Here is a 70,707-nt window from a genome sequence, read left to right as displayed (position 1 = left end):
TGTTTTTCAGCTCTGTGGTGGTCTTTGGAGCTGCCCTCTGCTTGCAGTTCCTTTCTCAATGTCCCCTGTGGTGCTGGCAGCACTGTCTAGCCCCGGCGAGCACAGTGTGCCATAGAAACAGGAAAAGAGATGGCCTCTGGACAAAACTTGCTATTGTGAAATTCTAAGCTATGGGGGAAGATAGTAACATAATTGGTGATAAACAAAGGCAGCCCAGCACGCGGAGTTTCTGTTGATCTTGAATTTTCTCCAAACTCTTGAGAAGGGATGAACTTTAGCAGAAAAGAGGGAAACAGCTCTCAGGAAAACATTTTGAGGAGAGTGGTCATCCCTGCCTGGCTCCATGCAGTGCCACTGTTAGGTGAAGGCATGGTGTGGAGAAGCACTGGGAGCTGGTTAAAGGAGAGTGTCCATCACACAATTTCCTCCATACATGCGTCAAAAGGGTCGTTATCAGGAAAAAAAAAAAACCCAGAGGAAACAGAATGAGGCTTGTTGTACCTGAATGTTTGATGCCAAGAGACTAAATCCACTTATTAGATCTTCCCTTCCATCCCCTAACACAGGACTGCTCTGCAAGTCTGGTTTCTAAAGCTTGCCAATAGTTTCCACTGGTCTCCTCAGTTAGCAGACCACACTGGCAGGAAACTTCTCTGAAAATTCAGCCCATCCCGATCCTTGCTTTCCTTGCTATACAGCCAATGTGTCACGCATCACGATTTCTGAAAGAGTTCTTGCATTGTTTTGAAATCTTGGTGCACAGGAGAAGACAGACTGTTTCCCTGACTGGAAATTCCCTCCTGGCCTGCTGAATATAGCTGTCTAGGCATGTTTAAATTCCTACGGTGAATTCGGAGCAGTGGTAAAGGTTGGCTGAGAAGCGTCCAGCAGGCACATACAGAGTTGTCCCTGTTTGTAGGGCTGATTTGTACAGCACCATGAGTTTCCCAATGCTGTCCAAGTGGAGATACAAAGCAGCAGCGAGGAGAGAGGCTCTCGTGGGAAGGTGTGTGTGAGCACAAGCACACACAGGGTGCTTTGGCAATTACCCGGAAATAATTCCCACCACACTCTGATGAACTTTGCTCTGTTCACCACATGTCATAGAAAGAGGCAATTAATGTTACTTAACGTTTGGCTGTTTTTCTCAGATTAGATGTTGTTGACTCATTTAGTAGCTGCATAACTTCTTTGGAAAGGTTAAAGGTTTCCAATCAGCCAGGGCAAAAACCAAAACAGATCACTAACACAATGGTGGATGTGGATCTTCTGATATTTGACTGTAGTTCCTGCCAGATCCCTCAATCTGCTTTTCTGTTATTACCCACATTATTAATGCAGGGTAACTTTATCAGCTCAGAGTTTAAATTCATTTTTTCTGATGTCACTGATTTATGGCATAACATTTAAATGAAGTAAAATTTAAATTGTGTTTTGAATAGAAAAGGCAAAACTTGGGGGTATAAATGAGTCAGAGGTCTCATAAGTTACAAATGAGAAATGTTACACTGATGGAACAAGAAACCTTGACTGAGACTGGGAGGATGTGACAATGACATTCCTTTTTTTCGTGCTACTAACTGAATAGCACAGGTAAGACAGCTACAAAGACTTTAGGTGAAGGTAATTTACACTAGTAGAAAACAGAGCATTTAAAAAAAAAAAAAGAGAAAGATCTCTGGCCTTTCTACAGACCCTTTTGTACTTCTTGTCTCTGCAGCATCTCACCCCCCGTCTGGGCATGGTTTTCCACCACAAGAGATGAGGGTTACGCTGAACTCACCAAAGAGCTCAGCCCTTGATAAATGGCAGATTGTTATGCTTAGGTGGCCTTGAACTTCTGTCCTCTTGACATCTGTAGTGCATCCCATCTTGATAACCAAGAATAAACCTGAAGCCCTTCACAAACACACTTGCAGAGCAGAGCAAACAGCCCTTCAGCAGGAAGTAGGTTATCTGCCCAACTTGTCTCTCAACAGGCTCTTCTGCCTAAACCACTCAACTCTTCCGGCTTCCCCTTGGGAGCAGCCACAGTGATTTGGCCAAGGATAGTCCACCTTTACCTGATGGTGTCACTGAAAGAGTGCTTCCAACCAGGGCGCCCAGGTGATGAATTGTGGCCTGCTCCTCCCTCTTGTCCTAAATTCAGCTAATATAGAGATACTATTGGATCTGTTGGTTCATTAGCATCAGGGAATCTGGAGGGAAGGGCTGTGTGCCCTGCAGCAGTGCTCTGGAGGATGAAGACCTCCCTGACCACGGCCAAGGCTGTGGGACAGTGCTGGCTTGACCGTCTGTGTGCTTCGTACACCATTGACGCAGGATTTGTGTGAAGCTGTTGCTTCAGTTATCACCTCAACTAGAGCTTGGTCTCAGCATCTCATTTGCAGCAGGAGAAGCTGTTCAGCAGAGGGTCAGCCCAAGAGAGCTGCAGGTGCTGGCACGTGTACCTCCCCAAACAAAGCTGGTCTCTGCAAGGACCTGACTTTGGCCTTCCCTCAGAAATCTTCACTTCCTATTTCTGAAACAAATTCCTTCTTCACTCCTTCCTACCTCAGCCACAACCTTCCTAGTATTGTATGAGTAACTGGAAGCACTGTTCCTGGAAAGGTCTCGCTGGAGTCATCGAGGGACTGATTTTCAGGTCTCATGTGGCCACCAGTACCAGAGAAACTGCTGGCTGTACTCTCCAGCTGCTCTGTTACTATAATTGTGTGTATCTATCTGTTAAAGAATCACATGGCCCTGTCTACTGACACTCAGTCATGAAAAGAAAAATAAATGCTAAATTTGCAGTCTACTATTTTTGCCTTCAAATGCTTTTAGCTTTTAGTTCAATCTGTGTACTGTATTGTCAGCAAGATGGCAGTTCCTTACTTTCACAGCCGAGACTCGGTCCCATTTGTGCATGGTCCTGGAGAAAGCAGGGAGAGGGATCCCTAGGAGTCTCACCTGGTGCAGCCCACGGCTGTGCAGTCATTAGCCACCAGCTTGGTACGATGCCGAGCCTGGAGCGGGACCAGGCTGTGTCTGAGCGTGCTGCTGCCGAGCTACCCAGAGAGCAAGACAACGGCGTTAGTGCCAGCTGAGGGAGGGCAGATGACAAACGATAGAGCATCCCTGTTTCTCAGCGTCGGGAACAAACTTAGGTTGGCAGTGTGAATCCGGGCTGGCTCCCAACTAAAACTGCCTTTAGCTCTTGAATCTGTGGTCTCACGTTAGCAAAGCTGAGCTGTAAGTGTACCTGTTCCTGCCTCCCATGGCTCGCAGAGACCAGGGTCAAAGTACCAGGTGGGCTGCAGGCGGCTGCTGAACTCCTGCGTGTTTTGGCCTCTCTGACTTTGCAACGAAGTTCAGGTAAAGACTGCAGCCTATGTTGAGCTATTCCTCAGTTTTCATCTGGTTTCCCTCAGGAAAAGATGGTGACTGCTCTGTTATTTTCAGCTTGGAATCCCCTCTCATTTTCTGTCATGGTTCCCCAGCCAAAACACTGCGTTTCAACAGCAAGATAAATGCAAACATGAACTGGAAAAGGTCTACCTAATCTTGTCATCATCTGTTAGCTCTGCGATGTGAATGGCTTGACATATGATACTTGTGTACAGTATTTTATCCAAAGTGTGGATTCCTGTGCTTCCGGATGCTGTTTATCAACGTCCCCGAGGTGTCCCCTGTGAGTACGGGGACACACTCTGCCCTGAGCCGCACCAGGATGTGTCTGAAATACTTCAGTCGTCTGTAGTAGCATAACCGGATTTTTATCAATGTAACTGAGATGAGATTCTGTCCAAGATGTACTAATAAAAACAAGAGCCTGCCCTGGGAACAAAGAGCACGTGACAGCTTTTTTTCCAGCTCACTCAGCACCGAAGAGCTGAAAACAACATGGTGCTGCTTACAGGCTCATGGAGGTGCTGACACTCCTCATGCCTTTCACATGACAGCTCAGGGCTACATCAGGCTCTCGGTGTCTTCAGGGATGGAGGTTTTGCATGGAGATGAACTTTGGTATGGAGGGACTCTGTAACTGCCTGATGAAATACATCGCAGGGGCAGGAGGTCAGTGAAGAGTTGGGAAATGTGGATTTGTCGTATGTGCTGACACTCGTGGCGGTCAGTAACTAAGTGCCGGCACAGCTGCATGCTACGATTTCCAGCCTGTTATGGTGTTGGCAATCCCAGTTATACTTTCTTTTATGCTTCTGGACCAAGCAGGGGCTAGTTATGCAAGGTGGTATACTGGTTGTACAGTACTTTGTGGCTGATGGTGAACACATCACTGGTTAGCTACTCATGTTCTGCTAAAGTCCTCTGCCATGTCTTCCTGGTGTTCTGTAATTGCATGAGCAGTAATAACCAGCTGAACAGAAATGAACCTTCGTTAAATCCACAAAACATGTGGCAGGAGTGTGGTCAGGCTTTTTCTGCCAGCAGCGGACCTGAGTGGTGCAAAACCAAAGTAAGTTGAAATGCAGAGCAAAACATGCAATAGCACAGAGCTCATGTGAACGTGTCTCCTCCTTCTAGACACGTATCATCACACAAGTGCTTCCATGACCCACAGGACATATGGGGAGAGACCGCACGGCAAGGGCCGGACTCCCACTCTGTTTGGCTGTCCTTGTTTCCTTCGAGAACAGCTAGTTCTACTCTGCAACGATCCTATGTTATAAGTAAAGTCTGGAGATCTTATTATCTCTGGTGTGTCCCCACTGCTCATGTCTGTGATTTGGATGCAACCACTGGCTCGGGAAGACCTTCAGCTGCTCATTGCCAGAACTGGGAGTGCCTCTCAGGGAAGAGTTCGTGCAAGTTTTGTTCTGCTGCTTATTATCTCTCCTTGATCATCTCCAGTTGGTCACAGCTGGAGGCAGAATACTGGTCAAGCTGGACTTTTGCTCTGAGCAGTTCAGTTTTCCTGGTGTTCTCCCAAGAGATGTTTAATTTCCCACAGGAGAAAATTTGTCTCTTAGTGAGACCATGCAGAGGCTGTTTGACAAGGCAGAGCCTGGGTTTTATCTTTTGGGATAGGCAATGTGTTGAGGACAAGGGGAGACCATGCAGCTAGGCCTCCCACTGCTGAGTGCCCACAGGGCGGGGAGGACAAAAACCTCAGGGATTCGCCATCCAGTGTGTCAACGATCAAGGAATCACTTCTGCTGGTGTCAAACCTACTCAGTGGGATTTATATTCCCATATTATGGTGGCTTCCATCATAACAGAGGTGCTGAGAGCTCTCTCACTTAGCATGTTGTCCTGAGTCCTTCATTTGCTGTGTTGGCAAATGTCCGTTTAGGGATGAGGTGGGAGGCACACTGAGACACCACCCCCTCCCCCATACAAATCCCTTGGGAGGCCTCCAGATAAAGGGAAGACAGTTGAGCTCAGAGGGAAGCAAAAAATAATCCAACATCACAATTACTGAGCTCCAGATGTGACCTCTATCCTGCGCTACGTATCCGTGGAAAGTTGGTGTTCAGCCCTTGATGTCTTCTGCTGTGGGAAGACTGTGAGGTCACAGCCGAACAGGACATCCCGAGGGGCAGGTTGGTGGATGCTTGGCTACTCCCCAGCCTGAAATGGCCTACCCGTCCCTGTCCTCTGTGACCGCCCTGCCACCGCCCGCTGTTCCTCTTCTTGGAAAGCAAGTACCTCATGGGAGCTGGGCAGGGGAGATGACGGCTTTATTGCTTGAAACTCTAAGTATCCTGCATCCTGCTTCACATAGTAAAAACTGGTTTGCCCTTTTCCAGACTCGCTTCATGCGCTTTCGGGTTCACCGCAGTTCAGCCTCATCAGGTCGAAGGCGGCTGAATGCTTACGTGCAAAATTGTTTCATAGCGGGAACACAAGCAGAAATTCAAGGGGATGGATTGACAGCCAGTTGAGATCAATATGAACTGTGCTGGCAGAGCAGGGAAAACTGCAAGGAGGGAATTAACATTGCATGGGAGAGGATGGACAGAGAGACCAGGAGGCTCATGAGCTGGGGAAGTGGTGTTACAGTGTAAGGGAAGAGAGTAGTGGGACCACTTGTACTCCAGACCTCTAGTTTACAGGTGTGTTGCAATACTGGTGACGCTGATCTTGTGGGTAGTGGCTGACGTGGGAAAACACCCAGCAAATTATCAGAACTTGCAGGCTTGGGCTAGACTGGGATGTGAATACAGACATTTCTGGTGTGGATATCTGGGTGGTATGGTCGTGAATATGAACCTGAGTGCATGTCTACCCATTGCTGATGGCACAGGCATGCTGACATTGCTTTGGTATCACTTAATGCCAACGCAGGCAAGTCATATTCTGATTCTAATTAGCGAGTTGTAATTCAGATCTAAACCAAAATCCCCCGCCAAGCCAAATTTTATTTGTGTGGTCTTTCTTCTCACTCTGCTTTTGATGCCAAGAACTACTGGATACTGCCCAACACATTCGAAATAAAGAAAATACAAAGATTTTTCTGTTTCATCACTGCATTATTGGGTCTCCAGGATCTATACAAGTTTCCACTTTTAAGATGTGAAAGAATGTCTTCCTCACGTTTCCAGAGTACATGATTCACTGTTGCACCAGACATGTAAGTGGTAACGTGGCAATGAAGTGTTCTGGTCCTGTTCCTGGCAGTAACGCTACTCTTAAGCAATCCACTCAGAACTCTTCTCCTGATCCAGCTCTCCCACCTGGACAGCGTGTTGATAAGCCAGGGGGCTGTGATGATAAATTGACTCTCTTCGGAGGTTCCCCTGTGGAACCGAATCACTGCATGACAGATTCCTGAGGTCAGGAGGCTGTGAAAAAGCCTGCAATCTCATAAAATATGGCCAACGTCTCTGACAAATGGCCAGATCCTGCTGTCCTGCTCTGACTACAGCAAATGAAAACAAATGCAAAGGCTAATGCCTGGAAGAGCGTGTTATCCTGGGTACGATGGAGTGCTCTTGCTCTTTTCCTGCTGGGACTGGAACAGTGCTGAGTTGACAGGACTTCGCTGCCTGGTTCAGCAGCTTCAAAGCCTGCTGGTATTTCCTTTGAGTCATCTTGGTGAAAAAGCTGATAAGGCTGGGCCAAGGCTCAGCGCAATGCTGGTGCCTCTCTGTGTCTGCCTGGGAGTGCAGATCTCTCCAGGGTGCTGTCACCAGGAGACCATCTGGCCACGAGTCAGGGCTGGAGCTGCGGCTCTCGTTCCTGCTCTGTACAAACATGCTTCTATGTGTATTAGCTCTTTTTGGGAAAAGCTCTGTGGAAAAGATCATGCCAACAGGAACCAGTCGAAGAACAGAACTCATACAGTGGATGGGGGTGAGGATGCTCCAAGCCCCATATCCCAAAGCTTTCCAAAGTCCTCAAGTCCCTCCCTGATGTTGCATGCTTCAAGACCAGATCTGACACACGTTTCGGACCCTCTGAAACGGTGGGAGCCCACACATGCTCTGAGCATGTCCCTGGGAGGTCCTCTCAGAGAAGCCGTGAGTGCCACACATGCAGGTTTTGCAGGAGTGCAGGCACTGCATAGGCACCCTGCAGCAATCCGGCAGCAGTGAGCATGGAGCCAGGACCTCTATCCACCAAAGAGCAAGCTGCAGTAATGCAGGCGTAGGTGACTGGAAGTGTTCTTTCAGGGATGGGCAAAATTGGAAAGTACATCCTAGTCCTGGCATCAATCTCAGATTTTTAACCCAGACACTGGGGAAACACTCTGGGCCAGGACAAACCTCTACAGTAGTTTTGGGAACGAATTTCTCATTTTCAGTCCTGGGCATGTTGTCCTTACTGACAGACACATCTGAGTTGAACTCATCGACCACTCAGGAAGAGCTAAGATGGGATTTGCTGGGTTTTTCACAGAGAACAGACCAGACCAAGAAGCAGCCCGGCCCATCACTGTCTCTTCTCAGCTGCTGATAAAAGTGCTGTTTCTGCAGGCCAGGGTGCCCACAGGCTCTGACTGACCACCTGCACAGGAAAAGTCAGGATAACCTCAGCCGGGCTCTGCGCTGCAATTCCTCGCCAACGCAAAGAAACTCTTTCAAAATTAAGAGACGGTAATTTGCTCTCTTCTTCCTTTTTTTTTTTAACTCTCCAAATTAATCATCCTTGCCAAGCTCTAGCCATAAAACAGGGTTTTTTTCAAGCCTGCCCAGCAGCTCTCAAATCCTGAGTGTTCCTTGCAGCTGCTCTCTTGCTGAGATGTTGGTGTGAGGCACTGCTGGAGTTTGTAAAGCTGCTCTCCTCCAGGGAGGTGCTGGGACATCGGAGGGTCCGGAACGCTGCTAGACACTCATTCCTGGGTAGGCTTGGCTTTGCCACTGGCTTCAGTGCCAGCAGCGTAAGGCCAAAGCTGCTTGGAAAATTCCACTCCCAAAGTGAAGCGTGGTGAGCAGCATACAAAGGTCTGCCACCTGCCTGATTCACCTTCAAGGACTTTTTAAGACAATTTATTGGTCCCTGGCTGAAGAAGTCAATGTACATGTGCAAAACACCCTGATAAAGCTTTTGAGTTGTACCCCTGTGCCAACATTGTGAACTGATTTTGGTGGAATTCAATCATTTTTACAGCAAGAAACGTGTTGGTTTTTTTTCTGTGATAAATGCAGCAGGGATGGAGCTATGACTTTGCTTTTTAGCAAGGGCTGGTTAAAAGAGATAGAGGGAAGCTGGAAGAGAGACAGCTTCCAAGGGGCTCCTGTAAAAAGCTGAATGGGGTCAATTCCACCAGTCACTTCCAGCTTCCCTGTGATTCCCCAAACTTCTTCCAAGACAAACAAAACCCTGTTTGCCGAGGCTTTCCCAATCCTCCCTCTGACACGAGAGCTCTCTTTAGTGGAGACAAATTCCCCGAAGCTGTTTGCAGCAACTGCTGGCTAATGACCATCATGCTGCTGGTTCCTTACAGATTACTTCAAGATGCCGAGAGATCCTGCCTGTCTAATCCAATTGGCTTCGCTTCGGATGCCTACGAGAGATGAAGTTGAAAAAAATACATGTAAAACAAAGCAAACCTCCGATGCACGCTGCTGAGGAATACTGCTTGTCATGTAAAGGTCAACTGCTGTCAGACCGCTGCTAAATCACAGCGCTTTTTCCCTTCTTCAGTCTGGGAAATAAAAGGAAAGAGCAGGGCAGGCCAGCAGCTGGAGGAGATGCAGATTCGATGTGCGGCTGGGGTGGGCTGTAGCTTCCCCAGTGGCAATGGGTGCTCTGGGCCCTGTGGCTGGGGCAGCTCATCGCCACCTCGGCAATGGGAGAAAACCTTCCTTGAGAGCACAGGCGGAGCAGCTGGGAAAGGAGACTTGAGTGTCTGCTCTGCTACTGATGTCCTGCATGTCCCTGAGCAATTCGCTTAACCTCTCCATAGTTCATCTTTGCTTGGATTAAAAAAAAAGAGTATTTATGCTCTTTCTCTGCCTCTGCAGGGAGCGGTGAGGACAAGGACATTAAGAGGAGGCTCTTATGCTTTGGCCCACAGCATCTTCTAAGCCCTGTAGGTAGACATCAAATCGAATTCACATGTCAAACATAGTGCCAAGCGAAGAGATAGAGCTTTGCGCTTGCTATGGAGAGGTCACCACAAAACTATGTATTGTTCTGAATTGTGCCAGAAAATCTCTCTAGTTTTATTTCTGCAGCGAGGGGCTCTGTTTACGTCAGCATGTACAAACTTTAAAGAATCTTCAGACTTTCTGCACCAGGCTGGGAAGCTTGCAACAAAATCCTGGGGTGAGGCTAATATTGTCCAGTGTCCTGGACAAACGTACTGTACAAACCCTGGAGTTTTCTGCACGTTCAAACCATATCCAGACTAGTTTAAAATGTTCAAAATCTAGGAGGCATGGAAATAGGCACTATACTAGGGATGATCTCCTACAACGTCAGTGGAACATCCATTCTGCACATGGAGTTCATCATGTATTCCCAGATGTCACCTACAAATAACAGAGGAGAAAACCTGCAGAAGCTCCTTGTTTGTCTCTGGTTTCAGTCGTAAGAACCCTGTTGAAGCTGCTGTCATAACCACTGATCTCTGTTCTCGCCTTTCCTTAGTCTGGAAGAGGAGGAGTAGAAATGTGATGTACAAAGGTCCTTGACACGGAACTGACACTTTAATTTATTTTCTTACAATCTGAATAGTTACAAAGTCTTATTTTGCTATTCTTCTAATTTGCTTTCAGTTGGAAAAAAAAATAATCCAGAAAGCACCTCTCAGCAGGAAGAATATTCCCTGAAGGCACTTGAAGAAGGATGTCAAGGAGGCATTCACACAGCTGAACAAGCTTTTACCTCCACAACCAGTATGAAAACTTGTTTCATGTGCACTGCATATCTCAATAGGAGGAAACAATCTTGTTTCTGTGCTTTATTCACAAAGCTGTTTCCATCTCCGTTAATACGGGCTTTGGACAGAGGAGGTCAGCACTAATAATCTTCATCTAAATATCAGTCAAACACACTTTTATCATAACCAGGCATCAGCAATGCCTTCTTAATCTTGCCTTTACATGGGAAACAAACCTATTCTTGCCATATAGAACAGACCTTATCTTAGTGCTCCAGTTTTAACCTTTCTCTGGTTTGTGTCTAAAGTAGGAAGTACCCAATTTTTATGGATTTACCTTTCAAATTATGAAATATATCTCCTGGCACTTAGAAACCCATTCAGTTTCACTTTTCTTGCTCAAACAAGAAGTGACATCATCCCTACCATAACTGAGTTTTTTTCTTTTATTTTAAGTGCTTTGTCTTCCTCAGGAACAGTAGGGATGTATTTGAAAGGTCCTTTCCTTGCTTTTTGCAGTACATAGCTGTCCTCGTTACCTGTAACCAGAGAGCCCAGTTAGCATTTCATTGCGTTACTTGCAGTTATAACTTTGAAATGTTCTAAGATTTAAAATGCAAGGAGCAATTTCTCAGTACACTTCACAGCCACAAGCTCATTTCAATGCTTGCAAAAAAACCAGAGTTTCACTCGATGCAGAATATAGATTTCATGTTGTTTTCTTATTTCTTGGACTGTGAACCTTAATACCGTATATGGTCAGATATGAAGACAATTCACTACTAGGAGCACTGCCAGCTAATGTCCTAATCATTCCTCTGTTGTAGTGTATTCCATCCCTTGAAGATGGAGCACAGTGTAGAAATCCAGAAGGACGAGCTGAATTTCAGTCCGTCTACCCTGAGAATATCAGGAGTTTCAAATCCACTTCTGAATTATACGGAGTGTAGAGCAAATTTGAGCTCCACTGTGATGTGGGATTTTATGAATATCCCTGTGAGACTAACTAGGAAGACATCTCTTCATACTGTACGACAGGAAGCTGCAGTAGGATCCAACACAGGTAAACTTTACTGAGGCGGAGAGAACACAAGGTTCATCCTTGTGAAATACCAGGAACGTGAGCCGTGGAACAGGCAAACAGAAGCTTGAATGGCTTATAATTTTAGGTGCTGACTGGACACTAACAAATTAATCTAATTATTAGACAACTCTGGCTTGTCAACATTGCAAAATTTCCCTCTAATTGCACATTGCTTCTTTCCTCTCATTCCATGTTTTCCTCTGCCTGCCTCTGCTTTGGCTTCACGCACTGAAGAAGAATCAGATCAATCAGATGGTTGCATCGTTTATAGGGTAGCTCTGCACCAAGCAGCCTCTTCCAGGAAGTTTGCCAGTCACAGAGCATTACGGAGACAAACCATGGGCAAACAACAGAATTTTTAAAGCAAGTCATCAAGCACAACTATATTTTCACACTGTGGCATCCAGATTATGCACAGGCACATGCACACCCCTCCAGCATGTCCAGAGCCGGCTTGGTAAACACTGGTGTGCGATTTGTGAACTCCCAAAGCCTTGGCTGTCATCCATGCTGTGCTATATGAGTCCTCCATGGTGACATGTGTCTTCGGTACACTGGGTTCTTGCTCTGGCTTGCATGCAGTTAGAGACAGAGACAAATGATGGGGCCTGTGACAGTGTGGAGGAAAATAAATGAACCTTCCATCTGGGAGGAAGAAACTCCCCCTGAAAAAATAAAGAAAGAGGTGCTCCCATCTTGGAATTAGGTGAAAACATTACTTCAGCAGCTATTTAGTTTCTTTCCTCTTCCTTTGTCTACTGCACTAGCATGTTTTAAGGTTAATTACGATATTCAATAGCCTGTTGACAGCATGTCAGTAAGACTCTAGAAGGGACTCAGCAGAGGATCTCTGGTTCATGCTAAGGCCAATTTTAAAAGCACTTCCCTCCTCTCCCGAAGCACTGCAGGGAAAAGAAAAGATCTTTCCTCCCTACATTGCTACTATCGACAGTGCATTCCCGTTTCACCTCACATCAGCAGTTCTCAGTCATCTCCACGCACAGAGGCTTTCCTTGTTGAACAGAGGAGGTTCAGTAGCGTGCACAGCAGCTACTCCACTCCAGCCACCCAGGCTGTGGTGCCCAACACCCTCAACCATTTGATTTGCCTCTTCAGATCAAATCACTGGAACTCCGCATTAATAAAACTAGTGCTCACCTCTGAGGGGATTCCTCATTTTCCTAAATCTTGTCTCCTCCCATTCCAGATCCTGGCTACTCTGAAAGCCATTACTTCCAATGAAGGCCTTCAGGGCAGCTGACTGCCCCATTTAGTTCTCCTCTGCCATCCTGAACTGTAAGAGCAAAATGGGTTCTAATCAATATCTCCCAGTTATGTTAAGCGTGGTGCAAACAGAGGTGCAGAGAGCAGCAACCAGACACTAAGGTGTTGCACATTAATCTGAGTGCAGGGAGGTATGCATTTGCTTACATTATGGTGCTGAGACATGGAGAAGTGGACGAGTAAACTGGGACAGAGCCCCAGTTGTTGGCCTGGGGCTCTCTCCCGTCCTGCTGCCCTTCCTTTTTTATCTGGGTTTTTCCTTCATAATCTGATAATGAAACCTGTTTGTGTGAGGGAGTGAGCAGCCCCCCACTACACATCTCTTGCAAGGTGGTAGACAAGCAGCAGATGGAGGGAGCACAGAAGAAAACATTTCTTCCAAGGGAAAAAAACTAGGGAATAAGAATTGAGGAAATCCCTCCAGCAGTACTACAGATTCATAGCAGCCTTCACCAAAACCATCTGTTTGCATCTTTTCCTGATCCCAGCAAACCCCATGCTGAAGAGGCTTCAGCACAAGAACAGAACAGCCATCACGTTCGCACGTCTTTGCCCTTTGTCTCTGTCCATTCCCTGCTGTACCAGACCTTAGTCCCAGCTCATGACAGCCTATTTATGAAGGACACTGACCTACTCAATTCAACCCTTGAAAGACCTACAATGCCATTGTGCCAAACCACAACTAAAAGCAATCTTTGAAAAAATAGATTAAAAAATCGCTCCCTAATCCTCTTTTCTTGGCAGAACTTAAAAATGTGCTTTGATGCATGAGTAAGTCCTTAGACATCTCCACACATCCTATTGTTCTTCTAGCCACCAGTGTGATGATTAGGAATCCGCCTGTTTTGCACGGTGCAGCACTCCAAGACCTGGGCCCGTGCCTTGCCATGGCCTGCCGGGAGCCGGGGGGTGGTCCCCAGTGTCACCCGTGCAGAGACGGCACCTTGCACGGCTGTCATCTCCTCTCTTTGGGCCAAGAGCTGACAAGTTTCCTTGGGTGCTCTCAGACCCTCTGCTGTGCAGAGATAAAGGATGGTGTCAGTGTGCCCTTCTCCTCATGACTGGCTCTTAGTGTCTCCTCACTGTGTGTCAGACGAGTGTCACTGAAACTAAAGGCCATCCCACTGTGTGAAAGCAGTCTTTGAAAGAAGCAAATCAGACTCCTCACCTTCCACTGTCAGCCAGCAGCAGCAATGTGCTGAGCTATTGATGATTCAGCTCTGCCGTTGCCGATAGATCCTTTTCTTCTCTTGTTTTCCCGGGAGAGCCCCTCTGACAGAGCTTGTTCAAGCAACAGCCCTTTGTTGAAAAACTGCACACACGGGAGCTGTCAGTAGCATCTCAGACCATTGAGGAACCCTAGCTGCCAACAGGCCTTTAAGAAATCCATTATTTATAATTTGCAACAGGACCTACACACTCATTTTTTTCCCCCTTGGGTGAAGGACCCAAAGCGAACAATGCTGCATCCTTATCAGCAGAAACATTTGTTGGGGAGTGGTCCAGAAGTGACTGACGCAAGGCGCTCTTCTGTGGAGTGCTTTGTCCTATTCCCAGATGAAGTACGTTTGCATCCAGTTAAATCCTTTGGGCCTTATCCGTGGGTGTATATATAGATGTGAGTAAGAAAACGATGAAAAAACACCACAGGGCTCCTGAATTCCTTATTCCAAATCACTACATTACGTGGCAGATGGCTACAGCCATATTTGTGCTGTGCTGTTAACTGTAATAACCATCTAAAGCATCCACTTCCCTAGCACCATCCTAGAAGCAGGAGTGGATAGTTACTATCAGTTATCCAGTAATCACTGAGATAGGAGGCTCCAGAGATGAGCAGACCCTTTATAGATAAAGAACAGATGATTTGGCTCCACTGACAACCCAGATAAATTCAGAAGTGCTTCCACCAGTAGGATGGAGGGAACTAGAACAGACACATTAAATATGTGCCATTTCTTTCCATTCTTGGGGGTGTGTGTTTCTAAACAAGATCACAGGTCCCAGCGCACCGTTGGTCACAGCACGTGGCTGCCAGGTGCTACAGCTCCTCAGAGCAATAAGCAGTTGGGATTGTAGAGCCTTGGCCTCAGTAACCTGCGATGACACCGTGATTGCTGAAGTCAGAGGCATTTTGATTTTAAAGGGTTGCGTGTGGCCTGTTGCAGGACAAGCCTGCTGCTCCTCAGTCTTGCCCAGCTGCATTGCTGGCAGCCAGACACCGTCACTCGCATCCTCACACCCTGCAGCTCCGCCAGAGCCCTGGGTCCCAGGGAGTTTTGTGACATGGGAAATGGGATGTAGGTAGGAAGGTGCAAGAGCATGGCTGCTGCTGTGCTGCTGGGCTGACAATGTGTCCCCAGAGCTGAGGGGCTGGTGCCCCCTGTTCTTGGGAGAAGGTTAGGATGCTCTTTCCTTCTCCAGCCTTGCTGTAAATCAGTTCAGCAGGTATTCAGGGCAAGTCCAGAACACACAGGGAACCTCCGGCCTAGAAGGCAGCTTTTGAGACCACCGGGATTTTACCTGTTCTTCTGCTGCATGACTGATGGCAGTGGTGCCTTTCAGTCCTTTTTTCTGCCCCTGCTCCATGGCTCTCCCAGCACCCTGGCCGTGGATTCGCCTGTGCGCAGATACCAGCTTTGAAGTCACTGTGGGTGGCACAGGAGCAGGAAGCTGGGGATTGACAGGAACATTTTTTGTGAGGGGGACAATCACGTGCAAGTCACACAGACTGGATGGCCCTCCTGCAAGCCAGAGCTACTAATGCGGTGTTTCCCCTGTGGTTGTTGAAGGGCTCATACCCAAGTTCCTGTCCTATTCTGTTTCCCAGCACTGGTTATGGTGGCTGTCTGACAGAGGTGTTCTGTCAGAAATATTTTGTTTCTTGCCCACTCCTGTGGCTGCCCTTCCTCACCCTGGCACAGACGGTGCGTTGAGTCCCCGAGCTCCAAGCCCTGCGTGGTTTCTGGGCTCAGCGCACGCAATCTGCTCTGCGGCACAGCCTCTCCTGACCCAGCACATCCACGTGGACCCGCCCCAGCCATCCTGACACAGACACACTGCACGGCCACCCTCACCGCTCAGCTACCTTTTTTCTTAAAGGGTTGGACTACTTAATTTTAATTAGCATTTACACAATGAATAGCTCAGCAACAAGCTTGTTTTTCATTTAGCCAGTGCTAAACAGCTATCGTGTACTTTTTATTTTGCCAAGTAAAGATGTCAGTGGAACGTAGGTGAGTAAAATGAAGATTTTGCCTTTATAAGACAGAGAAGACACTGCACATAGGAGTGAAAATTATTTGGAGGTTGTTTGGAGGTCACATGGTGGCATTGTATTCTTGAGTCTAATCTAACGGCATCAATGGAAAGTGCGATTTGAAACAATACTCCAGGAAAAGGTCTGCATTTGAAGTAATCCAGACCTCAATAGGACTCCGCTGAAGTCCTGACAGTGGACGTGAAGGTATAGGAGAGGGGCCTGAGACATGGCTGTGAATGAGGTGGTGCAGCCCTGTAAAGGACGCAGCCGAGGGCTTTCAGACTCCATGCTCAGCTGCACTTTTGCCTCCTGTTTTGCCTTTTTGGAGTTCAACACAAGGCATCTGCTTCTTGACATGAGCTACACTTTGAAAGATTTTAGCTTCAGAGGAGCGATCAGGCAGGAAAGAGCCCAGAGCTGGGTCTCACAGGGCTGGGCCAGATGCTTTCATTGCTCCCCCCACAGCGAAGCTCCTGTGAACCGGGGTCTCTCACATCTCCCACAAAAGCTGCTGACTTCACTCGTAACGATAATAATAACACAGACTGTGAGGGCTGTTTTGTTAATGAGCTTCAAATTCTTGGGGGAAAAGAAAGGTTCCGAGACTTGGCTGGCAAAGTGAGTGATGGAGCCAGACCTACGACCTCCTGGTCCCACACTCGGTCTGAAGGAGAAGGTTGTTACTCTTGGCACCAGAGACCAGTGAAAAGCAGCCACTCTGTGTGCTCTGAACCACTTTACCTGCTCCAACAAACCATCCACATCCACCCTGCCTGGGAAACACAACTGCTGAAGTCAAGCTGCTAGCAGGTGAAGGATAGGGGTGCTGTTTATTTTAGTTTGGTTTATTTAAAGACTTGTAATTACTTTTCACATGGCTATATTCATTATTATTTATTTTGGACTTCAAGAAGGATTTTCCCTTTTAAAACTGCACCCACTTGAACTCGGCAGCTGCCTTAACTCATGCCATAGGAATGAACTGACATTTACCGGGAAAAGGAATGTACACCTTCCTATAAAATGTTTCTGTCTTGTTAGGGTCTAGCAGCCACAGACACCCTAAAACTCTAAATCTGGAAATGGACAAGGCTTTTTTCCATACTGAAAGTCTGGGATACGCTGCACGGGACAGCTATAGCTGGTGCAGCGGGCATCAGACGCAGCAAACCACCAGGTCTCCTCCACACCTCTGCTTTGCCCGTAAAATCGCACACGTGGTCTTCTAACTTTAGACAGTCTCTTTGGAAGCTATTTAAGTTGTTATGGAAACTGTTTAAAGGAGTGAGTTACTCTCCAAAGGAAGCCTTCACCTCAGTCAGCTGTGGGGTTTCTGTGGGAGAAAGCCCCGTGCTGCGTTCAGCGGGTGGTGGACGGCTCCTGACCCACCTGAGCCTGCAGCTGGGTGTCCAGGCCGTCTGCAAGAGCTGCATCCCCAGTCCTAATGGGGACATCGGGCTTGGGTTGCGGTGATCTCCTCAGCCTGTTTCTTTCAGCTGCGCAAGAGTAGTTTAGGAGATTAAACTGGCTTCTGGCTAATCCTGCACAGAGGGAGCTGCTGGCGCTGACACGGGTGTACGCAGGTCTCTCCCTGTGTTTTGCCCGCAGTGCACACACATCCAGCCGGTTGCCTGTTTACAGATGAAACAGTGATGGCTAATGAATTCATCAATGGCAGGGACAGCAGGGAGAGTGAGGAGCTGTGGTGACTTACAGGTTAAAAATTGGAATAAAAGCCCCTTGTGCTCCAGCTGATTAACACTTGGGCTCCTCCTGTGCAAAGGAGGTGGGAGAAAGACAACACAGCACAGCAGCTCTCTGCTGGCATTGGGGTACGCTGGAGGAAAGCACCCCTAGCTGCTGGATCCCCAAGACTTATTTTAAGGATGAAGAAAAATGTACAACTCCACGAGCTTCATGCATGCTGCTCCTGGCTGTGCGGCACAGCTGCTGCACACAGGCGTGACCTTTTGGCAAGAGCCTTCCAACCGTGACTCAGAGGGACCCAGCAGCAGTGGGGTAACAAGCATCTCAGCAGAGGAGCCACATGGGCTGCTGGAAACCCCATGGATGAGACTGCGGTGGCCTGGATGGAGGAGATCTGTCCCATGAGAGGACAATGGCATTTCTGCCTTCTCCCCTCCCTAATCCTCAACCCAGACCTATGTTTACATCTGACTCTGCATTTTGGAAATGCAGGATCTCCCTCCTTGCACCACCAGGGTCTCTGGGACACCTCTCTCTGCTTTCCACTTCCATCAAAGGGTTACACAAGTGATTATGAAATCCAATGGCTTTGACCTTTGAAGTGGGAAATCAATGGCTGGGCAGGGCTCAATTCACTGCAGAAATATTTACAGGCACATCAGGAACATTGTATTAATTTCTTTCATTCTGGGGAGAAGGCAAGGAGCCAGTACGTGTTATGCTCATTCATACATTAAGAGCTTCATTATGACTCTTGGTTCACCTGCCCTGGTCTTCTGCTGTGCCCTGGGGAGCAACTCAGTTGCAGTGTGGAAGTTGGAGACATTTTTGGGGAAAAATGTTTCTAAAACTGGAAAGACAAGTGCAGAAAACTCCCGGGGCCGTCTGGTGCCATAGGAGGTCCCTATGGAGTCAAGGAGCTGGATACAGGTGACTGCATGACAGGAGTGCAGGTACAGAGGTTGGGTTTCTGAAGTGCTACCCTGCTTTTTGTGCTGACTGCCAGGGCTGAAAAAACCCTGCAGCAGCATCCCCAGGGATGCAGTCTAAAAAGCCCTCAAGCATCATGCACAACCTTTTTTTTTTGATGCCTTTGACACTTTCCTGGTGACCTGAAGGAGACCGTGCCTGTTCTCTGGGGCACGGGGAGGCATTCTGGAGGGTACAGCGTTCTCAAAAGGTTGAGTCTGTGCCTCCATGGAAGAGGTTAACAACCTGAGTAGGAGAGAAAACTCAGACTTGCAGGTTCACTATCTATTTAGCTGGTTGGACCTGCAACCATTTTTTATCCCAAGTGTTCTGCCATGAGCTGGCAGGAGAGGCGAATTTGAGTTTGCCAAGGCTAATTTTAGTAAGAGACAGCCTTACACCATTTCCCTCAGGGCTAGCTACATTAAAAAAAAAATATCAACCACAGATTAAAATCACCCAATTACCATACTATAGCAAATAAAAACACTAGCCAGAGATGTAATCTCACATGCTATTAAAACGCACTAACACACAAAGCACCATTCACAGATACCATCTCCAAGATGAATGCCACGCACAATAGCCCATCTAAAAGCGGTTACTGATATTGTTTAAGGAGTTACACTCCATGTTTGTTCTGACATTCCAGAGTGGGCTGGGGTGGGTAAGGAGTCTGGGTGGTGAGACACTCTCATGTGCTTTCACTTTCATGTGCTGCTCTGAATTTAGCCCGAGTTCATGAATGAGCAGAGAAAATGAGGACTGGCTGATGTAGAGTAGGGGGATATGCGATATGAGCTGGAAATGTGCTGCGAGTTTCTCCCAGAGCTAGGGAATAAGTTAAACTGAGTTCACATCAGATGTCATGACCAGGCTGAGAGGGGGCAAGCGATATGTGAGCTATGGAGACAGAATTCTGCCTACCTTCTGTTGTGTGCATCACCCTGACATCTTAGTGCTCGCCATCCTTCTTGCTGCTAGACATGGCCCCCCATTAGGCACATTTGTTGATAGTAACCAACAAAATAAGTATATTTGCATGTTCTGGAGATGTTTGTTTCCAGGACTCTCCATGTGATTATTTCCCTCAAAAGCATTAACTTCTCAAGGATCCTCCAGTCCTCCAAATCTTGCATAACACAGCAACTGCCTTTCTTTGAGGGAATCAATGCATTTCCATGCTAAGAGCAAAATCTCGATGACAATTGCCACTGGAAATGTCCAATCTCTGTATAAAACAGGAAGACTGATGGCTACAGTCAGACTGAGGCATTACAAAGAAATGAAACAAGCCTGGGCTTACCCTAAGACACCTCTAAATTGTGATTTCCTTTACTCAGTAACGTATTTAGGGAAAGGATGGGACCATATATGTTGTAACCACAGAAAAAAACCACCTTTTTAGCACTACCTTGTGAAGTCTGCTTCAAAAGACCTGACAAACATTAGCAGAAGTCCTCTTCAGACGTCTGAAGGAATAAGGATTAATAAGGATTAATTAATTCTGCCTCACTGAGGGAAAACAGAAAATTAAGGGCACAACAACTGAAAAGGTCTCTGTGATCTAGGAACCAAGTGCCAAGGACTAGAGTCTTTTCTCCTTGTGTGTATTGACACTCCAGGTCTGGAGCCACCTCTGCAAATGCTCAGGACTTGCCCAAGGGCTCAGAAGACATTGTAGCTCCGTGGGGATTGCATAGCTTTTGAAAGATGCCCACAGGATGGCCAGGCATCTGCTGGCAGTGTGGGCATGGCAGACTTGACTTACCCTTACTCTAGGGAGCCAGGGTGCCATAATCTCCACCACGGGTGGTCCAAATCTGCCCAAGATCTTGACATTCCTGAAGCCCTTCCTCCTGCACCTGTCCTGCTGCTGTCGGTCCTTCTGACCATGCATGTGGTGCTGAGCTGCGGTTAGAGCCCAGCCCCATCTCCACTTGGCCATCTCCTCCTTTTGCAGCTCCCCAGCTGGCTCTGTTCTGCCAGGCACTGGGCACCCAGGTACCAGCTGTTGGCTTGGCCCCAGCACATGTTGGTGTACCTGCCTTCAGACCATGCCAAGGGCCTTGCTCACAGTGGAAAAGGAGATTAAATTAAATTAAAGTGCCTCAGATTTGCACCAGATGAGGAGCATGCACACAGCACCCACCGTGGCCATGCCACCCTGCAGCAGCGCATTAGCAAATCCTCCTCTAGCTCTTGAACCATCCCTCAGAGCTGAAGGAGAGCTTGGTCTGACCAGCAGCCACACAAGCTATTTTGGGTTTGATATGCAGCAGATTTGATAAGAAAGCTCTCAGGAAAAAACAAATTTCCTCTTGGACTCAGTGGAACTGGGCACATATTCCAGCACACAGAGTTCCCTTTCCTATAAGCTCATGAAGTAGCCTTCTAAAATTAGGAACAGGAGGTGAAGCTCTAGCCCCACTGCAAACAGGGACCTCTATCCCCAGGACCAGCATTCACCTTAGGGGTACAGAAGACCCTCACTGACAGTGGAGAGGTGAAGAGGGCAGAGGGCCCTGTGCTTTTTGTGTTGTTTCCTATATACATGCTCATTATGTGTGTCAGAGGTTTATGTTGGGTCAGCATAGGTACCATACAATTTGCCTCATGTCCAATGATACCGAGCATCATCTGAGGAGCTCAGACCATCCTGGTAAAACAAGGGCAGGAAAGAGGCTGGAAGCGAGAAGCAAGGCACCTCATTATGGCCACAACTCGGTGCGTTTGTGTTTGAATCAGACTTGTCTGCTTCACACTATGAGCGTGCCATTCACTGTGGCTCCAGCCCAGGCTCCTGTGAAATTATGGCTACGATTATGTAGCCTCATCTGCCCCAGGTGCCCATTGCACCTGACTAGTGTCTCCTCTCACCTGCTGGGTGGGGGTAATGGAGCAGAAGCCACCTCGGTGCTGATGATGCCCGGAGGATGGAGTGCATTTTGCACCCTAAAAACCTCCACCCTGTGGCAAACACCCCGGCTGCAGCCGCACACCACGGCTTTGCACCACGTGGGGAAACAAGATACTGGGGAGTGGACAAGAAAAGATCGCTGGCAGCATGGGCTCAGAGGTTGTTGCCAGGGACAAGTCGAGAGGGAGCTGTGGGTTAGAGACAGTGACCTCCTCTGCTTGTGAAAATGATGTTCAATTATGGGAAAAACAGTAATGAGAAGAAAAAGAGTCTTGATAACAATCTTTTATCTCTAACTATGATTCTGATGCTCTCTTCTGTTTCCTCGGCTGCCCTCATGTTGTGTCATTTTGTAACCTGTGTTCGCCATCAGTATTGATTTACAGGCGAGCAGTTCAGTATTTGGCCCAGAGACAATGAATCTCTGGTGCTCAGCTGTTCCAGCCAGTGTCATGTTCCATATTAAGCGCCTCAGTTTTCACTGGGGTCATTGCTCATATTCAGCAGTTTCCTTTTTCCTTGGTCTCGTCTGAAAAAAAAAAAAAAGGACAATAACTGCCTCCCTACAAATGCCAGTGTTCCAGAGGTTGGCAGCTGTGACCTCCTGTGCTCAGCAGACGCCCTGGGAGATGCACAGAGAGGACCAAAGGATCCCGCCCGTCTTGGTGTGAGATGATTGATTTCCCCCCTCGCTCCCTTTCCCTTCACTCCTCCATGGCACTCTGACATGGGAGGATGTGGAGACAGGCACTTGTTAGCAGCGGTGGCACCCGTGGAAGCATTAGGGATGCTCCTGTGTCAGATGGGTGCTGTCTCAGGCGCCTCACGCCATCCCACAGCCCCCGGAGTGGGGGAGAGCACCTCTGCTGCCCCATCCCACTGCGGGGTGCAGGCTGGGCATGCTCCTCGGGGACACTGGCCGAGGGTGGAGATGGTAGCATCTCCCTCATTGTAAAGAAGCAGGAGTGTTCCTGTCCCTTCTGCTGTCCCTTCTGCTGCAGGTGGGTGCCAAAGGGAGCCCTGGTCTTTTCCTTCCTGCTGCTGGCTCCTGGAGCAAGGAGATGCTCCAGGGCTCCCACCAACCGTGCATGGTTCAAGAGCTAAACAAGGAAACAAAAAAATCCACATTTTATCACTCAAACTCTAATTTCTAATCGCACTGTTGTTCCAAACAAGCATAAACGAGAGATTAACGGGGAGCTGCGAGTCATGGATGGCTCCCCCTCACGGCTTACAGAGCAAGAGAGGAAGAGAAATCAAGAGCCAGGAGCCTGCACTGCTGCTGCCACAGCAACCCTGCCGAAAGCTCCGCGGCCCCCGCCGAGCTGCTTTGAAGCAGGAGAAGGAGGAAGCCAGAAGCCCCCTGAGGAAGGCAGAGGTGATCCACAGAAAGTGTCCCCATCCCTCCTCCCGTGGGCTGCTGGGCTGCAGTGCTGCCGAGTGCCCGCTGACGGCCAAAGCCAGGCGTGTGCCAGTGAAAGCAGCAGAAAAAAAGGGGAAAAGCAGAACGAAGCCCCTCCGAGCAGGACCACCAGATTGTCCCAAGGGTGCTCAAGGTGGCTCGGGCTGGGGTGGGCTGCTCATCCACACCAGAGGCCAGTGCTAGCCAGCAGCCGCAGGAAGAGGAGTGCTTCCATCCTACCTGCGTGCTGCTCCTGCTGCTCTGCAGCCCTCCCGGCAGTGACGTACCAGACAAATGCTGTTACTTATCCGTTCTCTGCAAGAAGGGAATTTTACAAATTCCTCTCCCGCCAAGCACTGCGTTGAAGACTGTCACTTCCGAGCGCTTGCCAAGGGCCTGATCTGGCCAGCTGCTTAACATCAGCGTGCTTTGTGCTCTCCAGCTTGCGAAAGCATCAGGGCACGCAGGGTTAAGGCCGGCATCCCAGCTAGTCACAGTCCTGAGGAAGGTCTTGCATGCCCAAAAGCCTGGCTGCTTTCTCCAATTATGTCAGTTGGACTAATAAAAGTGATTACCTCCTTCTACCAACCCTGCCTTTCTCATTGATCCCACAGGCTGCTCTTCAAATGTCACCCAGCAAGGAGGGAGCACACATCCAATTATAAAAAGAGAAAAGATTAGCGCGATGACAAAGCAGTGGGGTCAGTGGTGCAGATGTGCTGCACGGAACAAATGAGACATGCCTGGTTTTGACACTCTCCAAGCCCAAGGACCCCAGAAGGAGGCATTTTGGGGTGGGCTGGGGCTCTCCCCAGCAACAGAGGTGCAAACTTTGTCTTCCTAACCTCTTCTCTGATGTTTGGTATCATATTTGTTTAAATAAGAAGCCTTGAACATGCTGGAAAGCTAGTAACTATTCAAAAGCACAGATAAAGGCATGCAAACCTCAAAAGCAATTCAGATTTTGGGTGATTAAATTAATTTTTATGTGGGGCAAATTCCTACCTTTGGTCACTCGTGCCGGTTGGTGTGGGTCAGGGCTGCATAGCCAAGGGCAGAATTCAGCTCAAGCCACGGGTCCACCCTAACTCACCTCACATCAGGGAACAAAGACTGCCAACACGAGCAAGAGCTGCAGAATTCAGGAATAAAAATCAGCCTTTCCCTGTTTCCTACACCACATCCTGTTAACCAAAGCAGAGGTTCAGGCTTCTTTGAATACAGTACAACAAAGACAAAACAGTTGGATGAAGGTGGGCTGGTTTATTTCTGCACCCTGGGCTACAGAGAATTGCAGAGTCCTGAAGCAGGCTCTGGAGAGGGATGCAGGATGTTACCAGGGCCATGTGGGACATGTAGATGCCTTTGATGGAGCATTTGTTAGGAAGCAGAAAACTTTGCTTTGACTCTCCCAGAGCTGGTGTTTCTCACCTGGTCCCTAAACCTGCTTCTCCTCCTTTCAGGACTTGGTGCTTCATGCAAGGATGAATATTTGTATGTCTGTTAGGATCGGGGACCTAATGTTTTCTGACGCTTTGATTTGATGTCAGAGCATTCCCAGATGTTAGCAAACTCACCAGAAACTTCTCTTCAGCACTTTCTAGAGCTTTCTAATCAGCTCTTAAATAAAGAAGGGGGAACAGGGAGCTGAGGACAACATGGAGTTCCCACACCTTCTGCTTTTCTTTCCCTGTTCTGCTCCGCTCTCCCACCGCTGCATCTCATCTGTGCCTCTGCTTTTCCAGCGGCTTCTTGCTGTGCGTCCCCTGCGAGGTGCGTGCTGCCGGCCCCGGGCAGAGAGGGGCTGTGGGGGCCTGTGTGCACGGGAGCTGGGGAACGGATATCGCACCCAGCAAGTGCGAACGGGGCCTGCGTCTGCATACGGGCCAGGCCATCAGCTGGTGTGAAAGTTAACCGAAGTGCTACAGACTCACACCTCACACCGGCTGTTACGGTTGTACCTGTTGGTACATGTGGGAAACCTACGGCCCCATTTATCTCAACGGTGGGCAGGGGAAACTCGGGGGAATTAGCTAAGGTCATTAGCACCGCACATGTGGCTCCTCCAGATGCCCCTGCTTTCCCAAGGCTGCGCGTGCCTGCAGCAGGAAGGGGTGCCCTGCAGATCTTCTGTTCACGTCTCTTCATTTTTAAAACCTCTGAAGTGTGTGAATGCAGAAGTGGAGTGGGGAAACAGTGCGGTGAAACAGTATTTAGGGAAGATGCCTGCCTAGACAGAAACCTCACACCACCACAACAGCCTTTCATCTCATTTCCTGATTCCAGCACCTCGTTTGCCCCTCTCTTTTAAACCACAAAGCTTCCTCTCCATACATGATCTTAGAATCATAGAATAGAATCACAGAATGATTTGGGTGGGAAGGGACTTTTAAAGGCCATCCAGTCCAACCCCCCTGCAAAAATCAGGGACACCTCCAACTACATCAGGTTGCTCAGAGCCCCGTCCAACCTGGCCTGGAATGTTTCCAGGGACAGGGCATCCACCACCTCTCTGGGCAACCTGGGACAATGTTTCACCATCCTCAGTGTAAAAATTTTTTTCCTTATTGAAAGAAAGAAGTGCTTCTTTGTTTCATTATGTCCATTCTGAATCTACCTCCTTCTATTTTAAAGCCATTACCTCTTGTTCTATCACAACAGGCCCTGCTGAAGAGTTTCTTCCCATCTTTAGATGGGGGAGATACTGGAAGACTGCTATCAGGTCTCCCTGGAGCCTCCTCTTCTCCAGGCTGAACAGCCCCAACTCTCTCAGCCTGTCCTCACAGCAGAGGTGCTCCAGCCCTCTCAGCATCTGCGTGGCCTCCTCTGGACCCTCTCCAACTGGTCCTTGTCCTTCTTATGCTGTGGGATCCAGAGCTGGACGCAGTACTAATGGGTGGGGTCTCACGAGAGCAGAGGGGCAGAATCACCCTGCGGCTACTTCTGGTGCAGCTGGTGGCATGGCGGGGTAAATTTGGGTGAAAGCAGCTCTCTCTGTTCTCTCTTTCTGCAGCATGAGGCAATTTTAGAACCACAGCCTTCAGGCTTCACTGTCACCTCCGCGAGCCCCCCGGGGCCTGCAGGCAGCACGATGTGTCTCTGCGGGACAGCAGCACAAGGCTGGACAGGCTTGGTACAGAGCAACGGGCAGAAATGAAACTCCAGTGCGGCGTTATCTCCCGTTAGGCACAAAGGAAATCTGCAGGATTCCTTAGTCCTTATTTAGCAAATTTGTTTGCTTTGGAGGGATACGCTTGTGATGGTGTTCGGGGCTAACCACCGCCCGGCTGCAGTGCGCAGCAGTCGCACAGCCTCCCCGCTCCTGGGACAGCCAAGGGATGTCCGTGCCCCTCACCAGCTCCAGGATTTCAGGGGCTGGACTGCGGCTCCAGCTCTCGGATGCATCACACCACCCTGGCTTCCTGGGTGCTCACGGGCTGCTGGGCTGGGGGGCGGGAGGGACAGAGTGACATCCCTGCACAAAGTGTCGCCAGTGAGGATGACAAGGCCAGGTTGGACGGGGCTCTGAGCAACCTGGTCTGGTCTGGCTGGAGATGTCCCTCCTCCTTGCAGGGGGGTTGGACTGGATGGCCTTTAAAGGTCCCTTCCCACCCAAAATATTCCAGGATTCTGTGATTCTATGGGATGGGGGCTCTCGGGAAAGCCAAGCGCCAGTGCTCAGCCAGGGACAAATCTCTGTAAGCACCAGCATCCTCAGGATTTTCCTGGTACCACGTGTCGTGGGGACCCCACCGGGTGGGGTGGGATGTGTTGGGACCCCCCGGGGCAAGAAGCGCACTTGGGGGGCGAGGGGTGCAGGGACACCCCTGAGGCGGGGAGTGCGTGTGTGGCACTCGTAGGCAAAAGGCACGGGGACATTGCGCGGCGTGGGGGCACGTGTAAGGTGGAAAGCACTGGGACACCCCGGAGCGGGGAGCACGCGTGGGCGGAGGGGCGCGGGGACACCACGTTGCTGAGGGAGCACGCGTGGAGCAGGAGGAGACCACGGGGCGCGGAGCACGCGTGGGGCGTGGGGAGACCGCGGCGGTGTAGCACGCGTGGTCGAGAGGAACGCGCGGGGCGGGGACACGCGTGGGACAAGCGGTCGGGCCAAGAGAAGGGGGGTGCGCGGGGGGGGGGGGGGTGCGAGGTGCGCGCGGGGCGCGGCGCGGGCCGCCATTGGCTGTGGCGGGCTGATGTCACAGCGGGTGTCGCTATAAGCTCCGCGGCGCCTAACGGGCTGGGGGAGTCGGGCGGGCGCGCGGCCGCCGCGCGCGGGACGGGACGGGACGGGACGGGAGCGGAGCGGAGCGGAGCGGAGCGGAGCGGAGCTGTCCGATCGGGTCCAGTCGGGTCCAGCCTGGTGCGGAACGGTCCTGTTCGGTCCCAGGCACGCAGAGTGGGAGCAGCCCCGCGTCCAGCCCGCCCCGCACCTGCCGTCCCGTATGCGCGGCGCCCGGTGCAGTGCGGCCGCGGAGGAGCCGTAGGCAAAGCCAAGCCCCCGCCGCCCGCCCAGGGTGGGCCATGGGGGTGGCAGGTACCGAGCTGCCCACCGGCAACGTCAGCGCCAACCAGAGCGCCGCTGACCCCACGCTGTCGCGGGATGTGTGGACGGTGGGCATGGGGATCCTCATGTCGGTGATTGTGCTGGCCATCGTCTTCGGCAACGTGTTGGTGATCACTGCCATCGCTCGATTCCAGCGCCTGCAGACTGTCACCAACTACTTCATCACCTCGCTAGCCTGCGCTGACCTGGTGATGGGGCTGGCTGTGGTGCCCTTCGGTGCCAGCCACATCATCATGGAGATGTGGAAGTTTGGGAACTTCTGGTGCGAGTTCTGGACCTCTGTGGACGTGCTCTGCGTCACAGCCAGCATTGAGACCCTCTGCGTCATTGCTGTGGACCGGTACTTTGCCATCACCTCCCCTTTCAAGTACCAGAGCCTACTGACCAAGAGCAAGGCACGCGTGGTCATCCTCGTGGTGTGGGTGGTCTCAGCCCTCACCTCCTTCTTGCCCATCCAAATGCACTGGTACCGGGCAGACAGTGAGGAGGCCATCCTGTGCTATGAGAAGGACACGTGTTGTGACTTCTTCACCAACCAAGCCTATGCCATTGCCTCCTCCATCATCTCCTTCTACCTGCCACTCGTGGTCATGGTATTCGTGTACGCCAGGGTCTTCCAGGTGGCCAAGAAGCAGCTGCAGAAGATAGACAGGAGTGAAGGGAGGTTTCACACCCAGAACAAAGAACAGGAGCAGAAAGGGGGAGCTGGGCACCGCCGTTCCTCCAAGTTCTTCTTGAAGGAGCACAAGGCCCTCAAGACCCTGGGCATCATCATGGGCACCTTCACGCTGTGCTGGCTGCCCTTCTTCATCGTCAACATTGTGCACGTCATCCAGGACGACATCATACCCAAGTACGTGTACATCCTCTTGAACTGGCTGGGCTATGTCAACTCTGCCTTCAACCCTCTGATCTACTGCCGGAGCCCAGACTTCAGGTACGCCTTCCAGGAGCTCCTGTGCCTCCGCAGGTCTGCCCTGAAGATGTATGCCAACGGCTACTCAAACAGCAATGGCAAGGGTGACTACAACGAGGACAATGGCTACCCCCTGGCATCGGACAAAACCTGTGAGCTGCTCCGTGAAGAGGGCTCCTTCCCTCACCCCCAGGACTTTTTGCGCTGCAAAGGTACTGTGCCTAGTGGGTAGCTTCCAGGCGCGATGTGCTCCGGCATGGCACGCTGGTTGCAAAGAGGAGCCTTTCAAAGGAAACACAACCCCCCCCCCCCTTAATGATAGTAATGATCCTCTTCTAGAGCGCACCCTAAAATCTAACGGCTGCAAGGACCTCAGACTGGGCAAACCTGCAGGCAGGTGGGGTTGGGGGCGGGCAGGTCGCTTGCAGTCTGCCTCTTTAGGGGTGCAACCGTGGGTTCCTTGGGCTCTGGGAGTGTGTGTGGGGGGGAGGAATTTAAGGCTGTGCGGAAAGCTTGTCCCCGGGGGAAGTCGCTGGCCGTGGCTGGTGTTGAGCTACCTCATGACCTTACTGTTGGACAGCCGGGGCTGCGGGGGCAGCGGGGCCGGGGCTGCAGCCCCCACCCCGGTGGCAGCAGCGCCTGGGCAGCCGGACACCCCGCGGGAGCCTTCCCGGGTCCTTTCTCGTGACAGGGACCCCTCGCCGGGCGGGAGGGCAGCCTGGGGCCGTGGTGTCCGTTTGTCCAGCCCTGGGGACAGCGCGGAGATGGCTCCCTGAGAGAAAATCCGCGGGGAGGGAGTGCTCGGAGCGGGGCTGAGCGGGGTCGGATCCGCGGCTGTTGCCCTCGGTGGGACCGTTTAAACAGAGCCCAGAAACAGCGAATGGTTGGGCTTGTTGGGGTTTTTTTTTGTTTGTTTGTTTGGTGGGTTTTTTTTGCCAAGTGCTATAGGGCTTTCTGCTGAAATAATAATAATAGAAATAAATGGACTGTTTGCCCAGAATGTGAGACTGGTGACCGTGGGGCTCGGGAATGTGGTACTGGGAAGTACTGGCTGAAATGCTGCTACAACCACAGACCGTTCCTCTGTCTCCAACCAAAGCGTTTAAACTGCCCGGTTTGTGTCACTGCAAGCCCGGGATGAGAGCGAGCCCGGGGTGGGAAGGGAGATGTTTTATTTTCCGTGGCAGACTGGAAGCACAGCTCCGGCCGCGGGACTGGTTGGTTTGTTTGTTGAGGGTTTGGTTGTTGGTTTGGTTTTTTTTTCCCCTTGCGACAGGCTTTGCGTGCCGGGCTGTCACGGGGCGGCAGACACGGGCGGGCAGGTGCGGGCCGCCACGGGACGGGGACGGGGACACGGGTGGCACTGCGGCCGAGGGCTGGCTCTCTGGAATCCCCTCGCTGGAGGGAAGAGACCGCCGGGATGGGAAATGGAGCTCCCCCGGTCGATTGCCTGTACCCGCGGGTGCTGCAGGCTGGACCCGAGTGGGGAGGGGAGGGTGTGGAAGTGGCAGGGTCTTTTCGAAAACGCTCGGGAGATGTGGGGGGAAACGGTGCTCACGGGACCTATCGGCGTCCGTGGGGCCGTGGTGTCCCGCGGGAGGATGCTCGGGCGCTGCGTGTGTGCGGGCTTTTCTCCCCCATTTCCACGCACTGCGGGGGTTTTGCTTGCGCTGCTGCCGCGGTCCGTGTGTGGCGTCCGGGGGTCGCTGGGTCCCCGGCAGAGCTGGCTTTGCAAATGCCGTGGGGTGGGTGACCAGCTACACGGCTGGAGCGGAGTCCTCTCGGGCTGGTACCCCCCCCCCCCCCCCATGCAGGAAGCAGAGTGCACCGTGCTGGGGGGCTCGGAGGCTGGGAGAGGGGCTGGAGCTGGGTTTCTGGCTGCCGACATCTCTCTGCAGTCCCCGTGTGGCCCCGGCTCTCTCGGCTGCTCTGAGAAGGACTCGTCCCAAGCTCTGGTACGGAAAGGGGCAGCCCCGGGCAGGAGTGGAGGGGAATCCCCTCTGGAAGGGCACTGCTGGGGAGATGGGGGGGGGGGGGGGGGGGGGGGCTGCTGCTGGTCTCTGCTGCTGCTGCTGCAAGGCGCAGGGCAGCGACCACCTCTATGAGCTCTTCTACCCCTCATGGCAAAGCCCCACCTGGCTTTTGTGGGGTTAAGGTCTGGAAACTCTAGCGCTCTCTTTTTTCTTTCCCAAAGCGGTCCTGATCCTGCTTGGCAAGGGTGCTGGGCAGGAGGAGCAGCTGTCAGAGCCCACTCCTTCTCCAGCCCTGTGGTGGGTGCTGGCTCAGCTCCGCTTGCCGCCTTCCCAGCTCAGCCCCGCAGCAGAGGCAGGCAATAGGCCGGAGAGCCCTTCCCTCGCGCCTCTCGCTCTCTGCTTTGACGCCTGCACCCGGTGCCCTCACCCCTGCTGTGGTGGGCTTGCTAGCAGCACCCGAAGCCCCTTGGAGCATGAGCTGCTTGAGCAAAGGAGGGGTGGGATGGCACGGTGTGGTGCGCGAGGCACCAGGTTGGCAAAAATATTTGCTGCTCAGATAAACATTAACAGGCTGTCCGAGCAGGGGGAGACCCAGCATGGGACCTGGGCCGGCGGTCAGGTGCTGTTTGCTTCACACTGCACGGGGATTGACGTGCGAGAGGCCGGTGCGCTGTGGAGTCGGTGTAGGCACACGCGCTCGGGCCAGAGATGCACTTTAGCTCCATGCGGGCCACAATTATTATGTAGCATTCAGGGGGAAGTGAAAATTAACCTGTGGATTGTAGTGATCTTTATCTCCTGTGTTTTCCTGTCTCCGGGGTTTTTAATCTTGCCAGGCGCTCTTTCCAACGCCCAGGAGCAGCGTAGGTTAGCAGGTAGCAAGGGCACAGAGGGCAGAGGTGTCCCACAGTGACTGGGGGTCAGGCCAGCCTGCAGCAGGCTCAGCAGCCAAACTCCCACCGGCTTTGGGGCAGGATCCAGTGTCCACAGTACAGATAGTTGCTGTCTGTATTTTTACTGTTACTAATTATCTGCATTTCAGTAGCACATGTTGTGGACCAGGACTTTGTTGTCCAAATAACTGCTCTATTTGTTTGACAGCTATGCTCATACTTCAGATGTTGCGGCTGTACGTAGCCAAAGCTGAGAGACAAGCAAGTGGCTACTGCAGAACAGCATCCAGAGCACACGGATGTGGAAGGGTAGGGGACGTCGGGCTGTTTGCAGTGGGCAGCCGACCTCGGTACTCCAATGCTCAGCTACAGTGTTAGGAAACCTCAGACTCGCAAGGGAATCTGAGTGTTGAAGAACTGATTTAGTTCCTCTAAGGCAACATTAGTAAAATTGGTGAAATACAAACTGTGTGGTTCTAAAGGCAGCTGGAATAGAAAGAGAAATATCAGAGGAAAAAATATTATGGCACCACCACTGACAAACCTTTCCTGTTCCATGGTTGAAAAAGAAAAACTGTGTAAAGGAATCCTTTGGCCCTTGAAAAATAATAAAAAGATAGTTTTTTAGATACATACTAGGCATTAAAAAATGGAGTATTGAAGTCAGGACACAAGCTGCTTGAATTGATTTTAGGGTACTTAGGATTTTACACTAGCAGAGAGCTGGCTCAGGTTAAATACATCTGATAAAACACACAGTGGTGACGTTGTTTGAGGAAAATCACAGTAACAAAATACCAAATTCTTATTGCAAACAGAGCAGGCTACCTTCTGTGCTGCTGGTTTGTACCTGATGCCACTGCCGCAAAAGGTGGATGGAGCACGGGTGGGAGCTTTGCTAACTGGAGCTTTGCGGTACATTCACTGCTTTTAGCCACTTTGGCCAAACAGATTGTTATTGTTTTTAAAGTCTCAGTCAAGACAAGCGTCACAACTGCAGCTTTTGTGTTGTTACAAAATACCGTCCTCGCCGTAGGTCCTGCTTGTGATTCGGGCAGCTGTAGTTTCCACATCCAGGGGCTGTTTTGGCTTTATCCTCCAAAGCAGGCCAAGTATCAGGAGCTGCAGAGTCATGTCAGTTCTTTGCCTCTTGGGAGCATTCCTGGAGAGCTTTGACTTTCTGGGAAGCCCAGGCCATGAAATATAGTCTGCTGCTTGCTCCAGCACCGGGGAGGTATGGAAGTGCAGGGGGAGCAGGTAGAGGGGACAAGATCTGGGTGCAGATCCCCACCGGGAGCTTGACTCAAGCATCTCCTGAGGACTGACCTTTCTCAAAGCACCTCATATCCCGAATTGTTCAGCAATTCCTAACAAGCAGCATTGCCCTTCAGTGTGTATCGCGTTGCTGTGCCGTGTCATGGTGGGCACAGAGCTCGGCCTCGCCTGTGGAGCCAGGTCCATGCCTGGTGGCCTCCCCTCTGGTTCAGGTGAAGGTGGGACCCCGGTCCAAGGACACTGCCAAGGCATTGGGTACAGCAGAGGGGAAGGGAAGAGGCTTAAGTTACTAAATGCACCCAAATGTTTGAAAATAGGCCAGGGATTAGTAGCGCAGAAAGGAGAGCCCAGCTTCTCCGGAGAGAGAGCGGAGGTGTGAGCAGGCACACAACGTGCTTTTCAGCTCTCCCACGTCACAGCCCCATGGCTTTTCAAAGGGCTTATTTATGTATTTATTTACTATAAGGGACATGTTTTGCCATAGAGGAGAGGCTATTGACAGGGCTGGCTAGGAGTAAACAGCAGGCTGTGACCTCTCTCCCAGCATCTCTTGCCTTTCTGGTATTACAATGTTCCTGCTGCCAGGAGCCTGAAGCAGCCGCGCTGGCGCAGGGAAGGGCTTTTGTCCCCTCCCTTCGCCAGCCCTCTGCCTCTGAGTGTTTGTTTTCACTGCTGTGATGAATCCATTTCCCAAGGAGATGGGTTTATGAGTGTGTTCATTCCTCTGGCAGGAGGGAGGATGTCCTGTCATGCATGTTCCCTTCTCTGCTCTCTGTCAGCAGATAGAAAGTGCCACCCTTCTTCTAAAAGCAGCAGGGAAGCAAAGGTTTCCTGGCCGACCACCGCAGTACCTGGCTGTGTCCCTGGGCAGTGAGGATGGAAAGAGGGAGCTGGGGAAGGTGGCTCCTGCTCTGCTCACCAGCATCACCCCAGTCTTCCCCCTCTGCAGAAGCATCCAGCCCTGGTGAAGCACCTCGTACCTCGGCTGACCCACATCTCTTGCTAACTTCTAAGACAGTATCAGTATCAGTATCAGTACCAGCCTGCGCTTCAGATTTGCAGTGTACATGGGAACCACCCAGGGTGGTTCTTCAGGTTCAGATCAACAAGGGCTGTTTTGAAAAGCCACCCTGGCTTGGATGTTGTTCTCCGCAGAGAGGTGGTGTGACCCCAAGCTCCTTGAGACTAGTGTTTTGCAAGGATTAAAGTTCTTTTCATGGTTGTTTTTACACTTGTGCTTGGTTTCTGAGGTCCGTGGGTATGACCACAGCCACTCTTTGGTATCTCCCCCCTGCAAAACAAAGTCTCTTTCAATGTGAAAGCTTGGCTCTTTTGTAGACTTGAACCCGGCAGCCTGAGCATTTCTTCCTCTTGTTATTCTTTTATTGGAGCTGTTTGGAAAGCCAGCATTAGTGCTAACCTTTCTTCCTAGGGGCAAAGAGAACATTTTGCAATGAACACACATCCCAGGCTGTGAGGACACCGTCATTTGGCAGCTGGAGTAGCTACACCCTCTTATCAGAGACATTCTTGCGGGGTGATCAGCTGCACAGGGCACCCACGGGGACCTGGAGGTGCTTTTTGTCGTATTACAGAGTAGGGTAGCAAGTATTTCACCCAGCGTTGCCTCTTGAGAGATGCGCTACAGCCGCTCCTCAAGGGCCCAAGCTGCAGCTGGTAGCATGGGCAGACCCCATGGCACAACCGTTCCCTCTCACACCCTCGGCTGAAGGACTGAGGCTTGTATTTGCCTGCCGCAGAACAAAGTACAGCCAGCTCCGTCGGGAACACAGACGCTTCCTTGGGGTCTTAGTGACACATCTGGGGTCTAAACAGCGGTGCGCGCTGGAAACTAGAGTTTAGACAGAACTTGGGAGGAGGTTATCTCTCCTGGGAAGTGTTGTAAGAGCAGGACACAACTCCAATTCACCTGGCTTTGGCAGTGGGAATCCGCTGGAATTGCTGTGAGTAAGGGTGCCGGACCAAGCAGAGCATTTCAGGGGGCATCGAGCCTCTGCAAACGTTCTTCCTCATGAAAATTGGATTTGCTGCTACTCCATGCATGCAATTTCAATTTTTCTCCTGTTTTCTCACCCTCCCAATGGCAGGAGCATACGAAAGAATTTCAGTGCAATATTGCGAGGGCCAGCAAGAGTGGATTGGGAAACACTTGGTACTGTGCTTGGTAAGGTCATTTTTGCACAAGTGCGTATATAGTTGGACATATGTATGTTTATGTGTGTGTGTATATCTCTAGTATCTATATACAGCTATATATAGATCTGTATATAAACAAGGAAATGTAAAGGTGTTTTGTTTTGCTAGGTGGATACATAGGTGAAGATCTGTACATTCAAAAGTTTGAATATTTATTGCAGGTCTTATCGGTTGACATTGTGTTTAAATAAAGAGTATTTATGGTATGCTCGTAGTCAAGTGTCCTTGCTGAGGTTGTTTTCCTGGTTGTGTCTCCCACGTACTCTCCAAGGCTCTTCCAGTGAATCCTTCAGGGCTCGTTACAAAAAACCAACACCTGAATGGACAAGAATTTAATTCGTTTGTGCAGTGCTTTGAGCCCTGGAAACTGTGAGGACGTTGCAGGTGCTCAGCACCTCGCTGTAAAAGGGCTGCTCTGGTTTCCACCTCCTATATCAGGGTTAGCAGGCAAAGTGATTTTTAAAACTCCACCTGCTCCTCTGCCTGTTTGGACTGGAAACAGTGGCAGCCTGGGGTGGCTCCTGCGCTCCCGTGGCAGAGCAGGGCTGCGGCAGAGGCAGGGACCGGTACAGCTGGGGGCTTTAATCCTCTGTTGCTGTTCACCAGCACCAGCGTTCCCTGGGACTGGGAGGAAACACAGACATCCAGTGCAGAGATCGTTGGGATGGGAAAGGCAAAACACTGCAAGATGGATGCAGCACTTGTCCGTAAAGCCCGGTGCTCTCTCTGCTCTGCTCCGGCCAAGAAGCGATGCCCCACGCTGGCGTCACAGCAGGACTGAATAACAACACCGCTCGCTCTCAGCTGTCTGAGCAATGTCTTACCTGGCCCAGGATAAGCATCGCACACCTCAGCAGGGCTCCTTAGTCCTGGCTCAGCACAGTGCAAACACCGTGCTGCAGTGCTGGTTTGGAGCTTGGGCTGGAAGCTTGGTGATGGGGTGAATTGCTGTTCGGGAACAGGGGTGAGGGGAGCACAATGTCGTGGGTCGTTTCTGTCTGCCCCGGCTTGCTTCATCTCCTGTTTAGGATTGGGAAAGCTTCTTGGGGGGATCTTTGGAAAAGTATCCTAATCTCCTGGCCTGTTCTCTGTTACCTGTTGCCCAGCGCTGTTGTCCCGGTGCTCTTCTTGTTTCAGGTGGGGATGAAGAAAGAGCATGGTGAACGTAAAGTAGGATCTCAGCCCAGCATGTTGCAATGTCAAGTATTTTGCATTCTTTGTGCCACTTAAGACCGTGATGAAATTCTTGGCAGCAGAGGCCGGTGTGTGCCCTGCACGTTTGGAGGCTTCTCCTTTCCAGAAACAACAGCAGGGAGTTGTCGTGCAGCTTGGACGGGGAGGGATTATACCAGGCACTTCCAAAACATGGCACATGCCCAAATCATAATAATTTATGGGTTTGGAACTTGGTGCTTTCAAGGGATAGAGAGCCCAGCTAGAAACACAAGCTGTTGCTGACTTCAGGGGTCCTGAAGAGGGAATCAAGAGTCAGACCTTCAGCATCCCTGGGGGGATCCTCAACTGCCATCCAGCTCCCCCCACCACAGCTAAAACGTGATCTTCAGACCGAAGAACATTTCATTTCCCCTCTTAGGGAAAGATGTTTGATCCTAAGAGGTGCTTAGAGCCCAGTTCTTACTTCATTGCACCTTTGGTGATTGCCCTGAGGCTCCCAGCAGCCCCTCCTGCCTCTGGTCCTCCAGCGATGCCAGAGGAAAGGCATTAGGAACCCACAGCAGCTGCTGCCAGGGCTACCTGCAGTTTTGCAGACATGACTTCACTGCAGGCGTAGGCAACAGGAGCAACGGTGAGAGGATCTCTCACCAGCCCTAGGCACAGTCTGACGGCAGCTCCCCACTGCAGTTCAGGGGGGTTCAGGCTCCACCGCTGAGCTCTGCAGCCTCAGCCCAGTCCTGAGAAATGCATAAACAGCAAACGGCCTCTGGGAAGCCCCTGCCAAGTCCTTTCTCCCTCATGTAAATATTGTTTCCTCTTAAGTGTATGCGAGTGTGAAACATCCATCCTTAATCTTTTTTTCTCTCTGGCTGAAGGAAATGCTTGTTCATCCCCGGGTGGGGACTGCCCTCATCTTGATGTGCTGCAGCCGTCAGCCCAAGCAGGAACCACACTGCCGAAAACATCTCTTATCGCCATCAAAGTTATGCTACTCTTCCTGCCTTCCAAGCCCACTGATCAGACCAAATGGTGCCCACCACGACAAGTGCCTGGTGGGACATTACAGTCCTCAGTAGCTGTTGGATAGAGGTCTCATGGGCTGCAGCATGTGGACAAATTGCTTAGGCAGCCTTGAAGAAGCCTTCAAAAACAGTGCAAAATATCCGTGGGGTTGCAGGGTCCCTGCTCCAAAGTGTGAAAGTCCCATCCTGTGGTATTGAACTCGTGTCTGGAAATGCATAACAAATTTTCCAGAGAAAAAAATGGAGCAGAAGCCCGAGATAAGTGTCTGGCCCTGGAAGCAAACGGCTCAGTGAGAGAGATGCTGATTTCCATTACACACTTAGGAAAGGAAGCGTCTCTGCGTGTAGCAGGGGCAGTGGAAGCCCTGACGTATTTATGTGCAGGGGAGCAGAGTGGAGGAGCTGTGTAGGTACCTGGTCACTGGGGAATCTCTTCTCACTGCTCAGATGTTTTCTCGCTCTCCATTCACCTAACCTGGCTGACCGTGTTGGGAACAGGTGGGATCAGGTGTAGGCTATCACCTGGGTCTTTCAGCCCTCTGCTTGAGACCTTGGCCAAGGCCTGTGTCTCACCAAAACAAGACGACATTGCTCTTGATGGTTTCGTAGAGGAAACGTGTCAGCACGATAGCCAGCCTTGCACAAGAGAATGATTCTGAGATATATCCGTATCAGCCTTGACTGTCGGTCTTTTGTGATACCTCATTTTAACCCAGATACTACTGTGATACTCTGTCTTGATGCAAGTCTGGCTGCAAGTGGGACCTTCTTTATAGAGACAAGTCAGGCACAAAAGCTGGAGTGCGGAGCTGCTGCATGTGAAGGGCTGTATGAACAGCTTTGTAGTTAAAGAAGAGGAGAAAGAAACAGTTCCCTCCTGCTTAGATGAGAATTACCTTTGTAGCAGCCCAGCAAGTCAATATGGAGAGATATTGACTCTCCAGGCTGGGTTTTAGGATGGTCTCCCACGGAGATCTGCTGTGCTGGGCCCTGCAATGCCTTTCCTACCCTGTACCTTGCCTCGCAGGGCATCCTGCGCTCTTGTTGAGCAGTGCCAGATGCAGAGATGTAAGCTGGAAAGTAATTCGTTAAATCAGTCGTTACACGGACTCGAGTCGACACTCTGCATGATCTTGAAAGCCTGCTTGTAGCAGAGGCAGTGTCTGGTTACAGAGGTCTTTGGTGTAGAAGATGGGAGGGGAAGCGAGATGCTTTCATGGTTGGGCTGGAGGGGTTGGTATTGCTCAACATGACAATTTTTTTTTTTTTCTAGCATGGACATCGGAGCAGTGTTTTACCCAGGATGACATTTCGCTTTGGGTTGCGATGGGTGTTGGTAGGGATCTGCCATTCACCAGGACCAGCCCTTTGAAGTGCTGTGGCTCAGAGAAACCCCTCCCCTTGTTCTCTTGGAAAGCACAGGTTGTCCTCTTCTTTTCGGCTTAGTGAAAGTGGAGTCATTTGTGAACTTGCTCAAGTTTTGTACAAGGAGATAGTAGCATACTCCCTGCCGTGGGAGATGGGGCCCTGAGGAACATCAGTGGTGGAGAGGCAAGGCCCACCCAAACATGGGGGTCCTGCTGTCTCCAGCCAAGATACAAATGTGGAGATACAAATGTGGAGATACAGAGTCCAAGTATGAACAGTTGTAGATGTGGAAGTGGGGAAGGCACTAAGCTGGGGGCATGATCCACAGCTTTTAAAGTTGATTTGTGTCAGTTCAGCCCAGCAGCTGAGGCAAAGGGGAGGAAAAAGAGGGAGTAGAACCGCAGAAATTCATGTTGTGACTCAGAACAAGGAGGCTATTCCTCAGTAACTGCATAGCATGATTTGTTCGCCTCATTTAAAAGCTGTCTGCATGGTTCCTCGTCCCTCTGGCACTCCCCACTGCAGAGAAAGACCCTTCTTAAAAGGGGATCCTCAGGGCACCTATTTATAGTATGGAACCCCCTCCAGGAGAGTCACCCAGCCCTGAGCGAACATCGCCCCGTCCCCCGCAGCAGAGCGATGTGCAAGCTGCTCCTCCCTCAGTCCCAGCCCCCAGCGCAGCCCCCAGCTGACATTTGCCAGCAGACCGTAAGGGACAGTTGCGGGCGTCTCTCCCCGGTGCAGGAGGCGATGACACACCGGCTGCCACCGCGCCAGGCTGGCAGGGGCAGCAGGAGGCAGGGAGAGCGGCAGGGTGGGGGGCTGCTCCGGGCCACCCCTCGCATGGCCGTGGGTGGGAGGCAGGTGATGAGAGGCCAGGGGTGCTTGCTGTTCCCAGCAAGGAAAGGTCAGGGCGCAGAGCCATGGTGCGATCAGCCTCCAAGCAGGGCGGGGGCCAGGGGGGCTGTGATTTCCAGGCATGGCTTGTGGATGTTGGCCAGGAGAGGCAGAAATGAATCGGAGAGGGGGGAAAGGATTGTTGGCCTGAAGCGAAGCATGGGGCTCAGTGGTGGTGCTAGTTAAGGGCAGGACACGCTCTCCCTCCCAGTCTCCAATGCCCCCCTCCCCAATCTTAGAGGGACCCCAAGGCGGGGTGCTGGCATGACATTTGCTCGGTTTGGTCTCAGGCTGGGCTGGCTCCAACGCTCCGTGCCGGGGGCAAGCCACTGCCGCACAGCACGCTTGGACTAACTTGTTTGGCTACGGGATAGGATTTCGGTTTGCTACAGTTGGATCAGAGAGCTTTGGGGATTTTTCTTCCTGATACGATTTGCAAAGCCAAAGGCTTATATCAAAGTCAGAGTGGTTTCAGGGATACTGTCTTTCTCTGCCTAAGAATTCCCTTTAACATGCAGAACTCAGAAGGGGAAAGATAATGCTAAAACTGGACAGCGCTAACTTTTTTAGCATTGGTTTGGACAACTGCGGCTTCCTGAGGGTCTGTGTCTGTAGGGAGGCTTCTGTCAATTCTGCCAATAAAGTCGTAAATACAGCACAGGCTAGTGATGGGAAACAGATAGAAAGAGAAGTTGAAGGGACAAGAGAAGATGGAGGCAACCAAAGAACAGAGGAAAAATGAAATATAGGCCAAGGACAGTGTAAAAGGATGATGAAAGACACAGAGATGAGAAATCAGTCCTAGGAGGGACAATGACTCGAGCACCAGCAGGAAACTCAAGGTGGAAAGCAAGAGGCTGGATCCCATGTGGAAGAGCGGGGAGGAGCTGGAAAGGGATTGCAGAAGGAGAAGAAACAGGGCTGGAAAATGCCATGGCAGCAGGATCTGCATCTCAGTGTGGGCAGCCTGACTGGTGCCTCTTTCCTCCTGCGTTAGTAGCTCCTTGCCTGCTTTCAGCCAGTGTGAGTTTAATTTAGCAGACCTGGCAGGAGGAAGGCAGCAGGACAATGGGAGAGGGGACGGTTTCTCAGTGACACAGAACTGCTGGGGGGCTCTGAGTGACAGAGGATGGCCATTATGGAGGCAATGCATGCACAGTTTGTTCCCAGTGTCAGGGGAGTTGTCCAAGGCAAGCGGCCAGCCTAATTTGTGCTCCCAGAGCAGGGAAGGTGAGTGATGTTTTATTTTTAAAGGCGGTCTCCTCCGCTTTGCACCATGCCACCTCCTGCAGTGGGGTTCCAGTTTCAGGAAGAGCAGAGGAAAAATAAGCTTAACCAAACAAAAAGATTCGGCTTTCCCCTGTAAATTACATAAAATATTTTTGTCTCAAGTCATTACTCTTCCCTCCTGCTGCAAGCCAGCACCTTGGGAAGATGACTGTGGCAGGGACGAGGCAGGCGGTAGGGCAGGTCTTGGCACAGGGCAGCGGGCGATGTTTAAACCCAGATCACCCGAGGGATGAGCGTAGTGAGAGCGCACTGTGCCAGGTAGCTTCAGACCTCACCGGGGTGAGCCAGGGGGCCGTGCAGTGGGAGCGCACCGGGTAACCAGTGACAAACTGGAGCTGGAATTTTTCCACCCGAGGCAGAACAAGCACTGGATTCACTGAGAGGGGTAGTGAGAGATAAAGGGAGGTGTTGTTGGAGCACTGCCTCAGCGGAGCGTTTCAGAGGGAGGCAGGCTGCTCGGTGGACTCTCCTCTCCCTTGTTGCCAGTGCCTTGTGTGGGTTTTGGTTTCTCCTGGGGATGGGAGATGCTGAAGAAGAGCTGGCTCGTTGCAAGCAACGGGTATGCAAGAGAAGCTCTCTGCATCTGCAAACTGCAAGTAAGGATTTAAGTGGCCCAAATTAGGTGTTCAAATTATGCTGGTGAGCAGAGCCATGTCCCTACTGATGACTGAGCAAATCAGCTGGGAGAACACATTCAGATGTAACAAAGGGACATGGAGGGGCTTTCCACTGGAGATGTGTGAAAAAGAGACAACAAATCCTCCTGTCCAGTAAAAATCCAACAAATTCTGGCCCTGGGTGTCCAAGCTGGATGTCAGCTTTTCTCTCTGCCGGCCTCAGGGCCAGGGGTCTCAAGACAGCAGTATCCAGCCAGTCCCTAGTCGCATCCTGTCCCAGCCCGACATTGGAGAAGGCACAGCGCATGTCACACCCGTACTGTGCTGCTCAGGCATTCTCCCCTGCCAGCCAAAACTTTCAGCAGGCTCATTACAGCAACTTCATGGCTCCTCCACACTGCTGGAGTGGGAAGAAAAGCCAGGGGTTTTGTCATGGGTGGAAAATCCTGCTGCAAACCTGAGATGCTCCATAAACAGCTGGATTGTTTCTGTCTCTAGTGTTTATTTTCCTTCAGTGCAGGAAGAGTGGCACATCTCAACTGTTGGGGCTCTGCAGAGCAGTCCTGCACCGCGGCAGTGTCCCCTGGCAGTGGGAGCAGAACAGGAGCAGGGATGTCCCCGGCGTTGTGCTCCTTGCTCCAGCATTGCCCGCGGGATCAGACTGCCCTGTGCCTTGTCCCTGCTCTGTACTGCCTATTACAGTCTTGCTTACAGTGTTTTTCTCTCCCACCTCCCCTTCTAGCCAGTGCAAATGCAATGACAGTCATGAGGTGGCCTGAAGCTGACCTTGGGTTACCCAACCCTGCCAGAGCACTGGGACAAGCTGTGTGTGTTGCTGTGGGTGCACGAGACAGAGAAAGAGGAAGATTATAAGCCAGATAGCTGCAGATGCATTCAGGACCTCGCCGTTGTTTTAACTGCAATGGGTTTCATGTGAATCACCACAGTGGGTAACCTGTCACAGCTCACAAAGAGCACAAAACTCCATGGCTTGGTTTTAAACAAACAAGCAACCGAAGAAAGCTGACATGAAATCACCCAGTGTAGGCATTGCCTGACCTCGTGTCTCCTCGGGAGCGGTGGTGAGGTGCAAACACAGAGGCTGTGCCTCTGTGCTCCGGCTCTGCCCTGCAGCCCGCAGGATTTCCCAGCTCCAGAGCTAAGCCACCATCGCGGTGCCCATCATCGTCCCTGAGCCCCTGGCTGCTCCCGGCTGCTTTCTTCTGTTTGTGCTCTGGAGATTTCGGAGCCAGGCACTCCTGGCAGGCATCAAGCACCCACACAACCCTGTGTGCTGTGTAGGAATGAAGCGAAGCTCACGGGGCATCATCCAGCTCCCAGGAGCCCAGGGCTGAGTTATTTAATGGTGAAATTAGATTTTCCCAGCAGACTTCTGCTGGAGTCAAGTGAAAAATGTGGCAATCTCTCCTTGCATTTTTTTAAGAGAGAGCTCCTATGAATGGAATGAAATGCTTGTGAGCATCCCTCAAAGGGCCACAAATCAAATGGCCAAGAAGAGTCTCTGCCAAATGTGTTGCTTTTTAAATAAAAGCTGAGGAGAGCAGCATCTTGATTTGGAAACTGGGGCAGACATGTTTGGGTAGTGCCTGGTTGTTCTCTGGCTGGCATTAGCTGGGGTTTTCAACTTCCAATGTCTGTGAGTGCTGAAAGAATTAGAAGGTGGCTTTAAAAAAACATTTAAAAATGAGTTTTGTATTAGGAGCCTCCATGTGTAGGTTGAGGTGCCTAGAGAAGCTGAGTGATAGATAATGGCTAGAAACAGCCTGATGTCCATACCTTAATACGACATCTTAATTTCCCTTATTTTCGATCCCTCCCCTTCTGGAACTGGGGCATTTGAGGTCCTGCAACCAGGTTCTTTCCTGAAGCATCCTTTTCCTCCTCTTCCTTGTAGAGCATACCAAGACAAGCCTGTGCATTTGGAAAGTCCCCTCCCAATGCTTGGTGAAAGGCAGGATTATATAAAGCAATAATTCACAATTTCCTCTCAGCCCCAGGTTCCTTCCCGAGTTGTTGAAGCTTTGTGCGGAGCGATGGTTTCCTCTAAAATGAACAGTGAGCTCGCTTCCTTCTCGGAGGCTGCTCTGCTGCCTGCCAAGGCACAATTAGGGAGGGTGCGGAGCAGGCGTCTCTGTCATTCTGCAAGCACGCGTGCCTTTGCAGTGAGCGTGTCTGACAGGTATGGAGACAAATCAGGACAGCCGTCTCCCTGCCCCGGCATGGCAATGGCCTTGGCGATAAGCGGGAGATGCAGCTGCGTGGCGCGAGTCGGGAGACGGGGTTTTCCCGGGAGGAGAGCTGTGGGAAGGGGTGGGGTAGCTGGGTGGCACCAGGGATGCCGCTTGGGCTTTGGCATCAGCATCACTCCCAGAAGTTTTGCTGCTCTTAATTTGCCTTTTATTTTTTATCTTGGGGTATCTCCACAATGCAAGACGTGCCAGCCAGCAGCTGTGGTTTGGAAGGGACAGGTCAGAGTAGCTCACCTCTCCTGGTATGTCCATCATGCACACTTGTCAGCGCAGTGAATGGGCCTGCCTTGCTGCAGCTACGCTATTTCCAGTGCCTGGGGTGACACGAGCATCAACGCTGCTTTGCTGGGATGGTTTTGCTGTGAGCGGCTCCAGGAGACGTGTGGAGGGGCCCGCAGCTGCACTGTGCCCCGAGGACAGTCAGCCCACCAGGACTGGGGCTCGGGTAGGACCCCGGCCATTTTAGGGGTGTAAACCTATCCGTGGTCCACATCCAGACTGGAGCTGACGTGCTGTGCCAGAAGCCCTTGGAGTAATATGGATATGCCCCCAGTGTCTGTAGCTGTCCCTGAAAAGCAGTCTGGGTTACATTTCCAGCGGGTAGAGATTGTGCTGTTGGTGAAACACACACGGCTCGGTGCCAAAATGGTTGTTCAGGCTTTGTACATAATTCCTCAAGACCTCAATCCTCTCTGAGGCACAAAAGCTTCTATGTGAGGTGCTTGTTGAGTTGTAGGAAGAAATGCGGCGTGAAAATATCACCCTGTTCCACGGTGACAAACATCTGCCATGCAGGACACAGATTAGAAACCGAGAGCGCTGAGGTCTGCGCCCCGCTGCGGTGACTCATCTGACGTCTCGGTGCCTCAGCGCGCTGGTCTGCAAAATGGAGCCTGTGGTGTCTGGAAGGGCAGCGTCTCTACAAGCAGCGTCCGGGAGTTTGGAGAGAAGAGGCTTCACAATTGCCAGCTATTGTAATTTCTTGGCTGCTGCCGCAGGAATCTGAACCTCAGCCTGATCCAGTCTCACTTGACAATTAAACCCCGTTGTTACTTTGCCAGAGCTTACCTAGAGTACTGCAGGGTTGTAAGATAACTGCCGCCAGATCATTCCGCCTCACCGCCGAGGGGGTCAGAGACCAAAGCTGGGTCACCAAAGGGTAAGACGCAGCCCTTCGCACCAAGAGGACCACCCTCGCCGAGTAGCAGTAGAAATCTATTTTGTGGTTTTATGTTATATTTATCAGTTAGTCCTGAGTCATTCTGCCTAACCTACAAGTGACTGCACCCCCTGCAAAAGCTTCCCGTTTTCATTAACTCTACATACGTGTTAAATTTCCTTTCTTCAGCTGATGAAAAAGGGTTGTGTTTGCAGAGAACTTTCTTCCTTCTCCTCCGCTTCTTGCGTGATTCATCCACGGGTGCTGCGTTCCTCTGTAGGTGACACAAGAAGCAAGAAGCCTGTGCTAAGGAAGCAGTTGCATCAGGAACATCAATGCAAAGCGGGCCAGAGAAGTCGGCGAATGCTAATGGGTACTTTTCTGTACACATGCTAATTATAGCATCAGCAAAGCCAGGTCCAAGCTACAGCTTTGCCTGAGGAAATCCCCCGTGATTTTAGCCAGGAGTGCCAATTACTGTTTGTTATGAGTAAAGGACTAATAGGAACTAGACCTCTTAGGTCATCTTCTGCATTTCTGGAGGATTCCTCTGCTGTAGTGTAAACATAGGGATGGGTATATTGTACTCAGGAGTCACTCAAAAGTTTTTTGTGCTGTGTTTGCCCTGTGTAGGACAATGAGGTGTGCACCTTTTCCCTGGACAGAAGAGTCTGGGACACCCCAGAGGCACACCCTCACCTATGCCGTGTCTCCTCCATTTTTACCCCTTTGCTCACAGTTGCCCTCTTTCGGTCCTTCCTTCCAAGCTCTCTGTTCAAGGAGGGCAGCAGAGGCTCGCCAGGGCCCTGCCTGCAGTGCTCATCCTGTGCCTTTGCCGTGCCGGGCCGTGCCTCTCTCCACAGGCATCCTCCCCCTCCACAGCTCCCACAAAGGATGGTGATGCCAAGCACTTTATTGTTAATAGTAGAGACAATTTAGAGATGAGCTGCTGGGTAATTAAAGGCCTGGCTGGACTGGTTTCTAAGGCAAGGATAATAGAGTTGAATACATGTGCATCTCACCTGCTCCACCTTTTATCTTCCTTACATAGAAGTTGTTAACATTTGACTTCCAGTAATTTATGAAAAGCTCAGTTATGATTTCCACACAAACTCCCTCGGGATGGACTTCAGTGCCAAAGAAACCACTCTTTCATCGCACCTCATGGGTTCTTTGTTGGCCATTTTAGCACACAGTTGGAAACTCCTGTGATCCTGGGTGCTGCCCTGTCCTCTCGCCGTTGCAGTGAGCCCTTGTATCGCAGGTCAGCTGTGGAGGAATCAGATGATGCTACACAGCTGCTGGTCACTCTCCAGTAAGAAGTTGGAGGCCTTCGGATTTCAATGCTGTCATAACTATGCAACTGATTTAAAATATAATAAACTTGAAAGCCCTTCCCTATCAGACTATCAGAGGGCTGCAGATGAGCTGCTTGAACCTCTTGTAAACACTAGGGCTGTCATTCCTGCAGATGGACGATCCATTTTTAAATGGTGTTTCAGGTTACAGCTGGGCGTCACAGCGCAGCCTGCGATTGCTGCAGGGTCATGATGCCGTGAAGTAAGATTTGTCCCTTCCTAAATAGCAGGAAAATTATATATATATATATATATATCTATCTCTTATTCTGACCTTGCCATTTCTGCATGTTCCTGGAGAGGTTTTGTTGGGCTTTCCCTCTCCTTTCATTAACTTTTGCAAGGGCTGTCTCACTTCCAGCCCCCTTTCTGGGACCAGGAGGACGGGTCCTGCTGTTGTGTTGTGTGCCACTGAGATCGGCGCTGGAAAGGATGGGTTAGGCGATCCCAGCCTCCCTGGCAGAAGACTCAGCTGAAGACAGAAGTAGCTGCTGATGAAGGAGGGCAAGAGCACGGGCACTGAAGGAAGGGGTGCATCCATCAAGTGCAGCAGGTCACCAGGACTGAAACCATGAGATTGTCAACAAGCCGAGCTCCACCTCACAGGGATGTCTTTTTATATCTCCGTGGCAGATGCCAACCATTTGCTCACCCGCTGAAGAAGGTGCTTGCCAGAAAGCAAAGCAGAAAAGCCCCTGAGGGCTGCTGTGGTGCAATCACCAGCTCGAAGCCCGGCTCTGGGAAAACAGGCCTTCTTGCTGCGGCTGTATTTATCCAGGTGCGATGCTCACTCCACCCATGGATTCCTGGCGTTGCCTTCACGCTGTTTGCGCTGCAGAACTGGGTTGCTGCCTGCTGCTGGGCTGAGTTGTGTCTGCCTGCGATACCATCTGCTGTGTGCAGCATCTTGGCGTGCCAGCCACTGCTTGGACGGCTGTTGGTTTACTTTGATGAAGGAAACGAAAGCATAGTGTGAACTGGACTGTGGTGAGGTGGAGCAGCTTCCGCACAGGTTTAGCCCTGTAAACCCTGAGAGTATTTATCAGCCCTGGCACAAACCTGTGTGCTCCACCCTTTGATGTGGGTGAGCAGGATAAGGGAAAAAGAATCAGACTTACTCTCATCAAGTAGCACGTACTCATCTATGAGTGAATGATTGCCCAAGGCAACTTTGAAAATGGGACTTAAGCTCCAGAGCCGCTGTTGAAAAAGTTACTGGAGATTTGTTGCACAAGATAGAGATAAAGGATGGCCAGAGCTCCATCTCTGTCCCTGCCCACACTATTATGTATTTCTAATATGGTTGTCAGCAATTTCATGGGATGATAGAGCTCCGGGACTTCCCAAGAGCAGTGTCATCCAAACACCAGTGACATAACCATGATTGCAGAAAATTGCCACTTAGGCTTTCTTTCAAGCTGTTTCTGTGACTCCAGCACACATGGGGTGAAATGAATGTGTTTGCTCTTAGGTTACTCTTGTGTGAGGTGAAAAATAGGTCTGTTCGTTATTAGGTTAGGGGATGGGAAGGAGTGCCAATAGATGCTCTACTCTGATGCCATGCATGTGGGCAGTTCAGAAATAGCCCATGGGTGAGTGTCTGAGGGGCATAGCATGCTGCTCAGTCTCTGAAATGAGACTTTCCCCTTGTTCTTAGGTGGGAGACAGCGTTGTGTGGGGACCCACCTGCCTCAGGTCCGGTTTCAGTGCTGTGCTCCGCAGTTCTGCACAGCTCTGCTGCATTCACATACTTTTCTGATGGCTCATTGCTCTCTGGCTGGCTGAGAGCAGGCTACTTGCATTGCTGCTCAGGGGTCTCCAGGCTTTCTGTAGTCTTAGGAAACAGAGGTGAGAAACTGCTGCTGTGTAGAAAACAGGCTGAGAGCCTCCAGCATGGGGGAGAGCTGCTTTGTGCTGTGCCCCGTGCGGGGTAGGGATGCTCGCAGGGAGGATACCAGCTAAGCGAGGGTTAATGCCACCTCCACCATTCCTCAGAGCCGCCTGTGTCCTGCAGGACAGTCACTGACTGTGGAGACAGGGCTGTGACGGTATGGCCATGCTGTTCATGCTGCTTTTGTGTTATTTACGCACTCTGTTAGTCAGCGTCACCACTGCCACCGGAGGGGAAGGACTCGCCGTCTCCAGATGTTTTCTTTGTGCTGAATCATTTAAACTTACAGAACTGCCTTTCCCCAAGCATTAGCAAACCGCAGAGGCCCTCAAAGTCTGCGTTAAGAGAACTTCAGAAACTTGTGGCTTTTCTTTCTCCTTCCTCTCTCATTTGCTTTCTGCTGTTCTCTTTGCCTGCTCCCTTCTGAGCCGTTAATGTTCGTGCCAGTGTCAAGTTTTCGAGCTGCCATCGACTATCCCAAAGGGCACCAGCACATCTCTTACTTCCCAGTGGCAGCAGTAATACCCTGCCAGGTCCAATGTTGTAAAAATTTAAGGCTCCAGAAAAGAAACCCCGACCTTTACGAACCCTTTAACCACTCCTGAGAAGAGACAGCGCTTCCTGCTGCACTGCTGAGTTGACATTTCACCAGTTTCTCTTTCTGGTTTGATTCCCATTTATCAGAGAAGCTTCCCTTTTGCCCTGTGCACTGGCCACAGTCTGGCTGAAAGGCAGCCTGAGCCCCTGAACAAACCCAGTCTGTCCTGGGCAGCCCCTGAAGTATTTCCACATCTCTGGGACCAGATCCCATCAGGAGGACAGGAGCAGAACAGAAATTGGTGATGACTTCCTCCTTCCTTCCCAAGTGGTAAAGTTTAAAAATGTATCACCAAAGTCATATTTAGGAACAGCTGCTTTTGATCTGGCCTGTGGCCTGGATGCTGTCACCAAATATGAATTTGTGTAACACGATGGAGTGATTTGAAAACACAGGAACTAAATTTCTCCCATAATCACCTCTCATGGGCAACTGCTGCCCTGTCCTTTGTCCCCTTTGCCGTGTCCTAATCCCAAGAAGTTAAGCAGGGTGATAATACACAGTTTTGGAGAATAAGTTCTTCTGAGGGAGAGGAAGTGATTTATTTGAATAAAGATTTTTATTTGTAGGTGAAATGGCATCTGCCATGTCTCTTGAGTCTCAGCTGGTACCCGCATTACCTCATTAGTCATGTTATTCATAAACTAGCATCTGTGTGAGCTCACACATTCATCAGGGGTTGTCAGAGCTGCAGAGACGGTTGACTGAAGATTGGAGATTTGGAAACCAGACTTACATCACCAGTGGCTGTGGCTTGCTGAGCAACCTTGGTTAGATTCTAACTCCTTACCTGCCCGGTGGGAGAAAGAATGCTTCCTTCCCAACTGTTTCAAGATCAGCAGGTGAACCACACCATTTTGAAAGTGAGGGAAATACTTTTGTGCTGATGTAAACAAGCAAATGCCTTCCCTTCCTCCTGCCTCCAGGCAACCAGTGGGACCACTGTCTGGCACCAGCTGCTGGCCATGCACCGCGGCACTGGGGGCTGCAGGCAGGAGCACCTCCTTCCTTCTCGAGGAGGGACACAAGAGCCATTTCCTCCGTCCGGCCTCACTTCAGACCCTTTCTGGCATCATTTTGGGTCGGGGCCCAATGCACGTCACACTCTGCCTTTAATCAAGGAAGGAGAAGAGTGACACAGAGGTGTGCTGGGCAGCAGGAGCATTGGAGGCAGACAGACACAAAGCACCCATGTACTTCCCCAGTGAGGGTCTGCCGGGCTCCCCTCCTCCCCAGCAGGAAAGGAAACCCCAGCAGCCGCCAGCTCCCGGCAAGTGGAGTGGGCTGCTGCCGCTCAGCAGGGCACAGCAATTAGTGAGTGTGGTTGAAGTGTCTCGCTCAGCCTCCGTGCTCTCTGCGTAGCCCCTGGGGCTAGCGTGGGGTTCGTAGGCTGCCTGAGGATACGGGACTTGGTTGTAAACCATTTCCCACATCTGAGGCCATTCCACTTGTGCCCTTGGGATCAGAGATCATCCACACTGGAGCCTTGTATGGGAACGGTGCCTGCGAAAAGGACAGCCGGAGAGTGCACGTGAGAGATGGAGGGAGGACTCTCGCACTCTCTTGCTGCTTCTTCTCCCCAGGAAGAATCCCCAGGGAACCACAGCAGCATCACAAAAGCTCACAGCAAAGCACAGACAGGGATGTTAAGTCTGTGTTTCTGAAGGGGGAGATGGTAATGCACAGTTTCACCTGGCCTGAATTCCACCTGAGTCCCTGTTTCCTGCTGAAGGCTGACAGCCATCCTGGAAATGATTGGTTCAAGGAGGCAGAACTTATGTTAGAACAACCTGGGTAGCTGTGACAGTCAGTTATGGGTGTATGTGTGTAGGAAATGAACCAAATTCCTCTGAAAAGAGAGATTCTGTGCTCTGACTGGTGAGTGGACAGCTGGTTCGGATATTTGCCTGTGAATCAGAAGCAGGGATCTGGACCTTCCCCATTCTCTGATCTCTCCAGCTGGCTCATTGGTTGTAGGTTGAATCTATGAGTCTAACTCAGTCCCTCTTTACTAGGAATGATATGCTAGGCATGGGAAAAGCTCTCTTTTCCCACATTTGTTCACTAAACAATAAGCTTTTTACAGGGAAAAGGAGCAGATTTGGTTCTCCTTGTTACCTGTCGGACCCCTGCACCAACAGAACATGGAGACAGCCTTGAGGAATGCCATGATGGCTTCATGCATCTTTGAGGAACGCTGTGATTAACACCCATCTCTGCGCAGCAATGAAATAAACAAGTATCTCGACTCTGTGTGTGATCGGCTCTCTGCACACCCGGTAAAGAACCCAGATTTGGGACAACGCCACTTGCCCTGATAGTTGATGTCCCAGTTGCAACATTTGGGTGAAGTCTGTCAACTGCAAAGAGTTGAGTGCACAAGAGCAGCACGTGCCCTAGCACATGCACTGTTGTCAGGAAAACACAGACAGGGAGGAAAATCATTATTTGCCAAAAACCATAAAACCCCAGAAAAGCATTACACAAGGCTCCCAACTCTCTGACAGTCAAGAGTTCCTGCTGGGGGATTGCAGGATTTTATGGTTTGATTTAATAGTTTTAAAGAGAATTGTTGCTCTTTTGGGAACCACCTTCAGTCTCTTAAATGATTTTAAAAAGTGTAGCAAAATAATGTCCTTCTCACTTCCCCAAAACAAACAAAAAAAAGAAACAAACAAATAACTCCCTCAGAAAGCAGGGGCAAGCAAGTGAGAAAGAAATAAGATAACACAGCTTTTAAAATCCTGTTGCTCTGCAGCTGTTCCACATTCTGGCTACTTTCCAGAGTTACTTTGGTGATCCTTTGCTAGGAAAAAAAGAAGTCCTTCAGCCCCTAGAATCTGATGAGGACATTATTTCTCAGCAAAGTAAATGAAGATCCAGGTTTGGGATTTAGTGATGAGACCACCATCTTCATCAATTTAAGAGCCAGAGATCTTCACCAAGACGCCGGCAGATCCAAGTGATATCCTAGTGATGGGAGATCTGTGTTCTCCAACTGGTGACAGAGGACAAAGAGGACTTAGGTCTTCAGAGAAGTTTGATACCACAACCAACAAGTGGAGATGTGACATTGAAGTCGTGCCTGGCTAGTGGGGAGCAAGCTGGACCTGTGCTGAGAACTAACACTAACTGGGAAGCTGTGTCAAAGTTTGGCTGGGTTGTATTGGCTTCTGGATCCTTGTCCCATAGGAGAGCTCAGGGGGAAGGTGTATAAAATAAGCACAAGCCAGAGGCACGGCCAGGCATTCCCAAGGCTGTGACTTGTACCTTGGAGTCACGGATTAACTCTGTGGAGGAAAGCTGCTGTGTCAAAGCCCTGCAACAAAACACGTAGCATCACCGTGTGTCACCCAGAACATCACCTCATACAGCCAAGTACAGAGATGCCCTAAAACACAGGTTTGGGTTACAGCAAACTAAAAGGGCTGTGATGTAATTTTTTTCCCTTCTTAAGTAAGCACAGTCATAAAGCAGCCTAACTCTGGGACTGGTACACTCTGGGGTTCCTTGAGCCCTTATTTTATGCCTCAGCTTCTTGTCACGCATTAACTGGTTCTTCTTTTACCTTGATCTGTGAAGAAGCAACTGATGGTTCATTTCATGTTGTTGCACTTTTAACATATGCTATTTAAAGGTTACAGGAAGAATTGTTGGCAAATTGCAAATGACAGGTTGCTGAAACATGATGAAATAGCAACAGTTTCCAACGAGCGACTGAGGAGGCAGGAAAGGAGAGAGGGGAGAGTCTGCAGGCAATCTGTGCCGTACTTTACCGGGTTGGAAGACACCCACTTAGATGCAGAGGCTGCAATGCAAGGCTGACAGGCTGTCTTGTTTGCCTGGGGTGCAGGAAGGCTACGGAGTGAAACTCCGGTTTGCCCTCACTCCACCCTAAATCTGGTTGATGCTTAGGAGAAGAGCTGCTCAGCTGCCTCACGGATAGCTGTGTTAGTCTGAGGGCTGGGCTCCTAGAGGGGCCCATTTCCCTGAACGGCTAGCTCAGGTGGAGATGTCTACCATGTACAAGTCTGAAATTAAGTGAAGCAAATCTTCTAAGATTTACAAAACCACTTAGCAAACCACTAAGAAAATTTACTGCCAATCTACAGCCTAGGGCCAGGGAGGGAATTTTTTCCCTCTTCATCCTTTCCTTGAGCTCTTGGGAAATGTCCAAAGGCTCAAGGAAAGGATGAAAATGTCCCACTGTGACTATGTGGGCAACAGTCAATTCCCACTGATTGAAAATGTCATTTTTACTTTCTCATCAGCTATTCACCCTGCAGAATGGCTGCCCTTGAGCCTGGGATGGATTATGACTAATGACCAAAAGTGATTTCATCATGTCTTCCACAGCTTCTGGGGCTGTACTGAAACAAAATAAGGGAATGTAAATTAGTGATATCCAGCTGGCTACGTAGTTAGCGAGACGAATGCGTGTGGCCTGTCTACACACATCCCTTGCTTTGTGGGATGCGGGTGGTCCATCCATCTCATCGCATTTAGCTGGTGGCTAAATCCAAGCTTCCCACAGGTGAACAAGCACTGGTCAAGAACAGAGGCTACAAGGTTTCTTCAGCTTCTTCTGTTTTGCATATTATGTTTTGACTTGTGAACCCTGAGGAATTCAAATCTCAGGGTAGAGGAAATGTTGGAAGAGGTCAGGCGAGCTGTGCTCCCTCTGTGTTACTCAGAGCAGCAAATAGCACGCGTTCCAGGGCAACATCTGATTTTCTGCTTTTACGAGGCAGATGTTTAGGAGAACTGATCTGCTGTTTATTTTAATTGCCATCTTCCAAACCTCCTTCCTACGTGCGCGCACACATTCAGAGACCATAAATAAGGATTCTTCAGACTATGCTGTTATTTGGGTAGATAGCCCTGTCTTCCATCAGTGCCTGGACAGGGCTGTGTGCTGCGAACCCCATTCCTCCTGCACGCCAGTTTTACAGTGGTGTAAATCAATTAGGCCTAATTCCTTTCTCAGTGACACTAGCGTAAATCTAAAATCGCTCAACTGACGTCAGTGCCGTAGTGGCAGTGTAAAGGAAAGTTAGACTCCCTTGACTTCAGAAAGTTGCTGCTCACTTACACCAGAGCAAGAGCAAAAGTAGTTGGGCTCAGCATCTCCTAGCACTGTGTTACTGAACAGCAGGCCGGGGTTTGCTCTGCGATATAGTGGTGATGATGGAGAGCAACTGCATGGATTTCCCTGACATGATGTTGATGCAAATGACCACAGTTTGGGTCTCAAGTTTGAGTCTCAAAGAGTTCCATATAGAAGGTCATTAGTGAAAAGAGAATAAACCAGTGCTCCTATGTAAAGTCATTAGTCCCATTGCCTGTCACTGTTCCAGGAGAGTCATATAGGGGTGAATCTGACCATTTGGCTTCCGTTGTGATGATGATGATGATGAAGAGCAAGGCAGTGGTACTCTCATGTCTTGATGAGACAGGAGGAGGAACTGCTGGCCCTAGCTGCAGGCAGTGGGGCACGTGGAAGAGCTGCCTTTGCAACTGGTGCTCGGAGCCAGTCTGGAGGGGTGGGAATGCTGGCTGCACTTTTCTCCTCTGAGAGGACACAAGCGGTTGCTGTAGGCATTCTGTGCTGGCAGCGCTCAGGGTGTTAATCCTTGCTCACTTGTTTCTCTGGATTTTCCCACCCTGTCTCCAGTGAAAGTCACGCTGTAGAAGAGGTGCTGGCCCCTCTCTCTGCTCTGCTGTGGCTTCAGCCTGCAGACCATGGATTTAAGCAGAAGGAGATGACAAGTGGAAATTTCTTCTTAAAGCTGTAGGGCTTCCCAGACAACCTTGCTGTTTGAAGAGACTTTGACAAGGAGGGCCTGAATTCCTGGTGGCTGCTCCTCAGGAAGTTTGAGGGCCTCAGCATCTGTCCGCCTTGCTCCATTAAAGCAGTGGAGACAAGCTGATTTACACCCCTCTTCTGTTGGCTTCTGGCCAATCCCTTAATTGTTCATAAGTTTTTTTAGTAGCACATGTTTCCTCTGAGTGGCTCGGTTTGCACACAGTGAAACGCAGCCATGTGTGGCATAACTGCTTTAAACCAGCGAGTTGGAACAGGGTCCACGTGAACCACCAGGTAGCCTGGAGATGCCACGCAGCAGGACAGGGCCATCGCTGTCCCAAGGAACTTAAGCTTTCCACCTTCTTTCTTTTTTTAAAAAAGCTGAGGCTGTGCTTTACCCATCTCTCAGCCTCTCCCATGCTTGCAGAAGCAGGAGGCATTGGGAGAACCTCAGAAACCAGAGAAGAACTTCAGTCCTTCCCTTTCCACTGCTTATCCAAGGGTCCAGCCACAGCTATCAGTGACAGACTGGAGAAATAAAACCATTCTCCATGCTCCCAGCCCCAAGGAACCCCAGCTGGGTACATGAAATGGTTTCCACATCCATGCTGTACAGCCATGGGGACAGATGGCTGCTCTGAGCTCCAGACATGGCAGCCCAGGATGAACCTGTGACCCATGGCAGCTCAGAGGTACCTTGCTCACACTTGGATCCTTGTTTGCACGCTCGGCTGGAAGGCAGCTCCTCCTATCAAAACTCATGTGTGTGGCTTGGATTTGGAATACCAGAAAGTCATTTTTATAATAATCATGTCATAAAATATCCAGATATCAAGAAATGTGGACTTCTTTTGGATTCCTAGGAAGAACCTCAGGACCTCAGGGACTGGCCTTTGAGGGATGAGGGTGGCTAGCAGCACCACTGCAAAGAGCAAAGCTCTTTCCTATTAGGAAAGGAGGCAATTCAGTCCCAGTGGCTGAGGGCTGCAGAGGCAGAAACGTAACCTTGCTCTCTTTCCGAAAAGCAAACATGCAATTTGTTTGGAGAATCGCCCCCCCCCCCCCCCTTCCCATTTGAACTCTACAACAATGGCTTTGGCCTGGGAGCTTACAGCACGGTTCAAGTTTCCGTGTAAGCTTACAAGCTCCATCTATAGGAGAGTCGAAGAAGAGCCTTTTGGCTTCAAGTTGTTGAAAAATCGCAGAGAAGCTTCACTCAGAGATTTGAGTTTTGTCCTGGAAAACCTCCAGCATGCTTAGCATACCGCACTGCAGAAAGTCACTGATTTCATCGTCATTACTTCGTATTTGGGTATTGCTTTCCTCCCTGGCTTAACTGTCAGTCCTCAGTCCCATGCTGCATGACTGTGGGGCTGTTGCCTGTGGAAACTGCTGGAGTTGTGGAGCTGCTATTGTTCCACATGGGAAATCTCAGGGATTTTCTAAAGACCTCCCGATCTGCAAGATTTCTCGGCTACAGTTGTGATGCCTTTAGGTTCTGATAGCTCAGAGTGCCCCATGTACAGAACTAAAAAGCAGCAATTAACATGTCCAAATCATATAAATCCAGCTGATTTAGCAAATCAGTTTCTTCTTAGCTTGGTGTTTAATGATTGCCAGCCCCAGCCCACACTTCACCGCACTGGCTGCACCAGCAGCAGTAATTGCAGTCCGTGGGGTTTTTTAGGAGGAGGAAACACGAAAGGTGAAAGACTTTTCTTCTTTTGTGCAGAGTAGAATCTTTCTTGGCAATAAGGTGTGGTACAGACTGGGGCTGTGTGTGTTTTGGAAGGAAGGAAGGAAGGAAGGAGGGACAGACGGACGGACGGATGGAAGGGTGGAGGGACAGACACACGTTGCAGGGCAGATGGAGTGTGAGTAGTCTTTTTAAGGAGATGCTGGCAACTGACACTGTTGCAAATCATCTCTCTCATGTTGGAACTTCATCTTTGATTTGCACAAGAAATACCATTTCATTTTGGATACCCAGAATTCTTCTGAGAGAGGCATTGTGTTCCCAAAGAACAGATATGGGTTTTTTTTCCTTTCTGTAGGTCCATTCTGATTTTAAATGCTGCTTTCTCCCCACACATGCACAGACCATAATCTTTGACTCATACTTATTAAAATACCGCTTTCAAATAAAAGCACAGGCATTTCCAGTACTTGTTCCTTTCTCTATCTCAAGATTAATTTCCCATTTTTCCATCTAACATGTCTGTCAATCAAGTATCTCCACAATCAATAAAAAGCCATGTTTCTTCCCTTTTGTAGAGTCATAAATAGTAAACTAGAAAAAAAAAAAAGTGTTCTTATCTCCTGGGCAGCTAATCTGAGTGTATATGTAGGGATGTATTTGTTTATTCCAATCATTTCATGCAAAGAAGCTTTGCTTTTTGGTAGCTACTGCAGGAAAATCATCACTTGGATACTAAAGCACCCAGCTGTCCAGGGGATGCAGCTCCTGCCAAATGCCTGGGTCAATCCTCCTGCTCACACAGCTCAGGAGTGCAATGGCACTGAAGAAACATCACTGCAAAACATGGGGGCAGAAGCTCACCCACCTCGAGGAGGTGAAGCACTGGCATGCAGTGGCATGTGTGGGCAGGACACCACTGGGCATGGAGAGAGTGAGCTGCTCCTGGTGCTCGTTCATCCTTCAGAGGGATGTTCAGCATCAGCTGCGGAGGGTGCTGGAAGGCCAAGATAGAGCCAGTGGGCATGGTGCACACCAGGCAGGACCAGTGAGTCCCGGGGAAGTGTAATCTCTCTCCTGGCTTCAGCATCTGAATCCCTCCTCTACCCCAACCTCTACCATGCTAAACTAATGTTTGGTTTTTCTTTCTTCCTCTGTCCCACAGAGATCCCTGGGTGTCCAGGAATGGTTGAGAGCTGAATGGGCCGACCTCTCTTCCTCACCATCCTGAGTTCATGGGGACTCTGAAGAAATTAAGCGGGAGCACGGCCTTGCTTCTCTGAGCCTGGGGATGCTGTGGGAAGTGATTGCCTTGGCAAATGTCTTCATCCCAACCCATAACCCATCATGCATCACCTGAAGGAGAAGCTGAGGAAGGATACCCAGAGGACCAGGAAAGGCTCTTCTAGCCTCGGGAGACACAGATGGGGACCGGCACTAAGAGAGGCACTTTGAAGGAGTCACTGCGTATGAAACCAGCTCTGGAAAGAAGCTTCAGGAGCCCTGTCAACTGAAGGAGGTGAATGTCCAAATCACCACAAAAGGTGCAGAGGTGTTTCCCTGGCACAACATCCTTGGAAAGCACTTTCAAAAGGGAAGGGAGTATCAGGACCACTTGGCCATCTCCAGTGGCTGGTTTGGAAGAGGCACAGCAAGGTCACTGCCTTACGGTTGGGTCAGCAGACCGGCAGGACGTGCTCACAGCCGCCTGCCCAGTGCTGGCTGGGGCTCCCGACGAAACAGGAATCTGACCAAGTCTGAGAAGGAGCGTGGAAGATTGCTTTGACTTATTCTGTGCTTGTTTCTCCTTCTGGTGTCTTCTCTGTCTACCTCTTTTTCTCTCTAGGCCTACGTGTACTGCATGTGGGGCCCAGACCCTCACAAACAAGAAGTATTAGTACAGGGCAAATCCTGCCGGGTGCCCAGCAGTGCTGCCCAGAGCAGTGCTGTTGCTAGATAGGGCTGACATTGCACAGTGCGGACGTGACGTGGCCTTCATTTGCTCCTTGTGCCAACAAATCTGCAACTGCAACGCCTGGTTTTCAGATGGGAGAAAGGCTTGAGCCTGGCTTGGGAGCCCAGTTTTAACACCCAAGCCCCAAAACATTACAGAGCATCCGTTCCTCTCGTGTAGCTGTGGAAATGCCGGCAGGCTGCACGCTCAGCTGCTGCATCATGGATTTAAAAAATCTCATTCGGCAGAGAAAGAGACAGAGTGATGGAGGCTCAGACAGGAAATTGCAGGAAAAACTGGTTCAAAACCAGAGGGAAAAGTGCACCTTTTAATTGCAGGTGGTGTCCCAGCTGCAGACTGGGTGGCTGCAGGTCTCCGCTCACAGAGCTGCTCCCGGAGGCCTGGGCGAAACGTGCCGGTACCGAACTGTGCCGGGAGCCCCATCTCAGACCTTCTCTCTCGGGCTTCCAGCTGCAAAAATCCTTCCCTTACGTGCAATCTTTATTTATTTATTTATTTTCTTGCTGCTTGATGCCAAGCTGCTAACAGAGCACCCTCCCCACAAACCTCTGCAGCTGAGAGAGGGCAGAGAGGAGGAGCGCGTGCTGCGTCTGCGGTGGGAGCGGGCAAGGGGGCAGGCGGATGTCTTGAGCAGGCCGCACCTGGGTGTTTATGTGAGGCAGGAGGAAAAGGCTGCAGTTAAACCAGAAATACTTTCCCTGGGGTGAGCGTGCAATTTTGATTTTTCAGGAATTAAGAATCTTGGGCAAACCTTTGTGGGCAGGACAGCAGGACAGCTGTAGGCTGCGTAAGCTTGGCGGAGCCCCTCTTGCCAGATTTTCTCTGTGCAGCTGTGCTTGTGCAGGGTGTGTGTCTCTGTGCAAGCTGCTTGCCCAGATCCTGTCCTCCCAGCGCTCCCAGCTATAACGAAGCAAACTTACTATGCATCTATCCTGGCTTTGGGCACTGACAGCGTGCCGGATTCCCAGCCTAGGGCAAGTTCCCACCAGCATGCTCACCAAGGTTTAATACCTGTCAGTCTTCTCTGCTGTGTCCAAAGGAGATATCTATGTACAGACCCTTTTAACACAGCCAGTGAGACCAGCAGACACGAGCCTCTTTAGGCAATGCTGTAGCCGTGCTGTCACGGTTCATGCTGAGCATTGCCTGTTCCTACCTGTTGCTAAAAACTGGCACTCTGGTAGCAACTGCTTGTGGTCAGGTACCCCGTTCTATGAAAGCCTGTGTGTCCCAGTGCAGAGGGGAACTGTTTCTTTGGGGGAGGGCGGGATCTCCCATACCTTGCTGCTCTCCCACATCTCCCATCCTCAGGATGGAGCTGAGGTGCTGGGATATCCCATGGCAGAGCTCCTGGCTGCTCCAGGGGAGCCTGGCTTCTCCCATACCCATCCCTCTGAGATGCTGCGCCAAGGCTTTGTCCAGACCTGTGTGGTTGCTGAATGGAAGTATTTCCCAAGCAAAACCTGTTGCTCAGAAGATTCCTGGCTGGCTCTAGTCACGTATTATGTACTGGAAACTCTGCCCTTGGGATTAGTTTTCAGGTTAGAGACACACATGGGACCGTAGTAGTTCTTTTTCTCACAAATCCTCTCATGTGCAAGAGCAGGTTGCAAAAAGTGGAATGGATACACTTGCTCTGGTAATTTGCCAGCGTGGCCCGAAAGCAATGACCTGCTTATTGATGACTGCTTCCTTGCAGAGTTTAAGAGCTGGAGATGGAAGAGATGCATTACAAATCCATTTCCCTGTGACCCTTCAGGCTTGTTCCATGTATTACATTTACTGGTAGTGCGTTGGGTCTATTTTTAAATGCTCTGACACCGGGGTTATTTTGCTGTCCTTTGGGAGACTGCTCTGTAGTCCAAGTCAGGAGTGGCTGTTACTATTCCACCTGCATTTCCTCCTGGAAATTTCATTCCATTATTCCTAGTGATACTCTTCAAATACCTGCTGCTCATTATGTCCCAGTCAGGCTTTACCGCTCGACCTGCGCTCCTCTGTCCTCCTCCAAGAATCTCTCTGGCTTCCTGATCGCAGCCACTCCCTGTCCTTCCCGTAGTCCGACACAGAATGAGCCTGGTTTTTGTTAATTCAGCCATGCACAGTTTGTCAGGGATCCGTACCCACAAGCAGAGCAGCCAGGACCTCTGGCCATGCCCGGTCTCCCCAGCGGCTGTGGAGATGCAATCTCCCTCATTGCAAAGCCTGTGGGACGTACGAAAGGAGCAGCCACAAAGATGTGTCCAAAAGCAAACCAGCGTTGGCAACGAGCACTCGTATCCCACGGGAACGAATGCCTGTGGGGACAGTACACAACAGAGTCTCCATCTCAGCAAAGCCCAAGCTGAGCAATGGAGGTGGGGGATGCTCTGGTATTGCCCATGCAGCCATACTGGGGATCGGGGGGGGCAGAGGTCTGTGCGGTGGCAGGGAGCTGTGGTCTGTGCTGCCTGGAAATCGTATCCATGAGCTGGAGCCACAGCTCTGCTCGGAGGGAGCCCCGCAAGCAGCACGGGGGCTCAGCAGGCGCAGTGTACGTGGAGCACTTGCTTGGGGAGTCTTTGTGTACAGCGCTCAGCTGGAGCAGCATTGTGATTGTAAGAGCTCTGTTCTTCTCACCGAACAAATTGTTCCTACAAATAAAGAATGAAAAGTCCTCCTCTTCCCACTCTTCTTCTTTTACGCTGTTCATCGAGCGGTGCCAGAGGAAAGGACTGCACTGGGATGGTGGGAGCAGAAATTTGCTGTGCTCCTGTGGATACCGGGGCAGCCCATGGGGAGCTGCTGGGGTTGCTTGGGGGAGAGGGGGAATGCAGGCAGAACAGCCAGGGGAAAGCAAAACACAAAGCGCACCAGAGCCAGTTGCAGGGCATCTCCACGAAGCTTGCTGATGCTGATGGGTAGTGGGTTGGAATATCTCCAGGCACTGTGGGAATGGGGCTGTGGGACAAGGCTAGAGAGGAGCTGAGCAAGGCAGTCCACGTAGGTACCAACCCTGCAGGTGCTGTGGAGCAGAGCAGGAGGAAGACAGGTCAAAGGAACCAAAGAGGAGAAAAAAAGATGGATAAAAGAGGGTGCTGAGTCTCCCAAGGGTTACACAAGATGACCACAGAGGAATCTGGAGTGTCCCACGTGGCTGTTGTCCCAAGGGCTGATTCTTTGCCCAAACATCAGATCAGTGGTAGAGCAGAAGGCTCCTTAACTCCTCTCAGCCTCCAGCTGTTCTCTCCAGTGATTCGGGGCAGGGTGGCAGTGACAACATCACAGCTTTTCAGAAGCAATTGTCAGGGGAAGAGTTTGGTCCCCAAACAATGGAAGAATCAAAATGACACATTTCCAACAGAATTCATGATTAGGCAATTAATCATCTCAATTTAAAACACTGGAGGTCCTGGAGTGCCCTCATACATAAAGATGTCCAAGGCAGTGGTTGTGCTGCGTCTGTCGGCAGTTCTCCAGCTGCCAGTGAGCACAGGGCTTTCGGCAGCGTGCACACTGTGGGTCCACACAGCCTGGGGACCAGTCCTCTGGTGGGACCTGCATGCAGAGTGCCAGGGGAATGTGGTATGTCTTTTGTCAGGGAACAGAGACGGCCTTGAACTGCTGTCTAACCGTACACAGGTTGCCATACCTCCTCTTTTTAGTGTGATCATGGACCACAACAACTCAGCGTCTCTCATCCCCGCTTTCTAAAGACATTTCCAAAGTCACTTATAGCTCAGATGTGCCAGCCACATGCAGACCCAAATACCTGCCCATCCACATTGAAGAGGCTAATGTCTAACCTCTGCAGGCCTCCAGCGAGCTAATAGGATGGATTTTCTCCATCTTCCAGACTTTGTATCTGGATTTACTGAGCTCTGGGGTCAGCCCAGGATTTTGGGACGGGATAAATTGTGAGCCTTGTTTGCCAAGTGCACACATAACCCCACTGCCTCCAGACATCCCAGGATGTGTCCAAATATCCTTCTAAAGTTCCTAAGCTTTAAAGCAATCCGGAGACAAGAGCTGAGACGAGATTATTACAGCACATAACTGCAATAAACGTTTTCTTCATCCTTTCATGGTTAGAGGTATGAACATGAATTATGGCAACTTAAACCTCTTGAGAGCAGCATGTAAAATCATTTTCCCAAATGGGCAGTAAAGAACCTCGTTAAGCTAAGATGTCAGCGCTCGCAAATGCTGCTGCCTGAATGGGGCTATTTTACGAGTCAGTTTAATCCTTCCAGGAATCAAATGACCCCTTTCCACCCAGACCGAGCAGCACACTCACTCTTTGCTCCTTGTTTTCTGACCTGTTTGTTCATGCAAGGCTCTGGCACCATCACCTCCTGCAGCAGATGAGATGCCTCATAACTTGCAAATGTAAACAGGTTAATAAAAACCTCCACCTCTGGCTAGCTTTCACACTACCTGGCAAAAAAAAAGCAGAGGCTACAGAGAAGTCAGGGGCTTTTCCTGTGCAGCCAGCAGCAAAACGGGAGGAAAGAAATATTGGCTTGCTCCGGCTGCAACTTTTGGGGTTGTTTTGTAGCTGCCATGCACACAGGGCTCACAGTCGCCAGTGACCAGTGTAGGACACCTTCCTGCAATGCCCTGTTGCTTCTTTTCCTGGAGGATGGAGGAGGATTTGGGGGACCATGCCCTCAAGGGTGGCTCTGTTCCCACATCAACCTGAGAGCTGTGGTCCCTCCTAGCATCAGCCACATCCCCTTATTCAATGGTCCTCCATCTCTTAGCACCCTTTTAAAAATCACACAGCTGGCCATAAGCAGCAGGTACTTTCCCTGCCTCCTGTGCCTTCTGGAGGATGTGTCCCTTTCCCCGGTCGTGCTTCCCTGGCCTAACACCACCCTGAAGGGCGCTGCTGCCAGGGCACTGATGTTATTCCTGAGCCTCTTCTGACAGCCCCACCAGCCCCAGCTGGCACCGCTCTGCCGTCCTGGGACAGGAGCTGATACCTGGGTCTCCCAGATACGTTTGCTTTTAATGCTATAGACACAAATTCTGGTAAATGTTGGATTAAATAACTTTGTGCTGGTAATTTACTGTAATTTTGATTATTATGGGAGAACGTTTAAATCCCAGATGCTCTGTTTTGGTCTCCATGGAAATTGACAGAAGGAGTCACCTTTCCATTGCAGACTCCTGATGCTGAGGGAAATGGTTTTGCCTCATCATTCCGGGAAGTGATGGGGGCTTGGTTATTTGTCTGCTTTTCTTTTTGTACATGTCTGCCAGTGAAATTCATAATGAAAACGTGAATATGCACAGCAGGAAGCTAAAAACAGGAAGAAGGAGTGTTACAGAAATGGGAATTAAGATACTTAAAACACAAAAAATAACAGCAAAATGTATCCGGGCATTACAGACACCAGGCTGGTTTATCAATGCTGCTTGTCTAAAGACTGTTGTGACTGGAAATGGAAAGAGGAGAGAAATACCTGTTAACCATTGTTAACCATTAACTATTTTGCTGTTAGTCTTGACGGCAGTCTGCATGGGTAGCCCATGTTTTTCAGAGTGAATCCTCATTCCAAGCCCACCCAAGCCATTGGAAAGGCTGTACAGCACGCAGGGGTGCAGGTGACTATTGACAGGGACGCGGCAGCCGCAGCAGGGAGCTGCACGGCCCTGGGTGTCACAGCAGCCGCGTGGGAAAGGGCAAGGGGAGGTAAGTAGGAGAATAAAAAACCAGCAGAGGAGACATCTCAAGGGTAGCAAACAGCATCTACGTGTGTACCCTGCTTAAGCAGAGGTCAGCTAAACATCAGGAAATTATGACTGTCCCGTGCTAGGATAAGCTGCGTCTCTAGGCAGACTATTTTTCTACCAAGCTTAGAGAAGTGCTTTGGAGGAGCTCAGCTGGACACATCTGCGTTTGGTCAGACAGATCTTGGCCACTTGCTCTGCTCTCTGCAGCCTTTTCAGTGGCCCAGCACTGGTACAGGAATGGGGACCTGGCTCTGTGGCAGGGGTGTATTTTGCCCCTGGAGCCAGGCTTCCCTGGGCAGGGAAAATAGCAGTGCCCTGGGGAGAAGTGCTCCGGGGAGCCGTGCATTCCCGTTTGCATCCCCGCATATCCCCGACTGCTGCACGAGCCTGGCAGGAGCATCAGCTGCTGCTTCTTGCAAGAAACGTGCAAAATTTGTAGAACCAGAAAGCAATTGCACAATGAACACCAAGCTTGCAAAGGCAGATTTTTGGGAAGGTTCTGTTTTGTTTTTTTTTAAAGGGAATATTTGTCATCTTTGAAAAATCATTTCAGATTCTTTTTAAAAAACAAGTAAGTCACAACTCCATGGCCACATTCTTCCTCTTCCCCTTTCTAGCGCTGAGTGGAGTGCACTGACCTGCGACTGTTCCACTCTCTCCTATATCTCCTATAGTCCTTCAATTGGAGAAGCTTTTGTGGTTTGTTTTTTTTTTTTAAACAATGAAGGAGGGGGGAGAGGAAAAATGAGAACACCCTCAGCATCATCTAGACAAGTGCATTCAGGGACAAAGCGAACGAAGAGCAAATTAAATTTTTCAGTTTTCTTTCATCATCACAACCAAAGCAAAATGAATGCATCAATCCAAAATGAGGTTTGCCATTTTTCAGAGATCTCCCTATGAAAGTGTAATCAGAAATTACTCTTTTTTTTAGAAGAAGATGGTTTTGATGGAATCTGATTGTTTGATTCCCAAATTGTGGCTAACCAGAGTTAACTGGCACTTCCAGCTCTCCATCCTGGGGCTGTAGTTGAGTACTTCATGCTGGTCCTTGTGCAAACTCCAGAAGGTTTTGGTAAAGAGCCTGAGAACCCCACTTGGCCATCGAGCCCTCATGCTGCACAGACACCCCGCACCCCACGGGAAGCTGCGCACAGCATTTTGGCAGGACAGGCAGAAGAGAGGGAGACCTTGCTTGCCCTCCCCTGCTGCTGCCCGCATCCCAGCCTCGGATGCATCCCAGGTGGGCCTGGCAGCGAGCCATAGGAGAACAGCACAAGAAACCACACCACTTTTGCCAGCAGCTGGGGAGCTGGTGGGCTCCAAGCAGCCCGGCCGGCCGCGGCGGCTCTGGGACGGCACCTGTTGCTGTTGAGGCTGCGCTCGGCGGGGGCTCAGTGCTATTTTTGGTGCATGCTTGAGGGCAGGGAGGATTAGCATGCCCCAAATGCACAAGAGCCAGGCTTGTTATGAACAGAGAGAGCTCAGATTTGCTCAGCAACAAGGGCTGCCCCAGTCGAGGATGGGAAGGGCTAACCTGGACCCTGGGCATGGAGGGAGCGGGTCCAGAGTAAGATGCACAGAACTGACCATCAACAGCAACGGGGACAATCATGGCAAGTCTTCAGCAACCTTGGAATGGCTGAACGGTGAAAGGTGCTGGCCAGAGGCTGAGGCTTCTCTACTGTCACGATGCTGAGCAAAGTGTCCTGCATCTCTACCAGGCTGGGAGACAAGAGACAGACACAGTCCTTTGAAGGAGGGAAGCAGGAGGAAGAGAAGCTTTTTCTAGGATCAGGGAGGTTGACTGAAAAGGAACAGTCGTTGCACAGATCAGAAAAACCAACAGAGGAACTTCACAGGAGAGGATTTTCTTGTCGATAGGAGCCAGATCATGTGGTGGCACCCAGGGATGCCAGAGGAGCTCCAAAGCTGATACCCTTAATAAACATACACCGGCAGAGCAAGTCCCTGGAAAGCTTTGTGTTGTTTTCATCCTGCTGTGAACAAACGTGCCACTTCTCGAGCCACCTGGAGCCCTGACTCTGCCTGCAGCTTCCCTTCTCTTTTTTGGTCCTGCAGGAGCAGGGAACCATTAGCCCACAAGATGCTTGTGCCAGGTCTGGAAGCCTCATCCGTGCTCACTTCCATGTGGATAGGGCAATCTCCACCTCTCGGCCCCCCAGCAGCTGAGGTGTGTTTCTCCCAGCCAAGAGGATTGCTCAAAAAGGGGTGGACAAAACATGGCACCAGTGAGGTGGGCAAAGGCAGTGGGGCTGGGCTGAGACAAAGCCGGCACAGGGAGGCTCAAAGCAAAGCAGGTCTCCTGAAGCAAATGCCCTGAAACCTCAGGGGAAGCCCATGGTTCTGGTTTTGCCCCCATTTTCTTCCTCTTTGTAATGGATTCATAAGACATATTTGTGTAATGGACACACAGTCAGATAAAATAGTGACCAGCACTCCTGTACCCCTGAGCCCTGTATTTCTGAAGCAATACAGTGCTGGTGAGGTGACAGAAGCGGCCAGGTTTATCTGCAAGATCCCTCTGCAAATGTGTCAGGGGAAAGATTTCAGCAGACGCAGAGCTGGGGAGTCACAACTGCCTTGCTTCAACTTCAGCACATGGAGAAATCCAGGATACTTCTCAGGAACAGGAGAACAAGCCTGTCCCCAGAATAGAAATGAACTCCCATTTCATTAGCTAAGACTTCCCTGTGCTTATTTAAGCATTGATTCCTGTGGTGGTTGCGCGCTGCGTAGCGCTGATTAACAATTACAGAATGTACCGGAGCAGCATCGCCACGGCACAGCTGGGGACGGCGGCGCTGGCTGGGGTGATGCCGTGTCAACCTGGCGGCTGCATCTCCAAGGTTACTTTTAATAGGAAACCGCTTGCTGGATAACTTTGAAGGAAGCGAGCATGCTTTTAAAGTCTGTTCTTTTCCTTGCTGTGAATTCCCCTTAGCTCAGCACTCTATGGCTGCCTGATGGAGCAACCGCCTGAGCAGTACCTCCCTTTCGAAGACTGTTCTGTCTTCTTGCTCTTCTTCCAGCAGGGGATGTATTTCCTCAAAGCCCACCCACACCTCCATTTCTTTGCCACGGGCTGCAGAAGGAGCCTTCCAGCTCAGTGCTCATCCTTGTAAACTTCTACATGGCTGGAGAGAAGAAACAGAGTCTCCATCCACTCATGGGCACATCTTCCAGGACATTTCACGTCCCCTCCTGTCCTTCCAATGATGGCTTAGGCACTCCTGGTCCCAAACTCTACACATTTGTCCTAAAAGCTGAAGAGGATCCATTTGGGGATTTGGTTGAGCTTCCAGATGTAGCCAGACGAGGGTATCAGAGAGCAATGCAAGGGGGGCTTTCCTCCACCAGCATGGCCTTTCTGCAGCCTTCCCAGCTTCCCATGCCTGGGGAAGCAGCCGTTTGTGGGCAGCCTCATGGCTCCCCTGAATGAATTGGGATCAGCTTAAAATACAACATGGCTCTCTGGGTTTGAATCCTGTTCTGTAATTAACTTGGCTGAGGAACAGGAAAACCTTGTCCATTTGGCCAGGGCTTGCTTGTTTGTATATTACCCATCTTCCTCTGAGACATCAGGTGCCACGATGAGGGACAGGATATTGGCCTCAATGCAAAGCTGGTGTCAGGTCCTCCTCTCCTACAAGCCATCTGTGTCCAGAGAGGAGTCTCCACGCAGTACCACAGCAGCATTGGAGTATTTTCCTGCCTCCCATTGACCAGGGATTCAGACTGCAGGAGCCTACAACCACAGAGGTTTGGGTGGTTGGAGGTCCCAGCAGCTCACCGAGTCCTCCTGGCCTGCCTGCAACACTGCTGCTGGCTGTGCTAGTGCTGCATGGGGAATGCTGGCATTTCCAGAAAGTCCAATAAAATAATGGTCTCATCACTATTCATGCCTTTGGTGCAGACTCCCTTGTGCCCACATGAATCCTAATGTGCTGATAGGGTATTAATGTGGGTGCCCTGGGCGTCCCTGAGGAACCGGCACTGATACGGTGTTAATAGCCCATCTTCATTTCCACCCAGAAGCTGTTACACGTGGTGCGCGCTGACGTTCACCTGCTCTGAGCAAGCTCTTATTCCAGGCTGCTGTTTCTTTCTGGTGGAGGCCGGCTGCAGCGGGGCAGAGCACTGCGGTCCCGCGGGGAGCCTGGCACGGAGAGGACCGTGGGCATGCTGGCACCGCTCACTCCCGGAGCAGCAGATGCCTGATGGAGAGTCCTGAAGATGGGGTTCGTACAGTCACCTGTACATGTCCAACAACATTTCCCCATCTCTTCTAGCTTCCCCAGAGTGAATTCCCCTGCTTTGCCTAAATCCACCCATGGTGCCTTTACGTGTAGTCAGGGAAAAGATCTGCTACCCCACCTGCCTGAGCAAGCAGTGCTCTGCAGAGCAGCGCTGAGTACAGCCAACATGGAGCCCCATCCCTAGGCTGAGGGAGACAGGTCCATCTCCTGGTTGCTCAGCTCATGCCCTGGTTATGGTCTGAAACCCAGGGTCTGGATCTCTGTGACAGCCCAACACGCTGAGCTTCCTCCCGCTGATCTGGGCAGGCAGCTGCAATGTGAAAATGAGGTGGATTTAATTAACCTCAAAAAAAAGAGACAGACAGTATCTCTGGGGAAGGAGAGAAAAAAAGGGAATTTACACTCTTGGTTACAGAACTGCTCCCACCAGCTGAGGGATGTCTGGGACAGCAGGAAGATGGGGAAAAAAAGATTTGAGAAGAAAGACCTGGACTTGGAGATGAAACATTGAATAGAGTATATTTTATATGTAAAACACCTGCTGCTGCAGGAGCCTGGGCTGTTAATTGGATTGACAATCCCTTTCATCTCAGATGTATATCTCCTGGCTGATTCATGCTGAGACATCCTTCTGACCTTTAGAATATTCAGCTTTTTGGGGAGAAGCAAATGGGGAGCAGCTTTCTTTTAACAAACTGAGCAATAAAGCAGTCACTGTAGCAGTCCTCCTCATTTTCTTCACCGTGATGTGTCAATATCTGACTAATGAATGTAGTCAGTAGCTGAGTAATTTAAGCTGACGAGAGCGATACCCTACCACACAAAGACAGTCTCCCATGAGCAGTAGCGCTAAGTGGGCAAGGGAGCAGGACCAGGCCTGATGGGACAAGCAGCAGCTGCTGTTCCAGGTCTTCATCAACTACGGCTCCGTAATGTGGGTGTTGGGATCAGCTCAGCTCAAAGCTGTGGACCGTCCGTAGCAGCAAGGCGAGGACAAGGCAAACGCACCAGCATCAGCCCACAACCTGTGGTGCCTCCTATGGATACAGAGCTGAGATGCGGAGCCCAGGAAGCATGGCTGCTATCTCCAGCCCCCTTCCTCAGGGAGGTGGGTGGCAAGCCCCACAAAATGAGTCTTGTCTTCACTAGCAGCCCTGTTGTACAGCCCCTAAGCAGATGGGTCTCTCATGGCACTGTCACGTTGTCCCCTGGCATGGCATTTACAGCACGAAGCATCCCCTCATGTCTCTAGGGGCAGGCCAGGGAGCTGGCAGACTTGCCTCTCCTCTTGGCATGTGACAAAGGTTTGTTTGTCAGGGGAGCTCCTAATGAGCTCCATTAATGTTCCCCTGGGAGAGACCGAGACTAAAGTCTTTGGGAGATAAATAGAGCTTCTGCTAGGCTGAAGGGATTTCTTTCTGCAACAGCAGTTTTTCCTTCATGGCTTTTCCCAGTATTTATTGCCTGGCTTGTCTTCTTCTGGAACAGAAAAACTCCAATGTGGGGACTTCTGCAGAAGCTCTGCAGCTGGGAGAGTGCCCGTTTCAGGGACGCTATAGCCATTTGTATATATGTGCCTGTCAACTGGGAAGCTGCATTCAAACTGGATCTCACCTCTCATTTACACAGGTCTAAATCCAAGATGATTCGAGCTCCCACAGGGCTGAGACACAGCCAGACCCTCCGGAGTTCCTAAAGCTTTGCTTTTTCCTGGAAACCTCCGCTGCTCAGGCTCCCCCACGACCTCACGTAACCCGCTGCCAGCACCCAGGGACCCTTCTCGGGGTGATATTATTAGAGAGAAGAAAAGGGAGCCTGACTCACCAGGTCCTGCACCTGTGTCGGAATTTCCCTCCAGGCTTCTAGCAGGGAATGCAGGTTCGTGTCAGGGCTTTTTTCCATCCCCTTTTTGGGGTTAATCTCTGCAGGGCAGTGCCCGCTGGAGGAGGCTCCCTGACTGCGTCCCAGTCCCACTGTGGGCAGATGTCTGGCTGATGACAGAAGTGCCCTTCACGCCAGCCTGTGCCCTTCACGCGGTCCCTCCCGTGCCGGGGGCAGGTAGCAGGGGGTCACAGCCTGGAGCGGAGCAGCAGCAGCGCGGGCAGAGGTGCTCAGTGCTCCTCACCCACGCGCAGCTCGGGTGGTGACTGCAACGGGCTGGGAGACCCAGCAAACAGCCCTGCTCTTTCCTGCCAGGAACAGATGGGCAAAGCTCAAGCTTCACCCATACGGATGTCCCCGTTTTCTTCCATTTCCCTCCACCCTCAACAGTTTCAAAGCCAAAGCAAAGAAACACAACAGGAGTTCAGAGTGAGAAATTTCCTTCTAGCCCCAGACGCAGAGGGTTGAGATGTATTTGTCCTCCCAGCTCAAGTGCAGGGATAAACATCAGTGGAAGATACACTTCTGTCTTTTGGTGATTAGTGCAGCCTTCGGCAGCATAAAACGCTCCTGCTGATGTAACAGAATTTACAAACAAGGGGATCATTTACTACCTTAGGAACTGAACTCTCCTCATACCTAAATTAAATCAACATAAGTGGTCATTCCCCCCATGACAGGGGCTCCCCAAGGGCTGTACAGCAGCTGGGATGGGGACAGACATCTCCAAGCAGAATCCTCAGGAGGGACTCACTCCTGAAGCAACACCAGCTGTATTAGATGCAAACCAATGCTTTATACCTGGGCAGCCGGGGCTGCCTTCCATCTGTTTCTGCTAGCAGCCACTCACGCACAGGTGAATCTTCAAATTCTCCACAGCTGGCCTGAATCTACAGCTCTAAACTTTGTGGGCACACTGTGGAGGAAATGGGAGCTGGTGCTCTGTCTTCTGGAGTAGCTTCT

At 50.6% G+C, this 70,707-nt stretch overlaps 1 protein-coding gene across 3 annotated transcripts; it reads left to right on the top strand.

Annotated features, from left to right (window-relative positions):
- The first annotated feature begins 27,235 nt into the window (after positions 1-27,235).
- Positions 27,236-58,828, top strand: ADRB2 (adrenoceptor beta 2). Of its 3 annotated transcripts, XM_086759109.1 has the most exons (3): positions 27,236-28,321; positions 28,439-28,596; positions 57,056-58,828. In XM_086759109.1, the coding sequence occupies exons 1-3, from the start codon at positions 27,426-27,428 to the stop codon at positions 57,088-57,090; spliced, it is 1,089 nt and encodes a 362-aa protein (XP_086615235.1). In that variant the 5' UTR covers positions 27,236-27,425; the 3' UTR covers positions 57,091-58,828. The 3 variants fall into 3 exon arrangements, with proteins under 3 accessions (XP_086615235.1, XP_086615234.1, XP_010118045.2); XM_086759108.1 differs by having other exon boundaries at positions 27,236-28,596; XM_010119743.2 differs by lacking the exon at positions 57,056-58,828 and having other exon boundaries at positions 27,236-28,740.
- Positions 58,829-70,707: the final 11,879 nt, after the last annotated feature.

Source organism: Chlamydotis macqueenii, chromosome 14 (genome assembly GCF_036417535.1).
Source record: "Chlamydotis macqueenii isolate bChlMac1 chromosome 14, bChlMac1.mat, whole genome shotgun sequence".
NCBI lineage: Eukaryota > Metazoa > Chordata > Aves > Otidiformes > Otididae > Chlamydotis > Chlamydotis macqueenii.
Note: the sequence above shows the minus strand (reverse complement) of the source record. Positions and strands in the feature narration are given on the sequence as shown.

Bases quoted from the DNA above. Each gene is read 5' to 3' on its own strand.
- ADRB2 (XM_086759108.1), top strand. From the start codon at position 27,426: ATGGGGGTGGCAGGTACCGAGCTGCCCACCGGCAACGTCAGCGCCAAC. The intron at 28,597-57,055 runs GTACTGTGCCTA...TCTGTCCCACAG, and splicing joins GGACTTTTTGCGCTGCAAAG to AGATCCCTGGGTGTCCAGGA.